This window comes from Zingiber officinale, chromosome 8A (genome assembly GCF_018446385.1).
Source record: "Zingiber officinale cultivar Zhangliang chromosome 8A, Zo_v1.1, whole genome shotgun sequence".
NCBI classification, from domain to species: domain Eukaryota; kingdom Viridiplantae; phylum Streptophyta; class Magnoliopsida; order Zingiberales; family Zingiberaceae; genus Zingiber; species Zingiber officinale.
In genome coordinates this window covers 12,993,042-13,063,319 of record NC_056000.1, presented here as the reverse complement: position 1 = coordinate 13,063,319, position 70,278 = coordinate 12,993,042, and the positions used below count along the sequence as shown (strand labels likewise).

General features: G+C 38.1%; 7 protein-coding genes and 1 long non-coding RNA gene across 13 annotated transcripts in view; 2 read left to right on the top strand and 6 right to left on the bottom strand.

Annotated features, from left to right (window-relative positions):
- LOC122012556 overlaps nt 1-4,500 on the top strand; it is a 9,233-nt gene extending 4,733 nt beyond the window's left edge. Inside the window, exon 3 of the mRNA XM_042569133.1 lies at nt 2,343-4,500. Within this exon, the coding sequence (XP_042425067.1) occupies nt 2,343-4,145 (1,803 nt within the window). The 3' untranslated portion in view covers nt 4,146-4,500. The remainder of the gene's footprint in view (nt 1-2,342) is intronic.
- A 193-nt stretch (nt 4,501-4,693) lies between these two features.
- On the bottom strand, nt 4,694-6,889 carry LOC122012555. Of its 4 annotated transcripts, none has more exons than XM_042569129.1 (9): nt 6,738-6,889; nt 6,503-6,623; nt 6,345-6,431; nt 6,140-6,267; nt 5,965-6,061; nt 5,800-5,877; nt 5,346-5,571; nt 5,045-5,268; nt 4,694-4,978 (listed from the first exon to the last, which is right to left on the bottom strand). In XM_042569129.1, the coding sequence occupies exons 1-9, from the start codon at nt 6,845-6,847 to the stop codon at nt 4,937-4,939; spliced, it is 1,113 nt and encodes a 370-aa protein (XP_042425063.1). In that variant the 5' UTR covers nt 6,848-6,889; the 3' UTR covers nt 4,694-4,936. The 4 variants fall into 4 exon arrangements, with proteins under 4 accessions (XP_042425063.1, XP_042425066.1, XP_042425064.1 ...); XM_042569132.1 differs by having other exon boundaries at nt 6,730-6,836; XM_042569130.1 differs by having other exon boundaries at nt 6,688-6,817.
- A 788-nt stretch (nt 6,890-7,677) lies between these two features.
- LOC122010526 (exopolygalacturonase-like) lies at nt 7,678-10,327 on the bottom strand. Its single transcript, XM_042567056.1, has 6 exons — nt 10,190-10,327; nt 9,739-10,038; nt 9,370-9,659; nt 9,056-9,281; nt 8,725-8,958; nt 7,678-7,827 (listed from the first exon to the last, which is right to left on the bottom strand). The coding sequence occupies exons 1-6, from the start codon at nt 10,325-10,327 to the stop codon at nt 7,678-7,680; spliced, it is 1,338 nt and encodes a 445-aa protein (XP_042422990.1).
- Nucleotides 10,328-35,633: 25,306 nt separating this feature from the next.
- On the top strand, nt 35,634-36,192 carry LOC122012040. Its single transcript, XR_006120097.1, has 3 exons — nt 35,634-35,773; nt 35,843-35,946; nt 36,033-36,192. It is a non-coding gene; the product is annotated as an uncharacterized LOC122012040 (long non-coding RNA).
- Nucleotides 36,193-47,176: 10,984 nt separating this feature from the next.
- Nucleotides 47,177-48,915, bottom strand: LOC122008007 (GDSL esterase/lipase At1g28600-like). Of its 3 annotated transcripts, none has more exons than XM_042563572.1 (5): nt 48,541-48,915; nt 48,243-48,458; nt 48,014-48,126; nt 47,646-47,922; nt 47,177-47,563 (listed from the first exon to the last, which is right to left on the bottom strand). In XM_042563572.1, exons 1-5 carry the CDS (start codon nt 48,785-48,787, stop codon nt 47,289-47,291), a joined length of 1,128 nt encoding a protein of 375 aa, XP_042419506.1. In that variant the 5' UTR covers nt 48,788-48,915; the 3' UTR covers nt 47,177-47,288. The 3 variants fall into 3 exon arrangements, with proteins under 3 accessions (XP_042419506.1, XP_042419504.1, XP_042419505.1); XM_042563570.1 differs by having other exon boundaries at nt 48,014-48,162; nt 48,541-48,914; XM_042563571.1 differs by having other exon boundaries at nt 48,014-48,159; nt 48,541-48,913.
- Nucleotides 48,916-49,927: 1,012 nt separating this feature from the next.
- LOC122011370 lies at nt 49,928-51,553 on the bottom strand. The gene is made up of 2 exons (XM_042567753.1): nt 51,434-51,553; nt 49,928-50,601 (listed from the first exon to the last, which is right to left on the bottom strand). The coding sequence occupies exon 2, from the start codon at nt 50,582-50,584 to the stop codon at nt 50,042-50,044; it is 543 nt and encodes a 180-aa protein (XP_042423687.1). The 5' UTR covers nt 50,585-50,601; nt 51,434-51,553; the 3' UTR covers nt 49,928-50,041.
- Nucleotides 51,554-58,754: 7,201 nt separating this feature from the next.
- LOC122011825 lies at nt 58,755-59,802 on the bottom strand. Its single transcript, XM_042568217.1, has 4 exons — nt 59,707-59,802; nt 59,536-59,591; nt 59,148-59,373; nt 58,755-59,067 (listed from the first exon to the last, which is right to left on the bottom strand). Exons 1-4 carry the CDS (start codon nt 59,780-59,782, stop codon nt 58,913-58,915), a joined length of 513 nt encoding a protein of 170 aa, XP_042424151.1. The 5' UTR covers nt 59,783-59,802; the 3' UTR covers nt 58,755-58,912.
- Nucleotides 59,803-61,334: 1,532 nt separating this feature from the next.
- LOC122011442 lies at nt 61,335-63,756 on the bottom strand. The gene is made up of 3 exons (XM_042567834.1): nt 63,357-63,756; nt 62,877-63,280; nt 61,335-62,571 (listed from the first exon to the last, which is right to left on the bottom strand). The coding sequence occupies exons 1-3, from the start codon at nt 63,420-63,422 to the stop codon at nt 61,449-61,451; spliced, it is 1,593 nt and encodes a 530-aa protein (XP_042423768.1). The 5' UTR covers nt 63,423-63,756; the 3' UTR covers nt 61,335-61,448.
- Nucleotides 63,757-70,278: the final 6,522 nt, after the last annotated feature.

Sequence of the window (70,278 nt, the reverse complement as noted above, 5' to 3'; positions counted from 1 at the left end):
ACGTAATGATCTGAGCTCTTCATCTTCCTTAAATATTGATAAACAGTTTTTTTTTTAAAAATTTCTCAATGTAAAATTATGGTTGAGTCGTTGAAAATCAAAGGTATAGCAGGAGACCAAAGAAAAAATTTAAATGTAATTACATATTATTTTAAGACTGAATATTACTAGTAATATAGCCTTGCAGAATTCAGTAGAAGGACAATCCAAATGTAGCTGATCACAAATAGACGGGACTGATGTAGGTTGATGCTGTTGATGATGAAAATTACACTTTCAAAGGAACTAGTATTTGAATCTTGGAAATGTGAATTTAAATTCATGTGCTTATTTATTTATTTATGGTCAGAATTCATGTGCTTATTCATAATTTCTCTAAATCATTATTCAGCTAATGCTTACACATGTAATTAGTTTGGGACAATTAAGATTCACTTCCAAATTAATTTTTCTAGCAATTCTATTTTATGTTTATCGTGCATGCATGATAGGCATGATCATTGGTTATATTAGGTACTTTGAATTTGTATTGCATTTACATCTATACCGCTCATATTAGTCTTTTTGCCACATACATTAAGCTTCATATTGCTTGTGCAAGATCTGTATAACTCATATCGCCTCATATTTGTGACATGTAAGCATGTTTAGTATAACCTTTTTTGCCCATATACTGGACTCCATATTATCTAAGTGATATGTCTTGCTCATATATATAGATATACCATCAGACTTTAATCGCTTGTTCTTTCCCTCTGATTGTGGGCTTCAAAAGTCTTGCCTGCTGTAGTAGTTCTATCTAGCCAAAAGATCAATGTCTACTTTCTAGAGTTAATTAGAAAAGTCTTGCCCTCTAAGTGACAATGCTATCTGCAAGATATCTAACCTCCTCAAACTACATTATCCTTATTGAGCTAGAGTCTACAGTTGGCAAAACAAGTTGATATCGATACAGAGAACTGGAGATGCATTCGATAATAGTTGAAAATTGATCTGAATCCATTGAAATCTTGTTAAATTGAAAGTGAATATGGATGGAATCAAATAAAAATTTGGTCAAATTGAGATCCCTTTAAGAAACTTATCCGATTTAGCCTTCCCTTTAATACAGCTCAGTCCTAGATAGCTCACATGAGAAAGAGAGATGTCGTCCTCTTAAATTGCTTAGTCTCTCTACAACTCAACATTCACCATGAGATCAAGGATCATTCATCTAACCTGAGACTTCATGCCTCGCCCATCTTTCTTTTGCTCACTTTTAATCGAGTGAGGTTATTGTGTATCTAGAGAGGATATTATACACTTTTACAGATTGAGAGAGAGCATAATAAACACTCCATCAACAATGGTCCTAAAGTTGCTCTTCAACTAAAATGGAATTCAAATGTAGTTAGGGACCTGAACATTGAATATTAACGTAATATTCAATCTAGTGTTGTTGAATAATTTATACTAATTTAGTGTCTCAAATTCTCAATGTGAGATTGTTAAATCTTCATTGAGCACAGCAAACTACAACCATGCCAAAGGAATAAACCAATAGTAATTGTGGTGCATCTGCCACATGTCTGATGCCGACTCTAACATAGGTACTAAAACTAAACAACTAAATAATTTAGACATCACATCCAACAGCCACACCCGACAACTGGGGTTCTCATCAAAATAATATGGCTAGAAAGCTAATACATTGAGTGCGAAATATGAGCGGAGTCCTAAATCATGTGGCACATCAAATATGTATTCCTCATGAAGAACAACTTATCCATATTATAATATTTATATCATATTTGTTTTCTCATATTTATTATATGCCATATATTTTTAATATTGCCAAAATGAATACGTGGTACTACCACTTGATTTGCTAGTCCAATCAATGAATAATGGTTTCTTCTATTTCTTGAAAAAAAAACTACACAGGTTATCTATTGACCTGTGGGATATGCAAATTGCTTTATCAAGCGGAGTAATAGGCGTGTTATTAAACTTTATTTGCTTTTATACAAATTTGTTACAGGGAAATGATCAAGAATCATTCTTAACTGAAGAAACAACTCTACAAATTACTACAAATTTGTGACATAAGATTTGTAAATTAAAAAAAAAAACAGATTAACATTTTGTAAATGTATTCAGTTTGGCTGTCACTGCTATACCAATTTCTGTGCTATTGTTTCTGTTTCTTCACTCTGGAGCTACCTTTCAACATTTCCAATTTATTAATACACCTCAGAATTAAGATCGACTATTCAGGATTAAGTGTCATATTCTATTTTCATTTTAGTTTCCTACTCAGCAGAAGATATTCTCCACTGAAAATTGCAACACATTTTTTCCAGGCCATAAGTATATTCAACGAGGGCAGAATTTCCTTGAAGGAATTTGTCTGCTCTTTGAAGACAACAGTTGGTATGCAAGTTTTGGTTGAAACCATCGGAATTGGTACGGGAAAGCATGATCTCACTGGCATCATTGTGGATTCAGTTAGATCAAATCAGATATTATCCGTTCGCCCTGAGATACCTGTTGGCAAAGCATGTTCTTCTCTTTCTTCTGGAGACATCATCAAGTTTCTGACAGGTGATTTCAGGTTAAGCAAGGCAAAGTCAAATGATATTTTCTGGGAAGCAGTTTGGCCTCGTCTGCTAGCCAGGGGTTGGCACTCAGAACAGCCCAAAGATATTCTTACAGCAAAGCATTCCTTGGTGTTTCTTATCCCTGGCATCAAGAAATTCTCAAGAAAAAGGCTTGTGAAAGGAAATCACTACTTTGATTCTGTTGCTGATGTCCTAAATAAGGTGGCTTCAGACCCCAGACTACTTGAATTGGAGACTGAAGGAGGCACAGGTACAAGCATAACTCAGGATGAAATTGACTGTTCCATTAATACCAAATCTGACTGTAATGGCCATCTTGATCACAGAAACCATTCCTATCTCTGTCCTAAGGTACCAACATCTAATTCTGAATATATGAAGTTCACTATTGTGGACACAAGTCTAACCCTCGGCGAAGAACCTTTCAAGCTGAGGGAACTGAGGACTCTGCCTGTTGACGCTGTCAATAACTATGCCCCTTTAGCCAATATAGGAGAAATAGCAAGCGATAGTTCAGAGGATTCAGATGATAGCTCATTGGATGGTCAAGGAAATTCTGATCCAAACTCATGTGACAACAAGATGGCTAAGCTAAAGTGCAAGGGAATCAGCAGACAGCCTCTTCACTCTGATCCTTCTGAGAGTGAGATTACCTTTACGAGCACAACAGTGCCACATAATGAACATGTCTCAAGTGATAAACGTGTCGAACAATTTAATGAAAAGCTGCCAGTAAAAATTTCAAAAAGTGAATCCAGCCGCAGGGCTAAGTCTGGTCAACATTCTTATTTAGCACCTATGGCTAAACGCAGGAGATTAATTGCTTGCAAGTATGAAAGATCTGGTCGCCGATCGTACTCTATTTCAAAAAACCATGCCATAGAGGAAGGAGTTCAGCCAAAGATGAGTTCACAAGATCTAGATGATGATATGGTGGCAGTGCCCAATTCTTGTTGCGGAGAGGTCTATCCCAATTTTTCAAATAACATCAGTCCAGATGAGATGGACAATTGCTCTTCTAGGGAAGAATGTCGTGGTAGTGCTGCTTCATTTGATGGAATGCTACAGTCAAGAAGTTTGATCGATTTAAATGCACTACCAAATGTTTCACAAGAATACGAGACAGGCGTGCCTAGTAAGTCAGAAATAGGTGGCACTGAGCAGGAGTTAACTATGGAGGGACTTAGAGAGTCATCAGAGACAAGACAGCAGCAGGATAGTTTTGGTTCCATGGAAAACTTTGCTGGAGCTGCTGTTGATCAACAAATTTCCACTACTTCTCGAAGGCAAAGCACCAGGAGCCGACCTCCAACCACCAAGGCTTTAGAAGCTCTTGCATGTGGGTTTATTGGGACAAAGCCGAGAGGAAGGGATACAAGGACTCTAGTCTCTGGTAATTTGACAAACAGATCTCGTCATCTAAAGAGCGTTGAAATGATGTTATCAGCTCCGGCTAATTTTAACGCTGATAGTACAAGCACATTAAGTGAGCCCTGTTCCCAGCCTGATGACATTGTAACTGAGGAGCTGTTTGGGGTTCCATAGCTGAGCGTCTTCAGTCTCACCGAATTGGGCGTAGATTCAAAGACTTTAAAGGGCAATGAAGCAGCGTGATTCTTCACCGGCTCCTGTAACAGGAGCATCCAATTTTGTAACGAACAGGTATTTTCCAAAAAGAGCCCTTTTATACATGTACTTCTGAAACTTGTATTTGTAATGTCGCAGTATCCAGATGTTGGTATTACACATGCGTCATGAGTTCTCTAAAACACTGTCGACTTGCATTGTCCCTGTAGTAACTGGGAATATATAGTGGAGAAGCAGTATCCAAGACTGTCAAGTAACTTCAATGACTCCAAGTGTATGATTTAATTTCATGATCTCTAGTGGAACTTCGGAACATTTTTGTGATCGGAAACATGCTTGTTATTTGAGAAAACAAATTGCATTCTTGCTGGAGCATTTATAATTGTGGAATAACTAGACAAGACATCAATTGTGGACGCTCAACAATTTGCACTAGGGATTCATCCACCGTTACGTTATTGCAGACTGCATAAAACAGGGAAAGTTTTCTGATGAATGCTGCAGGATTTTTCTTGAAAAAGCATTAAGTTTTATTGAACAACTGCTTCCAATTATTGAATTTACCAAACTTCAAAATTACAATCTGAACCTAAAAGAAACACGAAAAAAAAAGAAGGAACAAATTACATTTACATGCAGAAGATTGTGCGATCGGCTGATATAGCAGACACAACCAGTAATCCTGTTTCACAGGGTAAAACCAGTAAACTCGCAGTTGACAATGGTACTCTGTAAATACTTAAGACCCCTCATGGCCTCCTCACAACATCACCAGGTTCGAGTACAATATGCTGCAAAGTGAAACACGTTTTAATCAGCAAAAGCAATCAGGCGCAATTCAGAGAGTTAAATGGTACCTTAATCTGTGTCCTGTTGTAGGTGTATGTGACATGTACTAAGCCGTCCATTGCCTGTATGACTGCTGGATAGGAAAACTCCATGTCCAAATCTTCCTCCAGTGTCAGAATCTCATCCCAGGAATCACCATCATCCAACGATGAGGTGACTTTGAGGACACCCCTTGATACAGTGTTGTATACTAGAACAAATCTTCCATCCCTCAGCTTCACTCCGTCAATGCCTATCAAGATCATTGTTCAGCCCATGTAAGGTCAGCCAAGACACGACGATTAGTGATCAAGAGGCTAAGCAACATGCCTGAATTTGGATTAGGCAGATGAGTAGGATAAGCGTGGCTCCAAGTCAGCCCTCCATCGACAGACTCCGACATGCAAACCACGTTAATACCCTCAAAGGATCTCAGCAGCAGCCGGAGGGTGCCTTTGGCAGTCTCGTAAGGCACTGGTTGAATCACACTGAGCGTTTCTCCTTCGATATAGATAGGCCCATACTTCTTCCATGATCTACCGGCATCTTCTGTGACCTACATTGTAATACCATGAGCTCAAATCAGTTTTAAATCCTTTCTTTCTCGGATTGTTTAGGTTAACTCGTGCATAATAAAATGGTTAGAATGCTAATGAAATATGGAATCGAGTAAATGAAAGTTGTTTCTAATAGTTCTTTCAGATCATAAACCAAAAACGTTAAGGTAAAACAGTAAAGCATGAGTAAAGGTCGCACATTGAAAATAATGGTGCATCAGAATTACCTCCATCCATGCTCCCCAAGAATTCCAACTCTCCACCGATGATCCACAGAGAAGGCGACCATCTTCCAGCAAGATTGGCTGCATTGCGGTTGTGGTTCTTTTGGTTATGCCATTAATTCGTCTCTGGATCATTATTACAAGTGGGCAATATGTGCTGGAATTCACCTTGTTCTTGGATGGGCCGAGAATCCCCGGTGGGAGTTGTTCTCGCTTAGACCAAGTTAGTCCGCCGTCGACTGACCGCTTCATGGAGCCGCTCCATCTGCGAGCGATCCGATGAATGAGAGTAAGAACTGTAGGAGCTCAGAAAGAAGGCAAGCAGAGAAGAGAAAGGTCTCACTTTTGGACTTCCTGCCCAATTTTGTAGAAGAGCAACAGTTCACGGGAGGGCAGCTGAAACAAGACAGGATTCCACATCGGCACTTGGGGTTGCTCGTCCGCTATCAATGGCGGCTCCCAGCAACCTTCCTGCAAACGAAATGGGGTCAAACGCAACGCTTAAATCGAAGCAGAGTTCAACGACTAGAAGACGGAACACTACTGACACTGTATCTCTGCAGCCAGATCTTCACATCGGGCGCACCCTCGTACGATCCACCAAAGTAGGCCACCAGGAAGCTGTCCTTGTCGACCTGTAGATCGAAGGTTGAATTGAAGCACAGAGAGAGAGAGATAGAAGAGAAAGAGGACCATCTCTCTCCACCTGTACGATAGTGGAAGCGTGGCAGCTGTTGAAAGGGGCGGCACCCGCAGGGAAGGTGAACTCCTGCTTCAGGATCTTCCAATCGCCGCCGCCCTCCATTGGCCGTTGTGTTGCGCCGAGCCTGCAGCAGCGGTGTCGGATTAGGGCGGAAGTGAAAGCCGCGGAGGTGAAGGAAAAGAACCGACTTATGAGACGGGAAAAAGAGGGTAGTGGGGGAGCTGAGTAACCGCCTAACCGGCCGGAGGAGGCGCAGAACACGAGGAGAAGTGAAAGGAATCCCGTCGCCGCAATAGCCGGCGGTCGGTGGGGCACCGCATGGAGAACGAGTTGTAGTTTGGACTCCATCGTTACGGTTCAACTAAGCCTGGAACCGAATCTATCTGAACCGCAGCCCTCTGCGACCGGTCCACCCTTATTACTACGATCATTTTTTTATATATACTCTTAGAATTTTAACAGTATTAAAGGCGGTAAATTAGCATCACTTGTGAAAATTTAAAGGATAAAAAGAAATTAGAGGCATATGATAAACACAAGATTTTAAAATATCAAAAACTCTCTCGATTCACTTTTTTATTGCTGAAATTAGATTTATTGATACACACGTCTATTTTTATTTGTTATTTTTGTCTTCCCAATAAGGCAATATTAAATTGCTCTTGACAACTTGCTCGAAGTTTGCATGGTCTTCTTTTCGCCTGCACTCCACAGATCTGTCATCTGTCTACGTGACAACTTAGCGTCCGCTGTACGATAGCTCCGGGGCGACCTCCGTCATCAATAACGATAGAGTTGAAGGTTTTGTACGATAGCTCCGGGGCGACCTCCGTCATCAATAACGATAGAGTTGAAGGTTTTGTACAAAATGGAATCATCGTTTAGGATTTAGAAAGAACGTTATGTATTGGAATGCATAGTGATAACACTCACTATGCAAATTGCAGTCTTTGCGGCTCTTTTTAGTGGAAATATAAGTCCCATAGAAAACCCAATGTCATCAAAAAATAAGTTTAGTCTCGACTATTTATTTACTATCTCAATCTGATCGATTCCAATGATAACACAACAGAAATAAACATGCCATAACGCACTGGCACTGGCAGGAGATCTTCGCGCATAATAATATCATTTAAATAAAAAAATAGAAGAGAAACAAGGGACATAAATCAAACCCTTTATGGCTTACTATTTCTCCCTCCTCTATGCTTGTTGATTTTCCTTCCTTGGGAACGGGCATAAGGCTTGGTTTGTCTGTGTGGAACTGGAGGCGCCTTGCCTGAGTCCTTGACTGCCTCTCTAGCATTCTCGGAGCCCCTCGCAGGTACCTGTATGCAGATACAATCCAACATTTTAGAAAAAAAACTGTTTTAGATGTTAAAATATTTAATAGAGCTAAAAGAATGCAGCAAGTTTCATAGAATTTTAATTAATATAATTTTCAGCAGTTGCATGATAAATAAAACTACTATGAACCTAGGAATAATCAGACAAATGGAATGAATCAATATTATATTCATTCACTGGAAATGAGTTGCAAAGAAGATGCAAAAATACAACTCAAGTTCCCAACAACTAGAAGAAGAACTTGAGCTTCTTCATACGGATTTGAAATTAAAGGCCATTCCTCAAACACTTCATTTTATTAGCGTGATAAATTTCATTTAGACTCTGAAATCTTTTTTGCTTTCCAAATCACAAAATCAACGCCTTTACAATGGGAATAAGCTATATATAAAGGAATAATCATGTAAAATAGTACGTGTCGATGATCTATCTCAAGGATGAGGAGATAAGTTTCTAGTGTGCTCGCAAAAACACTTTATCTTGTGATTATACGTACCTAGCGAGGTCCAGGTAGTTTCACTAAGGAACAAGTTAATTTATACGGCCACTTTTTGCTAAATCACTAAGGAACAAGGTGTGTGAAATGGAGTTGTCTTGTTTAAAGGCCTCCTCGCATCGTTTTAAAATTAAGAATAATAAATCTTGAATGTGGTTTTAGAGTCTAGCAAATAGACCAAATCAGCTGATGAATTAGTTTACTTCAATAAAGGACTAGGCTTGCATGGCCTATTTGAGTTAAAACTTTTCTCTTTAATTTGGCAGTACTTAATGCTGTCGATGCAATTCATTCCTTGCAAACTTGATGGACTTTACTGAATGGAATTCATCCATGAAATAGCACAATAAATTAATTAAGATCTTAATTTTCAACGGTTGACCTTTTTGACACAGGGATCAGGCTTCTGAGTCCCCGCTGCAGAACCCTTTACATTGGAGCAAGACGACAAGGTCGTACTAGACTTGGCATTGTTTGCCATCGTCAGGCTGATCTCCTCCAGAAACACGTTCTCACAAGGCACGCTCGGGCTGCAAAGTAGCTTCACTGCCACAGGTCCATTTGAAGTCCCTCTTATTCTTTTGAACTGTACGTTACGGATCTTCACCTGAGATGGCTGCAAGAATATATATACATATCGCGCAGAAAGGTAAAACGTCAATCGAAGGACAAGTTAGTTAGACTTTGTCGACTAATTTTGGTTTAGATCTTACTGCTCCAGTGCATTTAGAATCTGGACAGTATTGTTGATCGATGAAGATGGGGTTGGCGACGTTGTCCATGACGATATCCTGGAATGTGAAGTTGGACGCTTGGCTGGGTGGGGAACCAGGCCAAGTCTTGATCCTGACTCCGTTGGTGGTTTCCGAAAGCGAGCAGTTCCTCACGTGCACACCGAAAACGTTCGCCTCGTTCTGGTACTTCCCAAGACTTCCAATGCTGCGGTCGACATTAAGATTATTGTAGCAATGGTACGGTGGATGATCGATCGATCATCAGATCAGGAAGGATTATATTAATTAGTCACCTAATTCCATGGCCAGGGCCGCATCTGACGTTCGCTATGTTGACGTTGGTGGCGCCTTGACCTATTGATATGCAGTCGTCGCCTGTGCCAATGTGGAGGTCGGCGATCTTGATGTCGGTGGTTCCGCTTATGTGGATGCCGTCGGTGTTGGGGCTGTCGCCGGGGGCTGTTATGTTGAGGTGTGTTATGTTGATGAAGGAGCTCTGCTGGACGCTGATATGAAACCCCTTGCTGTTGAGGAACGTCAAGTTGGCCAGGGTCATAGTGCTCACCTTCAGCAACCTCAACGACTACATACGCAGACATGAAATTTGAGAAAATGAGACGACGATTTGGATTATATATATATCAGTGAGTTAGTTTGAGTACCATGGGGAGCTTTTTGCAGCTCGAGCAGGCGTGGGGCCAAGAGCGAGCTCCCTGGCCATCGAGGGTGCCGCCGCCGGTGATGTGGAGGTCGTCGAGGTGCTTGAACTCGATCCAGGCGGGGTAGTGGAAGGCGCTGATGGATTCGACGGCCTTCAACGTGCCGACGATGTGGACTCTGGGAGTGACGCGGCAGGGGCCTTCGAAGGATGCCGGGCCGGACAAGAAGGTGGTGTGCGCCGGGATGAGGAAGATCGCCGGCGCATGGTGCTCGCATGCCGAGTCCCATGCGTCCACTAACGCCTGTATGGAAAATTCTTTTACTAATTAATTCTATCAGACAAGAATTGGCCAATTTAATTTGATTTGATTTGTTTTGATTTTGAAAAATAAAACTAATGAAACATCTAAAAGTAATTTGAATAACAAAATGGATACTAATTCATTCATTTACCTGACTATCATCGGTCTTGCCATCTCCCTCTGCCTCATAATCCAACGGGTTAAAGATTGCTTGCTCGAAACTGGATTTACACAAGCATAAAAGAACCGAAGCAACATAAAATGATTTCAATGCCATTGCAGAAGCCATCACCCTGTTTGCATTCAGACCCTTCCCCCTTCCCAGTTATCTCCCGAGGGAGATAAACTAAATTAAAATTTTTTAAAATTTTAATAATAATAATAATAATAATAATAATTAGGGTGATGTCCTCTACTTATATATGGATTCCTTTGTCGATAAAAAAAGTAAAAGTTATTTTGGTTTTAAAGTCTAAATTTAGAAGTTAAAAGAGCGGTATGAACCTAACTTGAACTGTGGGTCATTTTATGCCTCATTTATAAAGGAAAATGTAAATATAGATTTATTCTTTTGTTTTTTTTTAAACAGCTTGTTTCATTTGCTGAACTTTTTGCCTTGAATGATGTTGCTTATATACGTAGAAATAAGACAAAGAACTCTGTTTCAAGGAATGTTTTGTTTGGTATTGGCTCCTTGCCCGATAAGGAGACAGACAAAATAAAATGTGAGAAATTAGACACTCAAATAAGGATAATAAGTGTCGGCCTTTTATCTAAATGCACGTTCGACAAACTTCGCGAGTACATGAGTTTTTCCCATGTCTTCCGTAGTAAAAGTAAACACAGCAGGAAATAAATCACACAGTGGAAAAAAAAAATCCATACAAATTCTTACATATGTTAATTCTAGATGAATAAAACTTTTACATATGTCAAGAGTCTAGTCGATTTGAGTGCGATAAATATGTTCATGCTTTTATGATATCCACACGAGCATAATCGTCATTTATCTCACAAGCACGATTGATGAATCACATAACTCACACCGTAATACTTGCTACTATTTAAAATTGATACTTGACATGCATAATCTTATTAGATAAGAACGGTAAGAACGGTATCAAAACTATTCAACCTCCAAGTCCTATCTAATACAATATTTTTTTTATTTTTATTTCATGCATATCCAAAATTCAAATGAAAATACAACCGTGGATTTAAAACCATGGACTTTATTTGGTTTGATCTTGTTTAAAAACCAAACACATATTAGATTAACTCATTAATCTAATATGTTTAAGACTCAATTAGATTAATGCATTAATCTAATAAGTTTAAGATATAAAATAAATTTCAAACTTAAAACTCAGGCCTATTTTATTTTAGTCATACTAAAATAAAACTCCAAATTCGATTTACTCTCTGTGTGTGATCCAATAGGTTCTTATAACATTGTCAGTGACTCTAACATCTTATTTTAAAGACACAAGTAATAAGTGACATCTAGCAAGACATTAATAGGGTTGTAAAAAAGTCAAACCGAGCAGAGCTTTAGGGTGTTCAAGCTGATTAATAAATTAATCGAGTCAAGCCAAGCTGAGCCTAAAATGAACCAAGTCTTTGAAATTATTGTTCAAGCTTGGTTTGATCTTAGTTCGTTTATATATTATCGAGCTCTCAATTCAAATTTAGCTTGAGTTTGGTTCCTTTAGATATTATCGAACTCTCAATTTCAAACTTGTTTGATCATTTAAAACTTTTGCTTATTTGATTGATTATTGAGCTTGATAATTTAAACTTGTTTGTTCATTTTAAAAGTTATTTTATTTATTTAACATGTTGATAAGAGTTTTATTAATGAACATGGTTCACTAACACAAATATATTCAAGAACATTAACAAGTTCAACACATATGTGTTTAAGCTTATTTGTTTAATTTAACAAGCTGTTTAAGCTTATTTATTTAATTGATATTGTGTGTATTGAATGAACATATCTCTTATCAAGCCAAATACTAAGTTTGTTCACGAACGTTTGGTTCATTTACAGCCTTAGGCATCATAGCTAGTAGTTACCCAAGTGATGAGAATGTCGTAGATTCGACCTAACTTGTCTATGACTATTTTATTGTATAACTTAGTTCTTTTATTCATGATATCTAGATTGATTTACGAGGCATAAATCATATTATTCTCTCATCAATTTATGTGTTTCTTGATCTCTAATAGACTTACTTAACCAAATAAGCTTAATATGTTATACTGACTTATTTAAGTATGGTCATATATTTTAGTAGTTCTACTTAATCAAAGGCCTCACAAATATCACTTTTGTTATATGGAAGAGACAAATTTCATCTATATCACTCATATCTCTCTGCATAACTTATTGCATATCCAGTAAACGACTTCATAATTAACCTTATTACAGGTGACGTTTGTCATTACTAAGGTACACAACTCCTTAGGTAAGAAACCATAATGACTTGAGGTCAAAGAATTGTTTATACTAATAGTCACCATAAAAATATTTATAACGCTCATATAACAATTCATGAAACATTCTCATAACAGGTCAATTTGGTATATATTCTCTAATATATGCTCATATGTTAATTTGATATCTTATATCCATGACTTGTAAGATTAAATCATCAATTAACTTATATGCTAGCCTTAATGTATTAATATTGCCCTTGTGTATTAATATTTGACTAGGAATAATTAAGAATAGCATTCTATATATTTATAGTCTCTCATAATCAATTCAACTAATTAATATACTATAGAATATAACCTACCACTTTAGGACAAATTTGCAGATACAAAGTAAATATAATACAGTAGTCTCATATCAATCATTTTATGATTGACTCTTAAAGTTGACAAACTTCTACTAGCACTAGAGTCAATTAATGAAGTACCTAATACCTAGTGATGTAGTGTGATCGTCCATCATGTTTCCTCTATGCCATAACTTTCGCTAGTGGGTCCGCAATGTTATCATCTATCGGTGCTTTGCATATTTTTACATCTCCTCTATAAATAATCTCTTGAATGAGATGGAACCGTCAAAGTATGTGTTTGGATCGCTGATGAGACTTAAATTTTTTAGCCTATGCAATAGCCCCCGTTATTATCACAATAGAGGTCTATTAGGTTAGTTATGCCAGAAACTACATCAAGTTCTGTAATGAACTCCTGACTTTACTTGTTATGAATATGGACATTTTGAAAACCTCTAATATCTGTATATTCAGAAATTACTTAAAATAATATTCCTAGCTTCCTTACTAAAATAGTTATACCAAAACATAACTACCCATGCAATAACTTGAAACTGAAATCACTAACACTAGTATGGAAATATCAACTACCTAATGCAGAAACATGAACTGGAAGATCTTCAATTCGGGTTGTACTGTCATCATCTCGAGCTTGCTCACTTGTTAGAGTCTCCTATCTCATTCATCTCATCACCTGAAGTAGTTAGGTCTGTGAGTCTAAACACTCAACACATTCAAACCATGATGAAGTAATCGATACATATAATCGTGTGCACAGAAATGAACCATACTAGTCACGACTCCTAACTTACCACATGTAGGACATAAGCATAAACATACATGAATATAAACATAAACATAAACATAAACATAAACATAAGCATAAGCTTAAGTTTAAACATAAACATTAACATAAATATGAACATAAGCGAGATCTTAAATATGAACCTAACGTGAACATAATCATATCATCAACATAAACATAACATGAACATAAATATAAACATGTAGATAACATAACATAGATGTATATGTGAACAAAACATAACATAAACTGCTTTGTCGTTTGCCAAGAAGTTTGCTTGTTTTTTCTTCATCCACTGATATTTTTCTTTATCTTTGAAGCTGTAAAATCATATTTCATAATTATTAATAATTTAAAATCTATTTTAAAAATACCTCCATCTTTTTCTTCCAACTCGGGAATTTCCCCTCGAATTTCGGTGGATAGATGCTTGGTTCGGTCGTCTCATGTGCTTAGTTCGGCGATTAGTCCTCTTGAAATAAACCCACTCTGATACCAATTGTAGGACCCTTGGTGACCGGCTAGAGGGTGGTGAAAGCGCTGCAAAATAAAATGAATCTTTCTTGAACTTTTACAACTTAATTAAACTAACACTTCCATAAACAAAATAAAAGATTGAAAAAGAAGTAAACTAAGAGTAGAGGCATGAAGGGGTTACTTGGTTACAAATGAGGAAGTTGTTAATTCAAGGGAGTTGAAAACTCAGTAAACAGTCTCCTTCAGGCGAAGAAGCCTTTTACAGCGTTGATGACTCACAAATAAATAGTAGAGCAAACTAAAATCATTTATAAGTGTTGTTCTGAACCATTATGACTAGGGTTGTATTTATAGCCATGGTCGGAGTGTCTGGAAGGGTTCCAGGTGTTGGATCCCGTGGTGGTCTTGATGTGATTAACCAAGTTAGGTTGAGTTCTGTTTGGTTTTGATCTCTGTGTCTAAGTGTGTAGGAGCTTAGGAGCGCAGGAAGTCGAGTGGAAGACGCAGCTAGCGAGAAGGACGACACGGGAAGGGAGCCGACGGGCTCGGTGCGTCCGAAGGATAAAAGAGCTGCGGAAGAGTACACCGGTGGATGAGAAGAACGTGCACGATGTTCGAGGGATGAGAAGTCGGGGCAGAAGCCTGCTTGAGGAGAAGACCGAAAATTAGGTTCGGGTGACCCTATTTCGGTTGGTCGCAATCACCCAATCAAATGGAACTTCGGAAGCTGAAAAGGAGAGGAAGAAGTACTAGAAACACAGCTGGAGGCGCCCTCAACAGTCGTTGGAGGCGCCTCCGACTTCAGCACGCTGAAGGCGCCCTTAATGGCATTGAGGGCACCCTCAATAGCCTTGGAGGCACCCTTAATGCCCTTGAGGGCACCCTCGACCTGGCCAACTTGGCCGTTGACGAGCGGATAAAGTTTTATCCGCTCATCCCCTTGGAGGTGCCCCAACCCCTTTGTTGGTGCCCTCAACCCCTTTGGAGGCGCCCTCAAGACTCGAGATAAGATTTCCAGGAGCTATATAAAGGCCCCTGGAGGTAGGAATTATTCATTCAACTCAGTATTAAATTCCTAGCAACTCTTAGAGCTTTCTTAGTGTGTAAAAGACTTCTCCGCCTACAGTGAAGGAGACAGTTCTAGTGGAGCTTTTCAGCTACCTTGGATTAACAACCACCTAGGTTATAACCAAGTTAAATTTCTTATCTCTTCTTTTCTGTTATTTTATTTTATTATTGTTGCTATTTTAGAGTTGAAAGAATGAGGAGGGTATTTTCTTTTTGCAGACAATTCACCCCTCCCCTCTTGTTAGTCCTGCTGGACCAACAAGTGGTATCAGAGCAAGACCACCTCAGAAGGACTGACCGCCGACTGAAGCATCAAGATCAAGATGATGGCCAGTGCAGGTATTCATCCCCCAAAATTCGACGGAGACTTCGCTACATGGAAACGCCGAATGGAGGTATTCTTCAAAACAGAATTTAATATTCTTTTAGTTATGAAATATGATTTTGCAGACCCTAAAGATAAGGAAGAATACAATTGGACGAAAAAAGAATAAGCTAATTTCATGGCCAATGGAAAGGCAGAGTTCCATCTGCTCAGTGTTCTGCCACCCTAGGAGGTAAGTCGGATCGGAAGCTACGACTCCACCAAAGACCTCTGGGAAAAATTCCTGGAGCTCCACGAAGGCACCTCAGAAGCGAAGTTAGCAAGGCGCAACATTCTCCAGACTCAGCTTTCAAATCTCCGGATGAATAATGGCGAGAAGGTAACGCAACTCCAAGCAAGAATCAAGGAACTAATAACTCAATTGCACAACCTCGGAGAATCGGTAACAAACCGAGACTCGATCCGGTATGCGCTCAATGTCTTCCCAAGAACTCCAGAATGGGCGTCCTTAGTAGATACATACTACATCTCTAAGGACTTTGAGGTAAGTACGCTAGAAAATTTATCTTCTACATTTGAACTTCACGAATCTCGAATTGCAGAACCTAAACAAATAGAGAAGTCAAATCTCAATGTTGCCCTACAAGCCGAGATGGACAATCCCCACTCTGAAGTGTCAATCGACGAAACTAAAGTGACGCTATTGGTAAGAAAGTTAAATAAGTTTATTAAGACTAATAAATTTAGATCGCAGTCGAGAAAGCATCGACGCAACAGAAGGACGGTCCGATGCTACAACTGCAACAAGGAAGGACATATCAAGGATGACTGCCCAAAATTAAAGAAAAGGGACAAGGAGAAGTCTCAAAGACTGACGTCCTCTAAACGCAAGAGTCTGAAGGCTACATGAGATGAATCATCATCCTCCGAGTTAGAAGTTGAAGCCTTTTCAGGAGTAGCACTGATGGCCAACCATCAAATTAAAGAAGAGACCAGTTCAGAGATAAGCATAGATGAAGGAGGAGAATCATCAGAAGAAAGCTACGATGAAGGGGGAGCATCAGAAATAGAGGTAAGTAAGGTACTTACTCTAACCCCTAAATAGTCTTTTCAGTTTATCAAAATTCTTACAAAAGACTTGGTAAAATCAGAAAAAGAAATTACTGAGTTAAAATTAATGTTAGATAATTTAAAATCAGAAAATGATAATTTGAAAATGCAAATTGAAAATATGAAAACTGATGCATGCTTTAAACCAAACAAATTTCAAAAATCAAAGCTTAGAATTTATGAAAAGTTGAATTGGTATATTAGAAAACATCAAGGATAACTTAGAAAAGTTTCAAAAAGCTATGTACCTCCTAAATACTTGATTAATCCAGTAGGAAGGAACCTATACTGGGTTCCAAAATTTTTTCTAGATTAAATTTTTTTAGCGCTTTCAGCAAGAAAAATTAAACAGCTAATTTCTTTATGAGGCTTTGTCTAAGAAAGTGATTGTTGCTCTAATAACCAAGAAGGCCTAGTGTCTCGCTACTGCCTGGAAGCCAAAATATTAAAATAAAATATTTAATTAACTTATTGATAAAGCATGAAAATAGAAATTAGATAATGCTTTAACAAGTTTTTTAACATTTTTTGTTTAAATTGCCTAAAGGTTAGAGTTCTTTGTTAACTCAAAATTTATTTTGAAACATTCTTACCCCGTTTTTACTGTGATCAAAGGGGGAGAGATAGGAACAAGTTTAGGGGGAGTTAATATTTTTTTAAATTTGGTACTTAAAAATTTTTTTTAGATAGGAACAAGTTAATATTTTTTCCTTAGAAAATTGTAAATTCTATTATTGCAATCTTTATGCTTAAAATGTTAGTTTAGTAATTTCGTTAAATTACTACTTGTCTGGTTTTTGCCCTAATTTGAACTTGGGTTGATGCACATCAAAAAGAGAGAGATTGTTGGACCCCGTGGTGGTTTTTGACGTGATCAACCAAGTTAGGTTGGGTCCTGTTTGGTTTTGATCTCTGTGTCTAAGTGTGCAGGAGCTTAGGAGCACAGGAAGTCGAGCAGAAGACGTAGCTAGCGAGAAGGACGACACGGGAAGGGACTCGACGGGCTCGGTGCGTTCGAAGGACGAAAGAGCTGCAGAAGAGCACCGGTGGACGAAAAGAACGTGCGCGATGTTCGAGGGATGAGAAGTTGGGGCGGAAGCCTGCTCGAGGAGAAGACTGGAAATTAAGTTCAGGTGAGCCCTATTTTTGTTGGCCACAATCACCCAATCAAATGGAACTTCAGAAGCTGAAAAGGAGAGGAAGAAGTGCTGGAAAGACAGCTAGAGGCGCCCTCAACAGTCGTTGGAGGCGCCTTCGACTTCAGCACACTGAAGGCACCCTCAATGCATTGAGGGCACCCTCAACAACCTTGGAGGCACCCTCAATGCCCTTGAGGGCGCCCTCGACCTGACCAACTTGGCCGTTGATGAGCGGATCAAGTTTTATCTGCTCATCCCCTTGGAGGCACCCTCAACCCCTTTGGAGGCACCTTCAAGACTCAAGATAGAATTTTCAGGAGTTATATAAAGGCCCCTGGAGCTAGGAATTATTCATTCAACTCGGTATTAAATTCCAGACCAGAATGATGATATGAACCAGGAATCTAATGAAGGTAACATATATGAAGAATGCAATAATTTAATTGAATCATTATTTTAAAGTTGTATTATAACTTTTTTTTGTACAGCTAGTGAAAATGAACATAATGGTAAGAGAAAAAAAAGAGGTCCTACATTTATCAAAGAAATTTGGGGCCGACCTAGCACACTACCACGCATTAAAATTCTATGTGATGATATGGGACGTCCTATAGGAATAAAAAAAAATAAATTTACTGATTTCTTGGATTGTTTAGTAAGGAATGCTAAGTATTGTCCAATTGATGTAGAAGATTGGCATAAAATGTCAATGGACAAAAAGAAAGACATGTTAAATGTTATAAAGGTAACTGAATTACTTTGTATAATTTTAGTATTTCAAACTTTTAATTTATGCAATAATAATTTGTCTATATATTTTTTTTACAGGATAAGTATGACCTTCCTTTATGAATAGAAAATTAGACATTATGCTCAGTAGCAAAAAAAAATAGAGAAATTAGAAGTCTGAATTAAAAATAAAGTACTATGATCCCGAGTTGCCAATTCAAATTATTTTACAAAAAAGAGATGAAAGAGTTCAAGTAGAACAATATATGAGACTAGTTGCTTTTTGGAACACAGAAAAATCAAAGTATGTATTTTATTCATTTAGAATATAATGTTAGTAGACTTTTATTTTATGTATTATGTGTAATTTAATATATTAGGAAAGAAGTGAAAAGAATAAAAATGCTAGAAAGCAAAGGATAATGAATCAGACCACGGGAAGGACATCTTTTTCTCAAGTGCAACAAATATTGGTAGATCTTGTTATCATATTATAATTTTATGTGCATTTGATTATAGAAATTAGTAGCCAAAATATATTTTCAGGAAAAAGAAAAGGGGCATCCTCCAACACGAGTTGAATTATTTCATGCATGTTTTACTCATGCTAATGGAAGTCCCTCAAGTAATATTGTAAAAGAAAGATTGGTAAGATACTTTATACTCTTCATTTATTTTATTTTAAAGTATTTTTTAATTATCATTATGTATTAACTAAGTATTAACATGTCTTGAAGGCTGCAATGAAAGAACTAGAAAATCAACTTCCTGAAGATTACAATGATCGAGTGAGCCCGAATGATATATTTGCTCAAATCATGGGACTAGATAGACCTGGTCGAGTACGTATGCTTGATGATGGCATTAACCCATCTAATTTATGGGGGTAGTTCCTAGTCATGGCACATGCAATCGACTAGTTATGGAACAGAATACAAAGTTAGAACAAATGAACGAATAAATCAAAAAGCAAGGCCAACATATTACAATGTTAGAAACAAAGATTTTTAAACAATCAAACACAAATCCTCTTTCAAATTGTAATAATAGTCAACACATTTCATCAAGTAGTAATCCACAAGGTTCCATTTCATCTCATCTAACCTTAAAGGGTAAGATTTTTTTTTAAATTTCTATTTTATTATATATTTCACACATCTTGAAAAATTTTTGCTATATTTTTCACTTTCATGTAGATTGGAAGTTCTGTCTTGATCAAAAGTTTATTTGATTCAACAAAAATTGTGGCAAAAGGAGTGCTCCTCAACATGGAACCAAATAATATAGTAGGGAGACAAAAACTAGGACCAAATTGCTGTGAAGTACAAGTACTAGTTATCCTAGAATCCGAAGAAAATTTAATTAGACCTTATGATCTTTTACAAAGGTTTGAGGATACACTTGGAGGATTGATAGCTTAGCCTTGTCATTTGGTATGATTTAAACATTTTAGCGAAATTTTATTAATTTTTTATATTTATCATGTTATTAAAATTTTAAGTAAATATGAAATGCATTTGTAGTTGGCAATAAGCGAAGATTTCTACTAGTGCATATAGAATGATACTTTATATGTTTCTTATTTGGTATGATTTTCAATCTTTTAAATTATGTTTATTAGGTTTATATTTTCATTGTTAAATTTACTTATACAAATTTATTGATTGCATTTGTAGGTGACAGGTACTTGGATTTTGCATATGATGGTTGAAGATGGTTGATAGTATATTAGTTGGGTTTTTATTTTATAAGACTTTGTTAGTTTTAAAACTCAATGATTTGTTAGTATTTAGTTAGCATTGGATTCAATACTTTTACATTAGTATTGCATTTGTACTTTTGTGATGATGGGATGAATTGTGATGATATGGTGAATGAATTGGATATTTTGGATGTAAAACATTTCTATTCTTATTGTGATGAATTGTGATGATGGTTAAATTGTGATGATGTGTAACTTTTTTTATTATGTGATGAATGTTTTGTATTCTGAATAAATATTAGTAATTTATTGTGGTGTATTCTAAATGTTTCTATTTAATATTTTTATAAAATATTATAATTGACATTTAATAATGTAATTGTAGATTATATAAGATAACAGTTTAAAATATTCTTATAAATTATCATTGCTAACATATTTTATTGTCCTTATATAAAAATTTTAAACATTTATAATTGTCAATATAAATTAGTTTAGGTGACATTTATATTTGTCCTTATTGAGATAATAAAAAGGCATGCATAAATGCCCATGAAATATTTTTTCGTGACATTTTCGATTGTCATTTTATTCCTATATTTAAGACACTTTTGTAGTTGGCATAAATATTTTATAATGACATTATACAAATGTCAGGAATACTAGAGGGTCTATGTTAACATCGCATTTCAATATATTTTTTTGGTGATGCCACCATAGCTTTAGTGTCACTAAAAGTATACTATAAAGACGTTTATGTGTGTCCTTAAAGACCTTAATTCTAGTAGTGCCACCGCCATAATTGCCAAGTGATTTACATTTGCAACTTCCTACCCGGATTCATACCACACACCGCCTACTTGCCTCCATGCCTGCTTTGTACATCTCCTATACCTTGATCATCTACGACCCCTCGTAGATTGAGACAGCTGCCTTCCGGGCTGGTTTTGGTTTGGATCTACTATTGCATCATTCCTAGGCTAATTATTGGTGTGGCCAGCCAAAACATCCCCCTTATAGCAAGCTTCCTTTCGATAACCAATCCGTCGACAAACTCCACAAAAATTTGGCATAGCTTTATACATAACTGTTGGAATGTATACTAAAAGCCTAGCTTTTGTAAATATTTATTTTTGAAATCACATTGGTCAATATCTACTTTTATTTGTTAAATGTAATTGTTTAATTAATTTATATAAGTAGATAACATGGTGTGTCGTGTCACACTCAGAAGATAATGTTGTCGGTTCTTTATAAATTATAAACAGTTGCTCACGACTAAGATGGAAAGGAATAAACCATCGGAATAGGCGTAGTGTAATTAAGTATTAGTTTATCTTGATTAATAAATTACACTGGTACACTCTAAGTATATTGAGTAGGACCATTTTAGATAAGTTCTTTTTGTACTGACTTAATAAAAGAACTAGACCTTAGTTATTATGGAAGTGTGTGCTCTTAATCCTAATATAATAACAAGCACATATATTTAATATTTATTTCTTTGACTTATCAAAGGGTGAGGTTTAGCTCGATAAATCAATATGCCCGATAAGTTGGGAAATGATATTACTTATAGTGTGTGTTTTTGATTATAAAAGGAATTTGTGTCCTAGTTATCTAGGTTGAGAATGCCCCCAAGAGGAGCTCATAAGGATTGTCATGTTAAACCCTACAGGTGGACTTAGTCCGACATGACAATGAGGTTGAGTGGTACTACTCTTGGAGCTAGATATTATTTAAGTGAGTTGTCAGTAACTTACTTAATTAGTGGACATTTGTTATTTTAAACACAGGGAGACTAACACACTTATGATAAGAAGGAGCCCATAATGTAATTTGGGATTGGTGCAGTAGTGTGATAATAACTCTAGTGGAATGAGTTATTATCGATGAACTTGAGTTGTGTGTTCGGGGCGAACATGGGATACTCAAGCTCATCGGAAGGCCAAAACCAATTTCTCCTCTAGGTCCCTGTCGTAGCCTCATTATAGCCTCAAGTCCATCCAAATATAAGCCTATCTTAGAGTCCAAGAAGGAGGCTGATCCAATGCTTGGTGACCAAGCAAGGGCTGGCCACATCCTCTTCTATAGGGGTCGGCCCTTTGCTTCGTGCCCAAGCATGTAGGGGCCGACTACAATAATTCAAAAAAGGAAGGGTGTTTTGAATTTTTAAAATCTTCTCTTTGTAGAAAACTACAAGTTTTAATAGAGATATTTTAAATTTTTAAAAATTTTCTTATTTGAATTAGGCCACATGTTTTAAAAGAAAGTTTAAAAGTTTTTAAAACTTTTCTTTTTTAATCATCCTCATGGTTTAAGAAAAAAAAAAAGGAAGATAAGTTTTAAAATTTAAATTTTCTATCACCATGTTAAAAAAGGAAATTTTATAAGAGAAGTTTTAAATTTTAAAACATGGTTTTAATTTTTAGAACTTTTTGTCTTTTAACTCCTACTTTAGGAAATTAGAAGAAAGTGTTGGTGCGGTTAGCACTAACGATTTAACCCAGATTTTGATGAATGACAAATTAGGTTAAGTTAGTTTGTTGTTGTCTAACACTCTGATCGAGTGTGCAGGAGAAGTCCAGACAGGTCGACGGGCTGACCGGATGTCTGGCACGAAGCCCAGCTAGGTCGACGGGCTGATCGGATAGCTGGCGAGAAGTCCAAGCGGGTCGACGGGCTGACCGGACGCTTGGCGAGAAGTCCAGCTAGGTCGATGGGCTGACCAGATAGCTGGCGAGAAGTCCAAGCGGGTCGACGAGCTGACCGGACGCTTGGCGAGAAGTCCAGCTAGGTCGACGGGCTGACCGGATAGCTGGCGAGAAGTCCAGACGGGTCGAAGGGCTGACCGGACGTCTGGTAGGTAAATAAGGTAAGTCACTGGAGGGGAGTGACTGCGAGGACGCGTTCCCGGGAAGGGAACATTAGGCGTCGATCCGGCTTAGATCCATTTCGGATATCTAAGTCGAGATCGTGACTAGATTCCAGTCTCGGAAAGACGGAATCTAAGTCATACTTTGCTTATCTATAAAACTGTGCTAACAATCTTTTTTGCAGGGTAAATTTACCTCCGGACTAACGTTTGTCTTGCAGGACGGATTCTGCGGGAAAACAGGGTCCGGGCGCCCGGGAGGGAAATTTCATCCTGATCGCGCGTCGCCACGTGGAGCTCGCTGGTTGGACTTGTCACGTCTCACCAGGGCGCCTGGAAGGAATCCAGGGCGCCCCGAGCTTCATATAAAAGAAGGGTCAGAGGGGAGTTTCAGTACAACAACGAAAAAAAGAAAAGTCTTCCACTGCTCTACGCTTCTGCAACGCCAACAAAGCTCCGACACTACGCTCCTTTCTTTTCCTTTCTTGTCAGTATTTGTTGTCATTTTTCATTAGCATTCACTGTACGGTTCTTTTGTAATCATCATTTCGAATTGCTAGTGAATTGCCCAACGAAAGTACTCACGGAGTACGGGCCTTCGAGTAGGAGTCGTCACAGGCTCCGAACGAAGTAAAAACAACTATGTTCATTTACTTTTCCGCTGCGTACTTTTACACTCGAGTTTTCGAATCGATATTCACCCCCCCTCTATCGAATGATCACGGTCCTACAAGTGGTATCAGAGCGAGTACCGCTCTGAATTGGTGCAACCACCAATCGAGCAAGGGGGGTTCTTTTTAAAAGAAAAATAGATATTATTTGTCTTTAAAATAAAACCTTACGCCTTTCGTTTTAAAATAAAACATTTTTTTCCCTCCAAAACTGTTTTTGAAAAATACATCGCCATCTCTTCACCATTGCTTATTATTGACAAAATATTACAGTTTCAAAAATTTGAAATAATATTTTTTATTAATATTCTAATAATATTTTATTACTTTTTTCCAAAATAGTCAAATATTATTTTTTCAGCACTGCTAATCCAAGACCAAGTCTTGGGATTTTTTGTTTGTTTCTCTGTGTGCAAGAATGACTCTTCTAGAAGGACGGAACCCTCACGAACCACCACCATACAATCATGAAGACTTCAACTACTGGAGGCGATTAATGGAATGCTTCTTAGGAAGCGTAGACATCGATTATATGCTAATTTTGAGGAAACCTTCTCAAAACTCGGAACTGAACAAAAAGGTAAGTAACATTATTTGTAATGTTTTACCTAACAATATTTTATGCAGATTAGAAAAGTACAAGAATGCATATGAGCTGTGGACCCAGTTGATCAAGCTTCACGAGACGCCGATGGAGTTAGAAGATCAAGTTAAAGTCAAATATGGAATCGAGTCAAATCCAACGGAAAAGCCTACTGAATTAGGGGTTGCGCTCAAGGTTAGTAATATTTACCAAAATACCCCTACTAATAGTAGTTTAAATAATCAGCATGATGATAGGTATGAAATTAGTCCAAGTATGGTGCATGATAATCTAGATTTAAATGATTTAGATTCAAAATCACAAAATAATCTAGACTCTGATCAAGTCAATCAAGACTCTGATCAATTTGGCATCAACCTTGACTTGGTCAAACAGAACAATGACCAATTCAATTCAAATAATTTAATCAATTCAGAAAATTTAAAACTAGGTGAGCATTTAGACATAAATAAGTCAAACATTAAAATAAATTTGAATTTAAATGCTAAAAATGAGAAAATGGATAAAATCAATAAATACCTTGATAAAATATTTAGTAATCAAAATAAAGTCAGTCTAGAAAATGCTATCCAAAACCAAGATAATTTAATTAATAAAAAATTAAACTTTAAAGATAAAACTAATCTAATAAATTCAATTAACCATATTAATTTAAAAGACAAAGAAAATGTAAGGATAAAATCAAAGATAAAATCAAAACGGAATTTAACAAACTTAAAATTAAATGTTAAAGATAACATATTAAACAAAAATAATCTAGAAATTTCAAAATTAACAATTAATAAAAAGCTAAAAGATAAACAGCTAAGAAAATATAATTCAAACAGTTTAGTTAATTCAAATTTAAAAATAAATAAAAACTTAAACTTTAAAAATAAGCTATTAAAGAAAGATAATTCAATTAACTCAATAAAATTGAAATTGAAAGAACATTCAAATATTAAATACACTCTCTTAAAGAAAGATAATTTGACCAATTTAATTAATTCAAAATTAAAAACTTAAATTTAAATTACAAATTAAACATTAAAACTTAACTAAAACCAACTCTAATATTAAATTAAAGACCAATGATTCAGGGGGAGGCTCCAGAATAGCTGGCATCTCCAAAACTAACTTACCCGGCAGGGTGATTAGGATTAGTTAAAAAGATACCGCGTCTAACTTGAATCCTGGTACTGGTGAAGTTTTTGGATGATAGTACGTTAGGGAAGCTTGGGCATCGCATGTCTAGAAAGATATGGCTTCAATCTGGTGCATTTGGCCAAGTGGAACTGACCGAAGCTACCCTTAAATGGATCCTAACTAGTTAGACCAAGGTTTAGTACTAAGCTCCGTGGATAGGACTATTCGGAAAACCTCGAAAGGTTGGTTACTTCTAATGATGTCCAAGTGACTCACCAAGCTTAGAAGTTTATCCGAAGAATGCCTATTTGTTGAGACCAAAGCTAAACCTGAATCTAATACAAGTTAAACCAAACTCTATAATTAAATCTAATTCATCTCACAAAATTATAGGATTCCCTGATTGAAAACTTAGATCGGGTGAGATCAAAACTAAATTTCGAATTAAGTTAATTAAAATTAAATTTAGAATTAATTAAATTAAATCTCGAATTAAGTTAATTAAATTAAATTTCGAATCAAATTAATTAAATTAATTAAATTTGATTTAAATTAATTAAATTAAATTTTGAATTAAGTTAATTAAATTAAGTTTCGAACTAAATTAATTAAATTAAACTTTGAATTAAATAACTAACAAGAACTACCATTAATTTATGTTAAATTTTAAACTTTAAAAATTATTTTAATTTTTATTTAACTTTAAAAATTATTTTAAAATTAATTTAACTTTAAAAATTATTTTAAAATTAAATTAACTTTAAAAATTATTTTAAAATTAAATTAACTTAAAAAAAAAATTATTTTAAAATTAAATTAACTTTTAAAATTATTTTAAAAATTAAATTAACTTTAAAAATTATTTTAAACTTAAAAATATTTTTAAAATTTTATATTTAACTTAAAAAATTTTATTCTAAACTTAAAAATTATTTTCAAAATTCTTTAAAAACTCTTTTAAAAATTTTTAAACTATTTTAAAAATTCTTTAAAAACTATTTTAAAAACTATTTTCAAAATTCTTTAAAAACTCTTTTAAAAATTCTTTATAAACTATTTTAAAAATTCTTTATAAACTACTTTAAAAAATTCTTTAAAAACTCTTTAAAAACTATTTTAAAACTTCTTTAAAAATTCTTTAAAAACTATTTTAAAAATTCTTTAAAAACTCTTTTAAAATTTTTTAAAAAATTCTTTAAAAATTATTTTAAAAATTCTTTAAAAAATATTTTAAAAATTCTTTAAAAACTATTTTAAAAAATTCTTTAAAAACTATTTTAAAAACTCTTTAAAAACTATTTTAAAACTTCTTTAAAAACTATTTTAAAAAATTCTTTAAAAACTCTTTTAAAAACTCTTTAAAAACTATTTTAAAAACTATTTAAAAAAAAATCTTTAAAAACTCTTTTAAAAACTTGTTAAAAACTATTTTAAAAACTATTTTGAAACTTATTTAAAAATTCTTTAAAAACTATTTTAAAAAAAATTCTTTAAAAATTCTTTAAATACTATTTTAAAAACTATTTTAAAACTTCTTTAAAAATTCTTTAAAAACTATTTTAAAAATTCTTTAAAAACTATTTTAAAAAAGTTATTTAAAAATTATTTTAAATTTTTTTTTAAAAAAAATTATTTAAAAATTATTTTAAAAATAAAAATTATTTTAACTTAAAATTATTTTAACATAAAAATTATTTTAATTAACCTAAAAAATATTTTTAAATTATTTAAACTTTAAAATCATTTCAAAAATTATTTTAAAAACTTTTAAAAAAATCATTTAAAAGAAAAAAATATATTTTAAAAATCGTTTTAGAACTATTTTAAAAATTATGTATTATTTTAAAAAATTCTTCTTATTTTTTTCACTCTAATAAAATTCTGTTAACTTAAAAAAAAATAGTAATAATAATAAATTATTTCTATAGGTTATTTTCACTTTAAAAATTATTATTTTGATTTTAAACTCATTCTTAAATCTTAAACATCATTTTAACCTTAAAATTATTTTTTAATTTAACTTAACTGAAAATTAAATCTTAAATTAAAACGTAATATTGAAATTACAATTAATATTTAAAAACTCAACTTAAACTTAAATTAACCACTAATATTAATCTAAAATCAAAACTGAATTAAACATATGTTAATATGACAATCATTTTGAAATCCTTTTAAATACTGTTTTAGAAATCCCTTTAAAAATAAATAAATAAATAAATAAAAATAATAATAAATTCTTTTTAATTCATTTAAAGCTTAGACACCTACCTTAAAAAACTTAAATTTCATTAACTTAAACTTTAAACTTAATAAGTAGAACTTAATAATTGATAATGGGTAACTGTTCCTGAACTAATAAAATCCTATTTAACCTTAAAGTGAAGCTTAAGCACCTGAATTTAAATTATTGATTAATCAAACTCAAATAAACAATTAATTATGTAAATAATATAAGTGTTACTAAATTAGACAAATGTGTTAGGGCTTTGAAATTTAACACAACCAAATCTTAGCATTAACTTAAGGGGGAGATATTAAATTAAGGGGAGTAACCAATTCAGGGGGAGGTTCAATTTTTTCTTTTTAAATCCCCTAGAAAAATTAATAAATTAAATGAGTATCAAATTCAGGGGGAGGTTTTTTTCTCCTTAAGTGTTATTTTTTTCTCTTTAAATCTCTTTAGAAAATTCTACCCCAATTACTTTGAAAATCTTATATTAAAAATTCTTAGCAAATATTTTCAAAAACTTTATTTTAGATATCAGGTTTAGGGGGAGGATTGAATCAACACTTAGCACCTAAATTATTTTCTCCACCTTAAACATAAAGTTTTTACAAACTTAGTCAATATTTTATAAAGTTTCTTCAAACTTAGATTTATAATCCTTAATCTTGAAAACTTATCCTTATAAACCTATTCTTGAAAACTAGTTTCTATAAAACTAAATTCTTCAATTTGATTTTATAAACTAAGGTTTTTGAAAATTGAATCCTTTTGCAAACTCAATCTTGAAAAGTAAATTTATTCAAACTCAGTCTTGAAACTTTGGTTTTAAAAACACATGTTTGAAAAGTATTTCAAAGTTGAAACTTGTTTTGAAAATTTAAACTTGATATTGAAATTATGTTTGAAAATCAGACTATCTAAACTTAGTATTTTTTCTAAACAGCTAATGCTTTAAACAAGTCTTCAAAAGTTTTAAACTCTCCCAGATTAACTTGACATTAATTCTTATTTTGTCTGAAATCTATGTGTATGCTTACTTAATCCATGCTTATTTTTGATGAATGTCAAAGGGGGAGGGTTAGGTGGTTAAGTTAGCTAAACCAATTTGAAAATACAAACTTTAAAACCACATAAATGCATGTTGTTTCTTGCATATGTTTTCACTAACTTAACCAGGTTGTCATTCCATCAAAAAGGGGGAGATTGTTGGTACGGTTAGCACTAACGATTTAACCCAGGTTTTGATGAATGACAAATTAGGTTAAGTTAGTTTGTTGTTGTCTAACACTCTGATCGAGTGTGCAGGAGAAGTCCAGACAGGTCGACGGGCTGACCGGATGTCTGGCACGAAGCCCAGCTAGGTCGACGGGCTGACCGGATAGTTGGCGAGAAGTCCAAGCGGGTCGACGGGCTGACCGGACGCTTGGTGAGAAGTCCAGCTAGGTCGATGGGCTGACCAGATAGCTGGCGAGAAGTCCAAGCGGGTCGACGGGCTGACCGGACGCTTGGCGAGAAGTCCAGCTAGGTCGACGGGCTGACCGGATAGCTGGCGAGAAGTCCAGACGGGTCGAAGGGCTGACCGGACGTCTGGTAGGTAAGTAAGGTAAGTCACTGGAGGGGAGTGACTGCGAGTACGCGTTCCCGGGAAGGGAACATTAGGCGTCGATCCGGTTTAGATCCATTTCGGATATCTAAGTCGAGATCGTGACTAGATTCCGGTCTCGGAAAGACGGAATCTAAGTCATACTTTGCTTATCTATAAAACTGTGCTAACAATCTTTTTTGCAGGGTAAATTTGCCTCCGAACTAACGTTTGTCTTGCAGGACGGATTCTACGGGAAAACAGGGTCCGGGCGCCTGGAAGGAATCCGGGCGCTCGGAGGTCCGGGCGCCCGGAAGGGATCCGGGCGCCCGGGAGGGAAATTTCATCCTGATCGCGCGTCGCCACGTGGAGCTCGCTTGTTGGACTTGCCACGTCTCACCAGGGTGCCTGGAAGGAATCCAGGGCGCCCCGAGCTTCATATAAAAGAAGGGTCAGAGGGGAGCTTCAGTACAACAACGAAAAAAAGAAAAGTCTTCCACTGCTCTACGCTTCTGCAACGCCAACAAAGCTCCGACACTACGCTCCTTTCTTTTCCTTTCTTGTCGGTATTTGTTGTCATTTTTCATTAGCATTCACTGTACGGTTCTTTTGTAATCATCATTTCGAATTGCTAGTGAATTGCCCAACGAAAGTACTCACGGAGTACGGGCCTTCGAGTAGGAGTCGTCACAGGCTCCGAACGAAGTAAAAACAACTGTGTTCATTTACTTTTCCGCTGCGTACTTTTACACTCGAGTTTTCGAATCGATATTTACCCCCCCTCTATCGAATGATCACGGTCCTACAGAAAGCTTGTAAAATTTTATAAGAGAATTTTTTCTTGTAAAATTTTATAAAAAATTATCATATTTCTTTCCTCTTATGGGGGCCGGCCAACCTTGCTTGGTGCCTAAGCAAGGTGGCCGATCAAAAAGAAAAAAATAAATCATCATCCAAATAAATTTGATGATTGATTCAATCAAGAGGAAAGAAAAGGAAAATTAAAAGAGAAAAGGAAAAGCTAGAGGAAGATTTTAATTTTTGTAAAAATTCTTCCCTTATTTGCCTTGGGCAAGTATTATAAAAAAAAGGGTGAGGAGGCTTCATGAGACACAATTCTTATTCTCTTGGAGGAGTCTCTCTTGGTGTGGTCGACCCTCTCTCTTCTCCCTTTCCCTTTGCTCTCTTCTCCTTGGTAGTGGTGGTGGCCGGATTTTAGAAGAAGAGGAAGAAAGCTTTTGGGTGGTGTTCATCTTGGAGGATCGTCGTCCACACGACGTCCAAGGCGAGACGAGGAATACGGCAGAAGATCTCGAGGTCATTAGTTTACAAAGAGAAGGTATAATTAGCAATTGTTTTCCGCATCATGCTAGTTATTTCTTTTTGTAAGAATTCCAAACACAAGAGACATTAGATCTAGTTTTTCGAATTTATTTTTCAAGTTTGTGTTTTCTTTGTTTTCGAATTTGTGATTCGATTGTTCTTTTTGGTTAACCTAGAGTTATTTAAGGAAATTAAATATTAGCTTTCCTTAAAAGGTTTTGTCTAGGCAGTGGTGGTTGCTCTCATATCCAAGAAGGTCATATGCCTCGCCATGCAGTCCTGGAAGCCAATTTTAGAAATTAATATTTAATAGAATTTATAACGTAGGTGGATTTGAATCAATAGTGTTAAGTTCCGCTTGCGATTCAAATCTAAACCATTAATAATAGATAAGTTAAATTTGGAATAAATGATGTTAAGTTCTGTCTGCGATTCTTAACTTAACTTCTAAAGAACACAATATGTTATTTAAAGAAAGGTTCGACACTTGTATAAAATTTTTGTACAGTGGAACCGGTACATTTTCCTAGGACTAACCAACAATAACCTCTAAGTTAATCTGAACCCTATAGGTAAGGTGATGGGGGCACGTGTGTCATGTTCACCAATCATCGAGGCTTCTACCAAGAGCCTAGTGAAAGTCAGTCTTTCCTGTGTCCTTATTAATTTGTCAGTGTAGAGTGATCTGTCAATCTCTAAGCCTATCAAACTCAAAAAATTTTGTAACCAACAATCTAGGGGAAGGACGTGAATATGGACCATGCTAGAATGAACCTCCCATCTTCATTGTAAAGAAAATAGCTTGACATGTGCTTCAAAAATAAAGGGATTCTGGAAGCAAAATATGGTCTTCCAAGTAAGACTTTCACCTTATCCTACAACGAACCACTCGTATACCTAAGGAATTTGTAAAGAATCTTCCATTTGCGAGCCACTACCGCCACACTGCCATGCCTTGGGTGCCTACCCATGAAATACCCCACTAGATAGTAACCAATCGAGTCCTCAATCATTTCAATGTCATCATATCCAAAATTTAGTCTCTTCCCTATGACATTATGTTGTTATAAATGTGTAGTCATTATAGTTTTGCGATTGTCCTTGAAAATACCTGCCCAATAATTTCCTTGCTCATCAGGCTGATCTACACCTCCCTCCTCAACCGGAGTATTATCCAGCAGCACCTCTTCCCCTATCTAAGTAGCATCCTTCCCATTAATTTGTTCATCACTTGCTACCCCTTGTGCATCCAATTCATGTGTCCCGTCAATATTTCCACATGTCATAGGTTGACTTGTAAACTGACTTGTAGATTTTGAAGCCACCTAGTAGTGTTTCTTCATTCACACCATCCACATCACGCACTTCATCAATGCCATAGGTTGTCGTTTCTTCCAACTCTAAATTAGTCAATGAATTTTTATCTTTCCTTCGTTGACTCACGGGGGATTAGTTGTGTCCTTTTGTTTGCCGAATTTACCTCCCAAACACCCAAATTAGTAGCGGTCCAATTAATACAAATATCCTTGATAATTAATGACAATTAATGTTGATTAATGATTCCCAAAACTTTCCTTCTTTGCAGATTTGGTCGGAGGTGTCACCGAACCCTTTAGATCGCCATAAAATCAAGAATTTCTTCACTAAATGGTGTTGGAAAGGTTATAGGAACCGGAAAACCCCTTTCTCCAAACTCAAGCAGGCGGAGAGAGGAGATCTAAGGCAAAGTCGAGAGAGGAGATATAAGGAAAACTAGAAAGAAGGTGTTGGCCTAGAATAGGATACGATAGCACACAATACCCAAGAACAAAACAAGAAGAATAGGACAAAATAGAAACTTCACTAATGAAAAGAAACCTTACAATGAGATGAGATACTACATGCCTCTCGACCCTTTATATATCATCACAAATGCTACGAGCACGAACCATGAGATCCACAAAAATAGGATCTAGATTAGATCCACAAAAATAGGAAGACTAATTCTAGACTTTATCCCTTAAAGCTAGGAAAGTTTATCACTGCTAATGTAAAGAAAGAAAAAATACGTAGCTAAATAACATGTCTGGATTATACTCACATTACCCCTCCTAATCCTGACATGGTTCTAAGTCACGGACGCCGAGTAGTTGTCGCATGGCGGTTTCACTTCTGACAATGCTTTAGTTATTACATCGGCTCGCTGTTCTCCGGTATTAACGAACTCAACCACAATATGTCCATCTTTGGCACCACGGGCAGTCCATTTGTCCGTACCATGAACAAGTCCATCTGTCTGCGTTATCCATGGCTCTGTTTCTTTGGCTCTGCGCCAAAGTCTGCTTGCACACCAAGTGCTCGGCCCATGGCTCGATCTCTTCGGCACCACGAACAAGTCTCGTCTGTTCGTTCTCTTTGTGACACGGGCAAGTCCGTCTGCCCGCACATTCGTTGCCACAAACAAGTCTCGTCTGTCTGCTCCTTCGGCAACACGAGCAAGTCCATCTGCTCGCACAACGGACAAGTCCATCTGTCCGCCTTTGCTGCTTGGCATATGTTGCATACCTGCCACACCCGCTTTGCTGCCAAGTCTGCCTCCTGCAAACTTGGGCTTGGAACGTGCCCAGCGCATTGCCAATCCTCTGCTTGGTATAGCTTGCGCCCATGCCACACTTGTTGGTTTGCCAAGTCTTCCTCCTGTAAGACTTGGGCTTGGGCAGCCCTGCACTGCCGCTCTGCTTAGCATGCCTTGTGCGCATGCCCGACTTGGATGTATGCCAAGTCTGCCTCTTGCAGACTTGCACATGGACAGTGCCCCGCGCACTACCGGTTCGCGGCTTTGCATGTGTCCTAGCCAGGTTGGGTCTTCTTGTCTTGCTAGGAGACACGCTTGCTTGAATATCTTCAAGGTTATCTTGTACAAGCGATTTTGTGTTCTCTTTATCAGCATCAAGAGCTTCCCGTTCCTATCAATCACCTTCATGGTATCTCCTTTCATATGCACTTCATTCTCAGCTTCTGTCAATTGACCAAGACTTATGATATTACTACAAAGTTTCGGAATGTAGTATACCTCGTGGAGAGCCTTCTGGTCGCCGTTCTTGCATTCGAACACAACCGTCCCCTTGCCCATGATTTCAATGGTTGATCCATCGCCAAACCTCACCCTCCCAGTGATGGTTTCATCTAGTTCTTGAAACTTCTCACGATGGCTAGTCATGTGGTTGCTGGCACCGTTGTCAAGGTACCAGACGTCTTTATCTTCTCCTTTCTCAACGTTGCGATACATCTCTGGTAGGAACCTATCTTCACTGAGTAGAATGATATCCTGCCGCTCATATCTAGTGTCAGACTCCTCGTGGGACACGGTCATCATCAGTGCTGGCTCTTCATCGGTGGCGCAAGTGAGGTGAGCCTCATCATCACGCCGCTTGTTGTAGCATTCGGACGCATAATGCCCCATTTTCTCGCAATTGAAACACTTTATATGTCTCTTGTCACGAGTGTCTCTGCCGTTGCTGCTAGTGCCTCCTGCACTGTCTTGGCTTGGCGTACCACGACCACGACTGCGCCATTTGCCACGACTAGGGCTACTAGATCCACGCCCCTTTCCTCCTGACGAAGTGTTCACGTTGCTCCCCTTCTGTCGCATTTGCCATTCGGCATGAGTTAGTAGGAGCTCACCTTCAGTGTCGTTGGTGTTGCTGCATAGTCGTAGCGTTCGTTCTTCGTACGCCTTCAGTCGCCCTATAGCCTCCTCAAATGGTATAGACTCAAGGTCGTAGAATTGCTCAATACCGGCAACAATAGGAAAGAATTTATCAGGGACAGAATCGAGCAATTTTTTTACCAACGAGGAATCTTCAAGCGTGTCACCAAGGGTGGAGAATTTGCTGCTTAGGGCGCTGAGTTTGCTAGCAAACTCATCAATCGTCTCAGTCTCTTTCATCCGGAGGGCGTCAAACTCGCTCTTCAACGTTTGTACACGTGCCTTCTTCACCCGATCACTACCAAGATATCTCGTCTTCAGGCTGTCCCAGACATCTTTCGCCGTCTTCTTTGTTGCAATCTGGAGAAGGATGTCTTCGGGGACACACTGCAGGATGTATGCACGTGCCTTTTTGTCCTTCTTTGCATCCACCTGGGCTCCTTCCGCTGGCTCCACCGCCTCCCAGACTCCCTGGGCATCAAGGATCGCCTCTGTCTTTATTGCCCACACAGTATAATTGTGAGGACTTAGCATCGGATAGGGAAATGACACTCTGCCGTTCTCCTTTACTGGGATGCTCGACATTTTATGTGGAATCGTGGATTCTTGGGTGTTCTATACTGACAAGGCTCTGATACCAAATGTTGGCCTAGAATAGGATACGATAGCACACAACACCCAAGAACAAAACAAGAAGAATAGGACAAAATAGAAACTTCACTAATGAAAGGAAACCTTACAATGAGATGAGATACTACATGCCTCTCGACCCTTTATATAGCATCACAAATGCTACGAGCACGAACCATGAGATCCACAAAAATAGGATCTAGATGAGATCCACAAAAATAGGAAGACTAATTCTAGACTTTATCCCTTAAAGCTAGGAAAGTTTATCACTGCTAATGTAAAGAAAGAAAAAATACGTAGCTAAATAACATGTCTGGTTTATCACTGCTCCACAACGCCATTCTGTTGGGGTGTGTAGGGAGCCGAAAGGTGCCTCTCAATTCCTTCATTTTCACAGAATCGAGTGAACTCCGTGGATAGAAACTCACCGCCACGGTCTGTCCGAAGTGTCTTGATCTTGTACTTAGTTGTGTCTTGGGTTCCATCGGCTGCTTTGTGGCATTACAGTCTGCCATCTGGAATTGAGATAGAATTTTCTTAGCATAGGCTGATTGTCTAAGTAAAATTCGGCTCTTCTATTGTTCCACTTCAATTCCTAAGTAGTAGGAGAGAAGACCCAAATCACTCATCTCAAATTCTGTCATCATTTGTTGTTTGAACTTGTTTATTCCTTCTGTGCTCCTTCCTGTCACGATGAGATCATCAACATACACTCCAACAAGTATACTAGCTTCTCTTTTACCTCTTGTATATACTGCATGTTCTTGATTGCATTTTTTGAAGCCGAGCTCTTTCAGACTCCTGTTCAGCCGCATGTTCCAAGCTCGTGGAGCCTGCCGCAGTCCATAGAGGGCCTTGGATAACCTGTACACCTTGTGTTTCTGATTTTGTATTTCAAACCCTTCTGGTTGAGTGACATATATTTCTTCTTCCAGCTCTCCGTTCAGAAATGCCGACTTCACGTCTAGATGGTGTACCTCCCAGCCTTGATTTGCTGCAAGTGCAAGAATGACTCGAATAGTATCAAGTCTAGCGACAGGTGCGAATACCTCTTCAAAGTCGATGCCTTGTTTTTGCACATAGCCTTTAGCAACTAATCTTGCTTATGCTTGACCACTTTTCCAGCTGAATCTTTCTTCAGTTTGAACACCCATTTTAGGCCGATAGGTTTGTGGCCTAATGGGAGCTCAGTTAGGGTCCAGGTCTTGTTCATCTCAATAGTCTTCAGTTCTTCCTCCATTGCTTCGTACCAGCAAGCCTCGGTTGCAGCTTCTTGGTAACAGGTCGGCTCTTCTGACATCACCCAAGCAACTACCTCACCCGAGTCTCATGAAGGGCTACGAGCACGAACCATGAGATCCACAAAAATAGGATCTAGCTTCAAATTTTTCCCTTGGTAACAGGTCGGTTTTATCGTTTCCTATTTTTAGGGTATGAGTCATCCCTATTTTTAGCTTCAAATTTTATCATTTGAGGTGTATTTAAAGGGGTCGAGTCTCTCGGTTGTAATGTGGATCACAGTAATAATATTCTTCTCCAGTTTTTATTTTCTTCCCTCAGTTCCCGTTTTTTCCCTTGCAACTGTGCGTCGGTGTCTAATTTTTCCCTGCGCAGTTTCTTTGTTTGGAATGCTACAGTGCATCTTTATTATCTCTGCGCACAATTTCTTTTCCTTAGTACTGTGCGTTCGTTTCTGGATACTGTGCATTTAGTTTTCTATAACTATTGTGCACGGTGTTTTTAATCGTTTCTCAGCCCATCTTCTCTCCTTGTGTTATTTTTCTTTTGCAACCTGTGCTATCTGTCGATTCTGTGCCAACAGAAGGAAGGAGGAAAACCAAAAGAGAAACCACAAAGAAGATGAAAGAAGAGAGAGGAATGTGTTTACCAATGAGAAGGTAGTCTTTATACCGGAGAAGAACCTACCGATATAACCAGTAAATGCTCCCCTTACTTTCACAAACTTTGGTCAAGACGCACATAAGGCAGACCCCTCCACCCTGAAGGGAGTGTCAACTGCAAGAGAGGTCTCTGTCTAGTGATAGGGAAGATGAGAAAGGCTCACCACAGTCCACTGGAGAGGGATTCTGGTGCTTCTGCCAATCACAGTCACCTTCTCTCTAGAGATTATAGAGAGAAGGAGAGCTTCTCTCTCTAGACCGAAGGGAAAAGACATAATTGACTGAGAGTTCTTTCACGATTACAACATAAAACTTGTATTACAATAGAACATATCATTTAAATAAATAGAAAATATTTATTTTTTATATTAAATGAAAAATCTTTCTTATCCAAATTAGAAATAGAAATAATGTTTCTAATTAAAGTATGTATATAATGTTTGTACAAGGAGTATCAGATGATCGAACTTAAGTTTTAATTATGACAAAGGGTCCAAAGTTAAGATTACTTGTTGTCTAACAAGGTTGAATGAGCTTGGAGGAAAGTCCTAAGTGTTCTTAAACAAAAGTTCTAGTGGATTCTAGGCAAGTGAAAAAAACCCTAGGGGCAAGTAACCCTAGGTCCTAGAGGGTTGCAATCCTATGTTATGAAAGTCCTAACTGCGATTAGGCAAAGTAAAGTCTTGGCGGGTCGAGTACTTTGAGCAAAATCCTAGAGTCGGGGACTCTAGGTGAAAATGCTGATGATCGCGGACCAGGTGGAAGTCAAGACAGGTCGTGGAGCGGGCGTTCAACATAAAGACCTGAAGTCTCGGACGCTGAGTAAAAGTCTAGACGATCGTGGAGGACCGATCTGGCAAAAGGTAAACTCTACTGAGAGTAGGTGAGGGTGTGTTCCCCCGAAAGGGAACATTAAGCGTCGATTCGACCTAGTGTTTCAGTGAAACTCAAAGTCAGAACCGGACAGTCAGAGGCTGCCAAATTTATATTATATATTGTTTATGTCTGGACTAACTTTGTTTTACAGAAAAAAAAGGAGGCTGAAAAAGTTGATTCGGGCACCCGGAAGGGGTCTGAGTGCCCGGAGTTGGTCCGAGCGCCCGAACCAGGCTCGCCCCAGGCGGGTAGTGGGTGCCTAGGTGATCCGAGTGCCTAGACTTGGTCCAGCGCCCGGACTCGGCTTAGGCGCCCGGACTCGAAAAATCATCCATAAGCCTAAATGGAGTGCGTCGATTGGCCGGGACATGTGGTCCAGGTGCCTGGAGAGTTCCAGGCTACCGAAATAGCCTATATAACCAACATTCAACCAGGGGCTAAACAACGATATTCAGAATGACTTCTGCACTTGCACGCTGCTCCGATAAAGCCTCTCGATGCCCGAAAGCTGCTCCAACGATGACTATGCTGAAGATCTATTCCTCCAAGTTGTTAGTATTGTTTTATTTAAAAGTTACTTGTACTATAATTGTAAATCTCTTGTAACCTTGGATTGATTAGTGATTGCCCATCGAAACACTCTCACGTGTGGGCCTTGGAGTAGGAGTCGTCATAGGCTCCAAACCAAGTAACTCTTGGTGTTCGCAATTGCTTTCTTTCTGTCTTGTCTTTCTTATTCCGCTACGTTTTACTCGAATGTTTTCAAGCGAACGTAAAATCCACGAGCACTATTCACCTCCCCTCTAACGCAATGATCCTATAATTGATATTAGAGCAGGATCATTTAGAATAAGTACGCCTTTCATTTTTTTTCCCTCTAATTTTTTCTGAAAAAATCATTTTCATTTTTTCATCATTGGTCAGTGTTACGAAATATCGCATTTAACAAAATTTATAATAATATTATTTTATTATTTTTTTTCTCAAAATGAGTGAAATACTATTTTATTTTTCTCTATCACTACTAATCCAAGGCCAAGTCTTGGGATAAGTCTACTTATTTTTGCTATGCAAGAATATTCTTTTAAATGACTCATCAAAAAGAGTATAGCACTGCACGCCCTCCCCTCTTCTCAGTCTAAGACTTCGGCTAATGGAGTACCACCTCAAGACACAAATCGAAATGTGAATAATCATCCAAACAGGCCTCGTCCTCCCTTTCGAAGGAATTGGAAAACCAGTATCATGTGAGAACTGGGACACAAATCTATTGAAGAAGATCGAGGTTGACACCAAAGCAACATGCACTCTACAATGTGGACTAACCAAAGAAGAGTTGAATCAAGTCGGTCCATTTCCAAACGCGAAAGAACTATGAGAAAAGTTGATCGAGCTACACAAGGGAACTTTCGACACGAAGATAAGAAAACTTGATTTGATATTAAATAAACTTTATAATATAAAAATGTAGGAAGGTGAGACGGTGAGCCAACTTCACGTACGTATCCAAGACCTCCTCAACGATCTCCACACAATAGGATAAAAGGTGGAAAATCACGACGTCATCCAGTATGCACTCAACATATTTTCGAAGAACACTTTGTAGGCATCTATGGTAGATGCTTACAAAGTGTCTAAGGATCTTTCACAAATTAAATTAGATGAGTTATTTTCTGAATTTGAACTTCATGAACAAATTAATACTACTCGGGTAGAGAAAGGTATTGCGCTACTTATAGGGAAACTCATGAACAAGAAGTCGAAACCTAAGAGCCAGACCAAACCCGAATCCGAAGATGAATCGAACTCAGAAGAAGATGAAATCACCACCGAACTAGTCAAACTAGTTCAGAAAGTACTTAAGAAAAAGAAGGTGACTCAATTAAATAAGAAGGTCGAGTCTGGATTTACCTGTTATGGCTGCAACAAGAAGGGACACTATAAGCTTGAATGTCCAAACCAGAAGCAAGGAAGAAGGAAGGTGTCGAATGCAACATGGTCCGAGTCATCGAAAGAGTCAGATGAAGAAGAACACAAGCAAGCAAGCTTTGTTGCTCTACCAGCACAAGTGTACATTGTCGAAACCGAGTCTGAGTCCGAAACCGATGTGAAATCAGGAACCGAGTCCGAAAGAAGCCACGGATCCATATCTGTTTCTGAAGGGCCAAACCACTTTGTAAGTTCTCTATTCGCTGGTACTCAAATAGATGAATTACAAAACTTAATTGAATACTTATTAAGAAAATTAGCTAAATCTAATTTCCGAGTCAAGTCACTCCAAAAGGAGGTAACAACCCTTAAGGAAATAACTAACTCGAGTTCTTTGACTGAGTAAATTCAAGAAGGAACCTCAACTCTAGTCCAACAACTTGAGGAAGAGAATTCCAATTTGAAAAGTCAAGTCAAGGAACTTAAGGACATGTTGGAACGGTTCACCTTGGGTTCCAAGAACCTTGATCTAATTCTTGGAAAATAAAGGGTCGTATACTACCGAACCGAACTTGGATACAAAGCTAGAAATCGATTCAAGTCTTACTTGTTTTTAATGAATCAATCAAATAGAAACATAGTTCAAGCATGGGTCCCCAAGTCTAACTTAACTAATCAAGTTGGACTTGATCAATATTGGATCCCCAAGGATCAAATCCATTATCTTAATAGACCTTATCGAGGCTATGATCTAGGGGGAGTCAATAGAAAGACCATCTTTATAAATAAACCTGATTGATGCTTGATTTACTATTTTTCGCTTATGCATGCTTAGATTATGATAGATAAGGACTTAGGGTTGATATACACTTGACTAGTTAGGCCTAGGATTTTCAGAAAGGAAATTAAATATTTAATTTTTTAAAAGGATTTGTCTAGAAGTGGTTGATGTACCAATACCCAAGAAGGCCTAGTGTCTCGCTACAACCTGGAAGTCAATTATTGAAATAAATATTTAATTGACTAACTATTAAACCTTAGTCTAACTCAAATATAAATCAATCCTTAGATTTGAATTTAAATTAAAAATTAAAATTAACTATCTCGCAAAACTTATAAGGTTTCCTAATTAAAAATCTAGAAAAGGTTGAGATGGACATAAGTTTAAAATAAAAAGTAGTTAACTCAAATTAATTAAACTCAATTCAATTAAGTTAAATAAAATTAATTCAATTAACCGAAATCATCTTAATTAATTTCAAGTATAATTAATTTTAAATTCTTAAGTATAATTAATTTCAAATTATTAATTAGTTTCAAAAATATAATTCCAAATTCTTAAGTATAATTAATTTCAAATTCTTAATCAATTTCAAAAGAATAATTAATCCTAATAATTTCAAAAATATAATTAATTAATTTAATTATTTTCAAAACATAATTTTTAAAATTCAAACTTAGTTATTCTTCAAATTAAAATTTAAACTTAAAAAACATAATTTTTAAAATTCAAACTTAGTTATTCTTCAAATTCAAATTTAATCTATTTTGATATTCAAAATCAAATTATTCTCCTTAGACTTAAATATCTTTCAGAATTCTTCATCTCACACAAACTCATAAGCTTAATATGTTTGATAACCTAAAAAGGGTGAGATGGAAAATCAGGAAAATAGATAATTACTTTTATCTTATTTTATTTGCTTGGACTCTAGGACCTTCAAAACTTAAATACTTTTCATAATTTTTTTGGCATTAATCAAGGGGGAGTGAAAGGACTTAGGTTCAATTAAATAATTTTTGGTTAAATATATTCTCAAAGTTAGAGTTTGTTAATTACTCTCAAAATTAAATATTCTTTTAAGTTAAAGTATTTTCTTTAAGTTAATTTTTTTAGTTTCTTTTGGTTTAATTATTTTTGAAAAGAAAGTCTAACTATTTTTGAAAAGTAACTTTAAATATTTTATTTGAAAAAGGAAGTTCAAATATTTCTATCTGGAAAATAAGTTTTTGAAAAAGTACTCTTAACTAAGTTTTCATGTACTTAACTAAGTTTTTTAAATCGTTTCAAAAAAGCTAAGTACTTAACTAAGTTTTGATAAAGCTAAGTATTTTTAAGTATTTATTTTCATAGCTAAGTATTTTTACAAGAAATTTTTTTAAGCTAAGATTTATCCAAGTTTTTCGAAAAAAACTAAGTATCTAGTTAAATTTTTTAAAAAATCTTTCTAAAACTAAGTATTTAGTTAAATTTTTAAATAAAATCTTTCTAAGCTAAGTGTTTAGTTATATTTTTTTAAAGAGAATCTTTATAAGCTAAGTATTTAGTTATATTTTTTTTAAAATAAAATATTTTCTAAAACTAAGCCTTTAGTTAAACTTTTTAATCTTTCAAAAAGATAAGTATTTTAAATCCCTTTTAAGCTAAATTTGTTCAAAGTAATAAATTCAAAGCGAGCTTCAAATTAAATTTTGAAAGAAATTAAGAGTTAGTATTTTTTTTATTTTCTCTCTAACTTAGTATCTTTGTTAATTATGTCAAAGGGGGAGAGAAAGTTAAATGTTAGAAAGATAAAATTAAGTTAAACATATAACTTTTAATTAAGGGGGAGCATAAGGGAGCTTTTTTTTCAAAATTATTTTGCTTATACATAAGTTCTTTTAATTGTTTCACTTATGTTCATACTTATATTCTTTACATTATTGTTATGTTTTCTTATGCATAAATTCTTTTAATTGTTTCACTTATGCTCATGCTTAAGTTCTTTACATTATTGTTATATTTTACTTAACTTTGAATCAGGTTGTCATAATCAAAAAGGGAAAGATTGTTGGTGCAAAAAACACCAAACGATCGAACCTAAGTTTTAATTATGGTAAAAGGTCCAAAGTTAATGTTACTTGTTGTCTAACAAGGTTGAATAAGCTTGTAAGAAAGTCCTAAGTGTTCTTAGGCAAAAGTCCTAGTTGATGGTAACCCTAGGTTATGGAAAGTCCTAACTACGGTTAGGCAACGCGAAGTCTTGGCCGATCGAGCACTTTGGGCAAAATCTTAGAGTCGGGGACTCTAGGTGAAAATCCTGGTGGTCGCGAACCAGATGGAAGTCTGGACAGGTCGTGGAGTGGACGTTCAGTATGAAAACCTGAAGTCTCAAACGCTGAGCAAAAGTCCAGACGGACATGGAGGACCGATCTGGCAAAAGGTAAACTCTCTTGAGAGGAGTAACTAAGGACGTGTTCCCCCGAAGAGGGAACATTAAGTGTCAGTTCAACCTAGAGTTTCAGCGAAACTCAAAATTAGAATCGGACAGTTAGAGACTATCAAATTTATATTATATATTATTTATTGTCTGAACTAACTTTGTTTTATAGAAAAAAAAGGAGGCTGAAAAAGCTGGTTCGAGTGCCCGGAGTCCGGGTGCTTGGAACTGGTCTGAGCGCCCGGACCAGGCTCACCCCGAGATGGCAGCGGGCATCCAGGCGGTCAGAGTGCCCAGATTCGGTTCAGGCGCTTAGACCCGAAAAATCATCCATAAGCCTACATGAAGCGCGTCGATTGGCCGAGGCACGTAGCCTAGGCCCCCGGAGGGTTCATTCCAGGCACTCGGAATAGCCTATATAAGCAGCATTCGACCAAGGGCTAAATAACGACATTCAGAACGACTTCTGCACTTGTGCGCTGCTATGATAAAGCCTCTCGATGCTCGAAAGCTGCTCCGACGACTACTATGTTGAATATCTATTCCTCTAAGTCGTCGGTATTGTTTTATTTAAAAATTACTTGTACTACAATTGTAAATCTCTTGTAACCTTCTATTGATTAGTGATTGACCATCGAAAGTACTCTCACGTGTGGGCCTTGGAGTAGGAGTCGTCACAGGCTCCAAACCAAGTAACTCTTGGTGTTCGCGATTACTTTCTTTCTGTCTTGTCTTTCTTATTCCGCTATATTTTACTCGAACATTTTCAAATGAACGTGAAAGCCACGAGTACTATTCAACCCCCCCCCCCCCTTCTAGTGCTATGATCCTACATATAATAACAATTCTCAACTTCCAAAGCAGCCCCGCTAGGCAAAGATAAAAAAATATGATCCTACAACTATAAGAGCAACTCTTGCACCATTATCAACTCGTAGATTCATTTCTCCCTTTTTCAATGATCTACTCTTTCTTAGATCTTGTGCATTAATACAAATGTGAGAAGCACATTTAGTATCTAATACTCATGATGAAGAAGTAGATAAATTGACTTTTATAACATAAATACCTGATGTAGAAGTTTTACTTTTCTTCTTCTTTTTAAATTCCTCTAGGTATACTTTGTAGTACCTCTTCCAATTTTTCGTCTGACTATAGTGGAAGCATATTCCTTCCTTAGCCACTCCTCCTTTGGGTTTCAATGCAAAAGACATTGCCTTGTCTTTAGTTTGGGTCTTACCCTTACTTTTGGATTTGCATTTTCCTTTGGCCTCTTGTACCATCAATATCATGTTGGGCTTGGTCTTCTTAAAATTCAATTTAGTAGTTCTCAACATGTTTAACATCTCAAGTAACAATTCATTTAATTCATGCACTTTATGCACTTCATCATCTCTGAGGAGGCATAGGGCAACTTCCATTCCATGGCTTCTCTCCGTCCCTTCGACTTCTATCTCTCCTCCCTTCTCAAGCCCCCTCATTTTGCAAATCTTGCCACCAGCATTGCCTCCACCGCCACCGCCTCTGGTTTCACCCTGTTAGAACAAAATCCCTTCTCATCTCCCTGCAATGGTGCTGGCGGAAGCACCAGTAGCAGCGAGCCTTGGGTTAGCCCCGACTGGTTGACTTCCCCCCTCTTTGTTTCTTTTCCTTTTCCTTTTCCTTTTCCTTTTCCAAGTGCTTCCCTTCTTCCATTTTCTATGCCTTCTTTTCTTTCTCCTTTCACTAGGTTCTTTCCCTAGGAATTTGTTTCCCTTCCCTTTCCTTCTTTTTCTTTTCCCTTCCCTTCCTCTGGGGATATTTTTCATTAATTGATTCCTTTCCCTCATTGATCTGTATGTCCAAATAAACTGAGCATAAGTGAAAAGTCCAAGTAGATTAAAGGTGATCGGATGTTTAATGGAAATCCCAGGGAAGTGAACTCTAGGTGGTGAAAAATCTAAGCAGCTCAAGGATGACTGGATGCTTAGTGGAAATCCTAGGAGGGTGAACCCTAGATGATGAAAAAAAGTCTTAGAGGACCGGAATAGGTTAATAGTGATCAAATGCTTGAGGGGGGGTTTGAACCATGAGAATAATGGTGGTCATTCATTTGAGGGGAGGATTGTTAAAAATACAATCAAAGTCTCACATTGAAAATACATGAAAAAGATTATGAGTTTAAAAAGATTAAAAACATCTCCATCGGTATAAGGTCTTTTGGGTAGAGCCCAAAAATAAATTCATGAGAGTGTATTTCTAAAGTAGATAATATCATATTGTTGTGTAGATATGCGATTTCTTTTGGTCCTAACATATATCACAATTATCCTATCGTATTCTACCAAGATAAATAGAAATATTTTACTTTGGTAAACCTGTCTACTATTGATAAAGGCGGTAATGAGTATCAAACTTTGGTGGACATTTTAAATTGACTTAATTTCAATAAAATGACACAGTTATGACCCATCTAATATGAACTTCACAAGCCAATGAGAGGATTGAAAGGTTAACCTAAGAAAATTGCATCTTCTCCAAGTATTTCCTTAGTTCTCATGTGTTGTTGATTTCTTCTCCTCAATTACAACTTGTAGTCTAGTATTATACTTGTACCATTCTAATTTGTACATTACAACTAAAAGAAACTTCAATTATATTTGAGGGAAGTTAAATTAGAAGAAAAATTTTACAACTTGAGATGTGAAGATAAAAGGCACAACATACATATCATATTAATTTTACAACAATCATACACACAATCTAATCATATCAGTAAAAAGGTCAAAACTATGTATCATGCCACACATCACATGTATCAACCTTATAACATCATTTTATTATGATTCCAATTAATAATTTATGTAGCAAAATTATACGGGGTCCAAGGGGCAGCGCCCCTAGTGTCGATTAGCAGGTGGGGGTCAAGGGTACAGTGCCTCTTGCGGGGGATCGGGGGCAGAGCCCCCAAACGATAAATGATTTTCTTAATTCATTGAATGAGTTATTGCCAAATTTCACAAATTGTTCATAACAGATTGATTTATATATATGTGTGTGTGTGTTCCCAACATATTATCGTATTGTATTGAAAACCATCATTCTTTAATTTGTAGAATGAAACTAGATTATAGCATTCATATAATCAAATTAACATGAAATGCTATGATCATTACTATTTAATCAAATTAAATTGTTTTTGTTTCATATAGATTAATCAAAATACCCATAAAAAATGCTTGCAAATCATTTTATAATCATAATAAACATGTTCGTTTATATTATATATAAAAGCAAATATTAAAAATGATGTAAATGAATTCACAAGTGGTTCTGATACCACTGTTGAGTTTCATAGTAAAAGTAAACACAAAAAAAAAACACAGTGGAAAAGGAATTCACCATAGATTCATGCGAATTCTAATTACATTGTTGGTTTGAAATGTTACCTCTAGATGTGCAATCCCTTTGCGTATCTGGAGAGTCTGGTTGATCTAAGGGTGATCAATATGTTCGTGCCTTTATGGTATCCACATGAGCACAGCTGCCGCTCGTCTCATGAGCACGATTAAAGAATCACATAACTCATGTCATAATGCTAGCTACTATTTAAAGTTGAGACTAAACCCTAACTTTTAGGGTTGACATGATCAAACTTAAAACTTAGGTCTATTTTATTTTAGTCATACTAAAATAAAACTCCAAAATTGACGTGTTCTCTGTGTGTGACCCAATAAGTTCTCGTAATGTTAGTAGTGACTGTAAATCTTATTTTAAAGGCATAAGTAATGAGTGATATCTAGCAAGACATTATAACTACCTAAGTAACGAGAATGTTATAGATTCGATCTAATTTGTCTATGACTATTTATTATATAACTTAGTTCTTTGTCCATAATATCTAGATTGATTTATGAGACATAGATCGTGTTATCCTTTAATCAACCTATGTGTTTCTTGATCTCTAATTATACTAACTTAAAACAAATAAACTCAATATCTCAAACTGACTTATTTGAACATGACCATGCATGTTAGTAGTTCTATTTAATCAAAGGGCATACAAATATCACTTCCATTATATAGAAAGGACAAATTCCATCTATATCACTCATATCTTTTTACATAACTTATTGTATACCCAGTGAACGATTTTATAATCAATTTTTTTTTTACAAATGACGTTTATCGATACTAAAGCACACAATTCATTATATAGGAAGCCGTAGTAATTTTAAGTCAAAAGATTATTTATACTAATAATCACTATGAGAATATTTACGATACTCATATAACAAAATATAAAATATTTTCATGGTGAATCAATTCAACATATGTTCTTCAATTTATACTAATGTGTTAACTTAATATATCGAGGCATCAATTAACTTACATGTTAGTCCCAATCCTAATGTATTAATATTAAATTTGGATATATGTAAACACAAATGTTGTCTTTGATTAAAATATGATACATTAATCTCGTATCGATCATTTCATGACTCTCTGACATTCCAGACATCGAACCATCTGCTACTATCAATGCTCGTGAAGAACTTCAGTGAATTCGCCGAAGCAGAGCTTTGTTGTCTGACCGAGCAAGTTTGGTTCAATGAAGGAACACGCGCAGGCCCTTGTAAAAGACCATCAGCGATCGTTTTATATGCTGCCTCTGTCAGGTGCAACCCGTCCCAGGAAACATACCTCGATGGATCTTCGCACAAGGATTCGCCACACCCCCTGCAGCATCCAGTCAGAGGTGTCGTAAAACCTGCAATGGGTTGAGCTGGATTGTGACTCAGAACTCGGAAGCAAATTGTGTCGAGGCTCGGCGAAGGTACATAGAAGCTTACCGAATTGTTTCGGGGAATCGAAAATCCTCATGGCTGCTTTGTAGTAATCAGCATATGTGATGGTTGCATTATGATAAACTCCATTAAGATGGTCTAGTTCATCCTGCAGCAATCTGTTATGATAGACCGAGAACTCATTCAACCACTTGATGCAGCCAGTTTTCTGATCATAATCTTCGGCATTTTTGCTCTGGAACTGTCTAAGATATAGGGGAACGCAACCGATCGGAAAGTTTCCGGGAACCACCAAGTTTTTGGCACCAAGTTTGACTAAAGCCTAGAGTGGTTCATCATGGGGCCTTATCACATAGCCAAAGATGAATACGATTGGCTACGAGTTAGGAACGAGTAGGGGAGATAAGACTTACAGTGATTGCTGAACTGATTGCTTCGATCACACTAGGCACTAATTTTCTGATTTTATCGAACGGTTCATGTTGGAAGAATGGATGGTTGTAGTCATTCCCTCCGATCTCTCCTACTAAGAACAGAGCGTTGCTCAAGACGGATGGGTCTGCTATTAATTGACAGGCCCGCCGTGTTCATTATCAATGCATGATAGAGAAACAAAACAGATATTTCTCAACAAATCTTGACCTGAAATGGATGGGTTGGAATGGAGCAACTGCTTGAACCACTCAATCTGAACGTCCAAGGAATACGCCGTCCAAGTGACATCAATTCCCTGCTTCCTGAAGAAGGAGTTGTTCATTGCGGTGGCACCTGCCACTGCGAAGTTCACCCCATGCCTGAATTCCTCTTCGCTCCCTCCGGCGAGGTACGGCCGCACAAATGGCAATCCCATAGCTTGTGCTGAAACAAATTACCATCAAGCCTAATGTTCTTGTTTCCGAAGAAAGAATAAAAGAGATTGAAAGATGAGATGATCACTCACCAATGAAGTCTATGATGAGTCGTCCATCTGAGAATCGCCCTGTTGGTCGGCCGAAGTAAGTCTCGCCGTAGGGAAGCTTGGTAGCAGCGTCGTTGGCAGAGTGCCCGTCGATGGCTACCGAATTTCCTGTGTCTGCAAGGGAATCTCCGAAGCTAAATATGGCCGTGTAGCAGCTCGTCACATGGTGGCTGATGACGAGAAAGAGGAACACGAGCAAACAGATGGCATGAGTATCGAGGGGTGCCATTACTGGGAGAAGAGAGAGATACTATGTGGTGCTCTAGCAGAGGAGCTTCAAAGACGACGAACACTTCTGATATCTACCCTACAATTGTTGTTTCTCCTTTCCACCTGATGCAGAAATCCATTATCTTTATTATTGATGTAGATGCCATCTCGTTTATTTTTTTGTGGTCCCTTTATTTTCTGGCTTTAATTTGATCTTTGACTTGACTACGAGTTGGGAACTTGGGATGAAGACAGAACTAGAGGAAGTCGAGGAGTTGGGATGAGTGAGCCTTCACAAGATATTATTGATCGTCAGATGCAGACAGAACTAGAGGAAGACGATGTCAATGGTCTTCAGATCAGCACCTTGCTCTATTCCGTCAATGGTCTTTTCACGTAGAGCCTGTGAACAGGGAAGAAGATTAAACACGCTTCTCTCTCTGTAGTGCCATTCGTACCGCTTACCCACTCACCAGGTGGGCGAACTAAAAGCGACTTAGAGTTTTTTAAAGGTGTGAAAATCTAAGAAAAAAAAATATGACTATTATTTTTTTTTTTTTCATTTTTTACTATTATAAAAGTTGTCCCATCTTATTTTAATATTATTATAATAATTTTGATTTAAATTATTTTAATATGAGTTAAGATTAAGTTAATGTTACTTAAATTATTTCATTAGAATTACTCTCATGCCGATCAAAAATTCTCCTATGTTAATTAAAATTACTCTAAATTAAAAAAAAATTCTAAGATATATAGTAATTTTGATGAATATTAAAATAATTTTGATTCAAATTCTTATATATTACAGTTAAAATTACTAAAATAGTACTGAATTGGTCAAATAAAAAAATTTGATATTTTTTTAATATAAGATGTGCTTTTGATGTTTGAAAACTCTACTTTTATTAGATTTTACTCATTTACATATCTTAGATAGGGGCGGGTACACACATGTTACATACAGAAAAGTCATGTTGATAGAGCAGTAAACACACTGATTTCATGAATTACTTATTCACACAGAAGCTCACATAAGAAAACTGACCACAAGCATCAAACATAGGAAACAAAGAAGCAGAAATAAATCACTCACAACGCACATTCACATCAGAAATTAACCATCAGCTTACAGAACTCATCACAACTTCACATAAACTGCAAAAGGTGACAGAAACCATAACATCTCAAAAATTCAAAAATACAATATTTGCTAAACAATGTTACAAAATTTATGTTGCCATTGACTGAGTCTGTAAACAAGCATCCAAGCCTAGTCTTTGCCAAGCTTGTTCATGCAAAAAAATGGGTTGTGTTTTTCAGAGCTACACATCAACTTATGAATGACATCCAATCGATAGGCATCTGGAGCTTCAAAAAAAATCTTTGCCTTAGCTTTATCAAAGCATAAGAGCATGTATGCATCAACAATCTTTGAAGGATTGAATTGTAATCTTTCTAGTTCTGCAAAGATCTTGTCAGGTGGGAACTCCTCTTCAACATTCTCAATTATCAGTTTCCCTTGTTCAATTGCATTTGCTAATCGAATCAGTCTAGCTTCACTCTCTTGGAGCCTCTGCTCAATATTCTCATCTAGGGACGATCTTTTCCTCTTGCTCTTGCTAGATGCTGAATCGTCTCGAAATGGACTTGCTTCATCACATGCTTCCAATGGCTTATCAACGTCCTTATGAGAGTCATAATATAGCTTCAGTAATTTCAATGTTTCTACATAATGGTAACAAGCTGCTACAACTGCGACCGAACGTTGTTTATGCCACCATGCTATAATTTGCTTTTCATTATCACTTATCATCGCTTTTGCCGAAATCGCTGAAAAAAATAGAAAGCAATTGAAAATAGGCAAAATATTACTCTCTTGTGTTTTTAAGGAAGGGAAAAAAAATCAAATATTACAACGTATATTCCCCACGCAGTGCATATAATAGAAAACTCCAAAAAAAAACCAATTAGTCACCTATGTAAATGTAATAGGAAACCCAACAGAAAACTGACACTCAATAGAGGTTTGAATCACTGCTAGAAGCTTGCCTTCTGCCTTTGAATTCAGCAGCAGAGAGATTTAAATTTGTGATTAGGATTCCAACATAGCATATCAATATATCCAGGATGAATTAGACTGATATTTAATACCAACGTGGAAACATACATATTCATAATTTGCTCTTGTGCAATCTGCTACCTGATAAACATAATACATAGAAACAACTTCCATTAAATTAACTAAAATCATCGTTAGGCATTTTGGTCAAGGCCAATCTCAAGCCAAACAATCCCAGATCATAGAATTAGCATACTTTGGCGTTTAATTACCAAACTGAAGTTGACTACAAGCTGCATATATTTGGTCATGTTATCGCAGTTTTGCTTCTCATGCTTACTTTTTCTGCAAGAGGATGGATGATCAAACTGGAGAAGCTTTTCCAATTAGAATCACTTGTGAAGCTTAAGATATATTACCGAGACTTAGTTCTCTGTTAGAATTCGATCCAAAATGCAGTTTTTTTCTCTTAATGATGAAGAAAAGCGAGTAACACTAGGATACGAGAAGAAGAAACCCAGTCACTAAAACGGCGATGAGGATTAGCAAGAAACACGAAGGGAGGACGGAAACTATCTTTCGATGCAGGAGAGGAGAATATACCGGTGAGATCGGCACGTGGTCCGGCGACAAGAGCCGATGAGGCCGAGGCGGAGAAACTAGGGCAAGGAGAGGAATCGAAGAGGCGCAGAAAGAGTTTTCCGAGTTTTGAGGGTATTTTAGTAATCCAAAAACTTCCGAAGGGGTTATTCCGTAATTTAACAGCTGCGTAACAGCACTACTATTGGATTTTTACAGCTTAGGCATTCATTATTACCAAATCACATTGCATGATGTTCTTTGAATTTTATTCTCCAATTCTGAATATTTGTTCAAAAACTACTCTCCTCTTAATATTCGTGAGGTTGGACGGGATAGTAAGGCATCTCTAATGCCAAGTTTTTAATAAGTTTGTAAAATTTAAAAAAAGCTCAACAAAAAAAAGTTTTAATTATTATCTTGTTCAAGAGCAGTTGTAAAAAATTAAACTTATGTTTTACTTTAAGATGAAGTCAATAAATAATAATAAAATAATATTATATGTTTGACCCTTTTAAAATAATTTTAAAATAAATTATTTTATGTATGAATTATTTTAGTAATGAAGTTAATTTTATAAAGTATTTAATTATAATGTTTTACTTATACAATAATAATTCGTTTCTTTTATATAAATGCAAATATAAATTTTCAATTAAAATTGCTAACAAATTCTTATTTTTAAAAATAAATATAAAAATATAAATGATTATAATTAAATTAAAATTCATATGTTAATTAAATATTAAATGAAAATTATAAATTTAATTCAATTAAAAATCATAAAATAAGTAATATATTAATTAAAAATATAAATAAATTAAATTAAAGATCATAATTAATAAAAATTATATAGAGATATTAAATAATAAATAAATAAATAAATATATCTGATTTGTGATGTAGGATCATTTAGATTTTTATATTATTGATGTGCATATTGTGAATTATAAAAAAAACTTATTGAGAAGTTTAATGATTGGAAATGCCTTAATTATAAATTGATAAGCTGAAGGATGTATTTTTCCAAAAAAAAAATATTTAATAACAAACTATCATCCTCCAACAATTAACATATGCTTATATAAATAAATCCTGACTCCTAATATAAAAAATAAAAATGATTAAAAATCATAATAAAAAATGGAAATTATTAAAAATAGTAAAATTGATGTTTAGAACTTTTGAAAAAAATACTAAACGTTATATTTCAGTTCTGAAATTTGGCAATTATGAATTCCACCTAATAATAAATTTAGGTCTATGGACGAACTTTGATTCAAACTGATCTTGTTCGAAAGCGAGCGAGTGAAAGTTGGAAGTGACGACTTCGCTGATCGGATATGGATTCTGCTCCACTCTGCAAAACAAACGCCATTAGTGTTGAGTTAGGAAACGGATTCCCGGTGTTGGTTCTCCAACGTTCAAATTAGTCGCTAGAATGTGGAGAAGAAGCAAAGCAATAGGAGAATTATGCGCAAACAGTAGATAACGCATACCTCTGCCGGTGATGAACCCACCTTTATATAGAGCCCTGATGGGCGACGTACACGCTCCTCGAGTCATTGACACGTTCTCCAATATATTCGTGGACACGTTCTCTAATTGGGCACATTCTCCAATATGTTCATAGTCACGCCTGTTGGTGCAATATCCCTTGGGTCAAGGTTGACCTGGTTGACTAAGCTTTAGAAGGCTCAAACTTGAGTCTTAATGTTTAGATTTCGATGTTTGACAATACATGGAGACTGACAATACATGGAGATTACAGGAGCAATCGTTCATTCGGGAAGATTGTTGGTACAATTCTCCTCTTGTCAAGGTTGACCAGTTAGATGTGAAGAAGAGTTAGGTAGGTCAAAACTGACCGGATACTTGACTGGGAAGTCCTGGTGAGTGAAGCCAGTCAGATGGAAAATCCTAGTGAGTGAAGCTAGGTGGAAGTCCTGGTGAGTGAAGCCAGGCAGATGGGAAATTCTAGTGAGTGAAGCTAGGTAGATGGAAAATCCTAGTGAGTGAAGCTAAGTGAAAATCCTGATGAGTGAAACTGGGCAGTTGGGATATCCTGGTGAGTGAAACTGAGCAGTTGGGATATCCTGGTGAGTGAAGCCAGGTGAAAGACCTTGTGAGTGAAGCTAGACAGAGGAAAAGTCCTGGTGAGTGAAGCCGGGCAGTTGGAAAATCCTGGTGAGTGAAGTCAAGTGAAAGACCTAGTGAGTGTAGCTAGGCAGTATGAAAATCCTAGTGAGTGAAACTAGGTGAAGGCCCTGGTGAGTGAAGTCAGACACGTGAAAATCCAGGTGGGTCAAGGTTGACCGGACACCTGGTATGGAGAAGTTCAAGTAGGTCAAAGGGTTGACCGGATACTTGGCACGAGGAGAAAAGTCCAAGTGGGTCAAAGGAATTAACCGGACACTTGGTGAGGAAGTCCTAGCAGGTCGAGGGTGACCGAATGCTAGGCATGATGTCCCAACAAGTCATGGTTGATCGGATGTTAGGTTTTAGGGGCTTGGGACTTGATTAGGGCAAATCAAGTTGATTCAATCGATCAGCCGATCGATTGAATCATGTCTAATCGATCGGCTGATCGATTGGATTGGTGTTGCGACAAAAGCCTCTCCCAATCAATCGAGTGATCGATTGGGAGACCGACACAATTGCACAGAAGCCCTCCCAATCGATCACCCGATCGATTGGAGGCTCCCAATCGATCGGGTGATCGATTGAGAGGCTGGAAAATCACAGAAGCCTTGAATCGATAGGGCAATCGATTCAAGCGACTTCTAGAGAGTACAGAGGCGCTCTCGATCGATCAACCGATCGATCCAAAACCTCCCCAATCGATTGAGAGTCATTCTATCGATTGGGATCCGACCGTTGGCGTTAGATAAAGCCGTTGTGAGCGTCTTCTTCAGAACAACTTCGCCCGATTCTTCTCCGATCTTCACAGCGATTTCTCCACAGCTCACAGCCAGTTCTTGGTGTTGGTTAGTCCTAAGAAAATCGTACTGGTTCCCTTGTACAAAATTTTGTACAAGTGTCGAACCTTTCCTTAAATAACCTATTGTGTTCTTTAGAAGTTAAATTAGAAATCGCAGACAGAACTTAACATCATTGATTCCAAATTTAACTTATCTGTTCTTAATGGTTTAGATTTGAATCGCAAGCGGAACTTAACATTATTAATTCAAATCCACCTATGTTATTAATTCCATTAAATATTAACTTATCTGTTCTACAGGAGTTTCTCTATCTCCTCCCGGATGACCAGGTTTTGCTCCGCGTTAAAGCCCCTTTTCTTTTGCTTCACTGGCTGAGTGTCCAGTCGGACATGAAGCTCGTGTTGAGCCACGCTGGGTGAGATTCCAGGGAGCTCCTGGGTCGACCAGGCGAACACGTCATGGTTTCGCCTAAGGCAGGCAGACAACTCTGCCTTCTTCTCGCTCTCCAGATCAGCAACAATGAAAGTGGTTGCTTCCGACCGGCTAGGGTGGATTTGGATCGCCTCCTTTTCTTCATAAACCAGCATAGGAGGCTTCTCTGTGATAGCGTTCACCTCCAAATGAAGGTTTTTCCGAGTGGTCCTCGCCTAAGACTTGATCATTTCGACGTAGCATCGCCGACCAACTAGCTGGTCTCCTTTGACTTCCCCCACCTTATCGTCCACCAGGAATTTAATCTTCTGGCAGTATGTGAACACCACCGCTCGAAACTTATTGAGTGTCTGTCGGCCCAAGATGATGTTGTAGGCCGAATGTGAATCCACCACAATGAAATTTGTGGTCTTTGTTCTCTTCAGGAGCTCCTCTCCGAGCAAGATGGCCAGCCTAATCTGGCCAATTGGCAATACTTTGTTGCTCGTGAAATCGTAGAGCGAGATTGTTATCAGCAACAGCTCGCTCTGGTCGATTTGCAACTAATCGAACACTTTCTTGAATATGCTATTCACTGAACTCCCTGTATCAACAAAGGTTTGATGAGTTGTATAATTGGCAATTACTGCTCGGATATTCAGTGCATCGTTGTGAGGGATTTCCACTCCCTCTAAATCTTTCGGACCGAAGCTGATCTCAGGTCCTTTGGCCCTCTCCGTACTGCAACCGACAGCGTGGATCTCAAGTCACCAAGCGTGTGCGACTTCCTTGCTCAGTTAGAATCATCGTCGGTCGGCCCACCGGCGATCATTCCTATTTCTCCCTAAGCGGCGTTGCTCTGGTTCTCCTCCTCCTGTTTCGACGGTCTGATCCTCTTAGCAGAGACTCGAGCGAAACTTGTGTTATTCCTTCGAGGAGGTTGATGATATGGCTCAGCCGTCCTCCAAATGAAGGTTTTTCCGAGTGGTCCTCGCCTAAGACTTGATCATTTCGACGTAGCATCGCCGACCAACTAGCTGGTCTCCTTTGACTTCCCCCACCTTATCGTCCACCAGGAATTTAATCTTCTGGCAGTATGTGAACACCACCGCTCGAAACTTATTGAGTGTCGGTCGGCCCAAGATGATGTTGTAGGCCGAATGCGAATCCACCAAAATGAAATTTGTGGTCCTTGTTCTCTTCAGGAGCTCCTCTCCGAGCAAGATGGCCAGCCTAATCTGGCCAATTGGCAATACTTTGTTGCTCGTGAAATCGTAGAGCGGGATTGTTATCAGCAACAGCTCGCTCTGGTCGATTTGCAACTAATCGAACACTTTCTTGAATATGCTATTCACTGAACTCCCTGTATCAACAAAGGTTTGATGAGTTGTATAATTGGCAATTACTGCTCGGATATTCAGTGCATCGTTGTGAGGGATTTCCACTCCCTCTAAATCTTTCGGACCGAAGCTGATCTCGGGTCCTTTGGCCCTCTCCATACTACAACCGACAGCGTGGATCTCAAGTCACCAAGCGTGTGCGACTTCCTTGCTCAGTTAGAATCATCGTCGGTCGGCCCACCGACGATCATTCCTATTTCTCCCTAAGCTGCGTTGCTCTGGTTCTCCTCCTCCTGTTTCAACGGTCTGATCCTCTTAGCAGAGACTCGAGCGAAACTTGTGTTATTCCTTCGAGGAGGTTGATGATATGGCTCAGCCGTCCTCCTTCCTCCCATGGACCTCGCCTATGTTGCCAATCAAGAGATGGTGACTGATGACGGTATCCACATGGGGCCGGTATACTAGCTATCGGTGTCATATCGTAGCAATTTCACGTGTTGTGTGTCATCGATTGGTGGAAAGAGCCGTAGAGTGACATCCATGTCTTGCCTTTTGTGGACTTCGGGCGACCAGCCACCACATGCTATACGTTATGAGTCCTTGGTCTTGGTGGGATTGGGCTCCACCCGATCGAAGCCCCTTCGGAGGTTGATGGCTGCTCAGTGGCCTCCGTTCAGATGCGGTTGCTAGCTCGGCGGGCGTCTCCCTTTTTCTCGCCGCTTGGGCTTCCTCCACGTTAATGTATTCCGTGACCTTCCTTTGAAGCTATTCGAAGTCCCGTTGCGCCCTCCGAATGAGTGATCGGAAGAACTCCCCTTCTGTGAGTCCTTGGGTGAAGACGTTCACCAACACATCCGAGGAGAACACCAGGATGTCCATCACCACCTGATTGAAGCGCTGGATGTAGGACCTCAACGCTTCCCTGGACCCTTGCTTCAAGGCGAACAAGTTGACGCTCGTTCTCTGATGGCGGCGACTGCTGGCGAAGTGATGCAGGAAGGTCGCTCGGAAGTCATTGAGGCTGTGGATCAAGCCTCTCGACAACCGCTTGAACCAACATTACGCCGATCCAGATAGCGTGGTGAGGAAGACTCAGTACTTCAGCCCATCAATGTACTGGCGAAGTGTAGCCGCATTATCAAACTTGGTCAAATGGTCGTCCGGGTTAGTCACTCCATTATATTCCCAGATCGTCAGCGGGTTGTAATGCTTCAGTAGAGCGTCGTCCAAAATCCCCTGTGAGAACTGTTGTTGATTCGCTCGAGTAAATCATCTTCCCTTGGCGCTTTTCTTTTTCGTGGCCCCAAACTGGCGCATCCTTCGATGAAGATCCCCGATCTCTATCCGCTCGGCCCCTCTCTTCTGATGAAGTTCGAAATAACGCTTGATGGAATGAGATTGGCGCATTAGGGGCTTCCCCATAGGTGTCGATCGGCTTCATGGTCTGCTCCCGAGTGGCTATTTGGTCCACTTGCTCTACTCGTTTGGCCAACCGGCTTGCAGCTGATGCCACAGGCTCTAGTGATTGGCGCTCAGCCAGTGTTTATTGTTGTTATTGCTCCACTATCTTCGCTACGCGGGCTTGTATATCAGCACGTTGAGCTCTTCTTGTGTCAGCGTCACCGTGTGGTGTCGTCCGACATCCTCTATCTCCTCGTTTCGAATGCAGGCTACATTCCCACAGACGACACCAAAATGATCTTGTCCGAAAGCGAGTGAGTGGAAAGCTGGGAGTGATGGCTTCGCTGACCGGATGTGGATTATGTTCTACTCTACAAAACAAACACCGTCAATGTCGATCCAGGAAGGGGTCTCCGACGTTGGCCCTCCGACGCTCAAGTCAGTCGCTAGAATGTGGAGAAGAAGCAAAGCAACAGGAGAATTATGCGCAAACAGTAGATAATGCATACCTTCGCCGGTGATGGACTCCTCTTTATATAGAGCCTTAGTAGGCCACGTACACGCTCCTCGAGGCATAGGCACATTCTCAAATATGTTCGTGGACATGTCCTCTACTATGTCTGATGAAAAGATCCATCAGTAAAGTGTGTCTGACAACGTATCTTAACAGGACATGCCTAAGCGGTAGAATCTTCTACCTTACGATCTGCCTATCGACCTTGCCTAGTGCCTGTGATAGTTGCTCGGCCAAGACTCCTCCGCTCAGTCGGCTTCAACCGCTCTTCTGTGTAATGATTCCGAGCGGCGACTTATCCCTCCCGATCGAACAAGCTCTTCCATATCCTTTGGTGACTCACTGCTTCCCAAGACAGCTGGTGCTTGGAGATGCCACCGCCATACTACGGACTGGACGGGTGGTCCGCTCGGACGAGTCTCCTGCCGGCCGGACACTAGTGCATCCGGTCGGCCAATGTAGCCACTTTTCGCTCAAGCGACGTAGACGAGCCTTTTTGAGTTCTAGCATTGACCGTCTTAACTTTGACCTCAACCGTGACAGTTGACTCATGCCAGGTGGATTTCTCCTCTTCACCGCATCACAAATCAAATTGTATCCCATTTTGATATCCGAATAAAGAATTGTAACCTTTAAAATTCGAAAAGTAATCGATCCTGCATATTCTTAAACTAAACTTATGTACAATTTTGTCCATTATTTTAAAAACAATAATATTCAAAATTAATTGCTATCTCTATACAATAGTTCCGATTTATTAACTTTAATCCATCAATTAAGAAATGGATAACACAACAAAATGATAGATGATGATTCACACAAAACACTACATGCTAAAAATTATTAACAATACTCAAGGAGTTCTCATTCAATATCGTTCAGTATGCATCACAATTCACAGAAGTAAAACAAAACTGAAGATTATCAGCAAGTTAATGGGAGCACTGATCTTGTTTGCAATTGCATCATCATAGTCCGCATAGCCATCAGCAGCACCATGTGAATAATGGCTACCACTATCTCCCAAATGTTCAGCAACATCAAAATCTCCTGCCATGGGAAATTAAACAACAAATTACTGAAGTTAATTCATATCTTCACAATCTTGTTCGAGAATCCACACCCCATACCTCTCTTGTTTGTGTCGCCACAGCCTGCATCGAGGGTATATTTAACATCCTGAACCGACGCGCCATTGTAGAACTTGAAAGTATACAGTATTTCGTCCACACACGAAAGCACGAACTTTGTCTCGCTAAGGCATGGACCACCGCAGTAGTCATCAGTCGCCTCTTTAGGGACATTGATCGTCCCTTCTGCGTTCAGTCTGTATGACTCTTGGCAACTGCTATAAACCTTTTTTCCCCCCACAAAAATATGAGCACATCAATCAAACCGATAGAACAAACATGTGAAGAATTTGAACCTCGTATTATATTTCATGGTATTATAGGTTTCACTCGTCAGTCTTTGGTTTTGTTAGAACTGATGATATTTGAAGCTTATATGTATACATACCACGCTATTGTCGAAACATGTCATGGCTTTCGCAACAAGGCTTACAGGAGTTTGATCTGCACAAATATGTTGATGTTAGCTAGGAGAGAACACCTTACATATCAAATTTTACGTTAGATTTATATTTGTAAATTGGGATCTATAGATAGAATTAACAGGAGGAATGCATACCTGATTTGCAACAAACTGTGAAGAAGAAGAGTGCCATGAAGAAGCAAAAATGCTTGAAGGTGAAAATGGAAGTCATAATTGTACGCTCTTATGATAATGGCATTGCATGGATTTATAGTTTCATGATGGCGTGTGAGAAATCTCATGGTAACCAACCAATCCATCTAATTTTCCTCAACTTTTCATGCTTTTTGGTGAACTCTTCCATGATCATATTTCTGTTTCAGAGAGAATTTTTTTCCACCAGTTTTCTTAACTAGATTGAGAATTTATTGTTTCTTGTATTGTTTTGGGAGATGGTTCTACTTTGTTGATTTCAAGTTCTAGTTCTGCGCACATGATGTATTATTTTAGTGAACATTCTTGACATAGATTTGAGAGTTGGGAAAGATCGGGCAGCATTGTTGACTTAATGGTGTGATATAGTGGCTTTAGGTTGGGTGGGACAAATAGCATTCAACTGCCAAAGTTGCTTAATTTTGAAAATAAAAAAAAAAATAATGTACGAGATGAGTTATTAGATGAGTTTTTTAATGGGAATAAATATATCTATATATATATATATATATATATATATATATAAACACAAGATGTTCTTCGGTATTGTGTTAGTGGATGCCACATGAAACGTTTCGGTTTCCAAAATAATGGTGGTATTAATGGTCATTAGGTGAACCCATACGGCACAGATTTCATAATAATATTTATTTATTTTGTTGCCCCACGTGATGCCGCAGCTTTAGCATCAACTTCCTCACGTGCCAGTCTGCCGAATTACTGGATACAATGAACATGGAGAGTGAGCCCATGTGCAGCTCACGTGACAAATTGCAATCTTTTAAGCGAAAAGTAAACCCCTCATTAAGCAGCAGCTTAAACTCGTGTTAGTTCTTTATACTCGCTTTAGTCATATTCTTTCACGCTCCCACATGCCACCTTAATTTTTTTTTGGTTAATTTTTAATTGTGTCCCCGATTGTTCCCACATCTACGAAAACAAGTTAAAATATATACACAAGGATTTAAAGTTTTCACATCTACAAAATAAGTTAAAATATATACATTTGTGTCAGAATGTTAGCTATATTGATTATTATCCATGCAAAATTAATTGATAAAAAAGTTTTATTTATTACAGATGGCATCAAAAAGTTAATTAACTACTACTAATCCTGGAGTAATGAAAAAGAAATGTATGATAGTATAAAAAATAGTGGAAAATAGTTTCACAAACAATAAAAAATTAATGGGCAAAAATGAAGAGCACCTAAATCCACACAATAACTTTAGAAAAGGGTGAAATAATATATAAACAAAAATTATGGTTGTTTTATTAATGCAAAATTTTCAAAAGATGTTTATCATATACTCTCAAACTAATTGCTAGAATCTAATTTCACTTAAAATTGCTATATTGATTATAAATTTTAAAAATTATAAAAAAAATATTTTTTAAAAAATAAAAAATAAAGTAATAAATTCTATTTTAAATTTTTAGGCGATTATATTCGTTAAATTTGATTTATTAGAAAATTATTATAAATATATTTTTATTTATTTTAAGAAAGTAAAAAATCATAGTAAGTAATACATGCAATTTCTGCTAAATAGATAATAAATTAAGCAGCATATAAAATGTAGGAGGAGAAAAATATTTTACATTCACAGTCACAAAGTCTACCTTCAATTTAATTAATTAAGCAAAATTTTGTACATTGAGCAGACAAAAAGGCATAATGCCTTCTATTTCACCGGAATTGCACCGTGCGGAAGTACGCTTCCTGCCGCCGTTATGTCACGACAAAACATCCCCTGAAACAACGCAGTCGCCGTTGGTGACGAGGTTGTAGTTTCCAATAGGAAATTAGATTTTATCGGCATGGAATTTTTCTCCCTGATCACTTGCTTCCTTTCCACGACCGCCGCCGCCGCCGCCTCCTGCTCCATCACCGTCGCCGTAATCCTCGAATACCCTTTCTGCAGCAACCGATACAGTATTGTTGCCGACATCTTCGCCTGATCCCTGGCGCTGTCCGGATCCCGGTGGTCGTCGCCGAACTCCAACCGTTCCACGAACGCCGCCGACTTCTCCGGCTTGTGTCTCAGCATCAACAGCAAGTTCGCCCGCTCCAACTCCGACTTAGTGCACCCACGGCGGACTCCCATCAAGGCGTAGTAGTCCACGTCGACGATCCCTCCGGTGGCCGCCACTTGGTTCTTTAGCTGTTGCACCCGAGCGGTCAACGCCCGGTGCTCTGTCGCCACGTCACGGTACCGGACGCCGTGGTGGGGCCTCCAAGACGGACCAGGGAGCTTGCCGTCGCGAAGTATGGAATCGTAGAGGAGCTTCAGGTGGTCGAGGTCGCGGAGGCAGTCCAGGATGGCGCCGACGGCCTCGAGGAGGTCTGCGCGGGTGCGGAGGGCAGTGATGCACGAAGGCTCCACTGCGAGGGCGCGATTGCAATCGGCGATAGCCTCCGCTAGGCGGCCAGCCAGGCGGTGGGCGGAGGCGCGTCCGACGAAGCAGCCGGCGGCGTATGCGGCTGGTACTCCTCTTCGGCCATCGAGGACCTTGGAGAAGTGGCGGACGGCTTCGGAGGCGGCACCGACCTCAAGCGCTGCGGCGGCGGCCGAGGTCCGGCGGAGGAGGAGCTTGATGTGAGAAATGAGTTGGGAGGCGGATTCCGACTCTGTTGCCGCGCCGCTACTACCTACAGTGTCAGAAAAGGATATGAAGCTGTCCCCGGAGGAGGAGACTGAACGGCGTCGAGAGGCGGCGGCCGCGAGACGGCGGCCGGTTTGGAGGAGGACCAGAGCGTCTTCCATTAGCCCGAGGCGGCTGCAAGCATGGCCAAGTACTAAGTACCTGCAGCAGAGAGCATCGAATTGATTCGGCGGTGTTACAAACAGAGATGCGTATTCGGTGTACCAATTGAAAAAGTAAAAGCATTTATTACATAATTAAAGAACCCTTAAATATTATTTGCTTCTCGTCAAGATTCAAGAATATGATTAAAAAAAATAAAATGTTAAAATTATCCTGCTGCATTTGTTCCGAACTCTGCTCCAGCAGGCTCAAGAATCCATCGAACCAAACAGGAAGAAAACTTTAAACTAAAATGGCAACCAAAGGCAATCAATGTTTCTTAGCGTGCAACGCGGTTAGATTACCTCCAATGTCCATCGCCGGGAATACTAGAGAGTCCGGCCAAGACCTTGCGCTTGAGGTCGGCGATGGAGAAGCAGCGGAAGGAGCAAGCGCTGACGGATTTCTCACGGCGTGGAAAGAATCGCTCCTCATTTAGAGGAGCGGAGGCGGCGGAGCCAACGGAGGTGGAGGAGTCGCCCTCGCCGGTTCCCACCTTGGCGCAGCTCGGTATATAGTCTTGGAGCATGTCGGCGACCTCCCGGAAGCGGCGGAGGAAGAGAAGAGAGCGCGCTTTGAGCTCCAGCGCGGCCTCGTGGCGTGGCGAGAGAGCGAGGGCGGCATCGAGGAGGCCGACGGCGTTGAAGACGTTGGAGTGTTCCCGCGTCGCGACCAGATCTCGTGCTTCACGAAGGTACTTGCCGACGAGCTGCGCAGTGAGAAGAAAAACAGAGTAAGCATGGCGATCGATCTTTTGCCATAAGAGAAGCACAAATGAATATTACCTTCCTGTTGCTCACCCACCAGTGCTTCTTCTTCTCCGAGCTCGCCATTGTCGTCAAATCAAGCATCAAATTTTCTCCTCAGCGAAGTCATAAAAGAGCATAATATGCCTTCATCAAAGTCTAATACAACCCAGCTCAGTGATCAGATCTCTTCCTCGCCTTTCCAAGAAAGCTTCGACTTCTTTCCCTCCTCTTCGCTGGCATAGAATGAGCTCACTCTCCTCTCAGACCTCGTGAGAGAGAGAGAGAGGGGGGGAATAAATAGCATCAATGAAAAAGAAAGCTGACACGTACAGAGAAGCAAAAGCATACTGTTCTTACTGACTTCAGCCGAACTGAGGATGAAAAGGCTACTATACGTGTTACTGAAGGTTTTACCCAAAGCCAATGCAACTTCCTAACAGCATCCATCAGTCCATCGAATCTACTGATCGATTTGTAGACATGTTTGAAATGGAGGTCATATCTAACAATGAATAAGACTGGAGGAATTGGACTTAGTCCATCGCAGGCAATGGATCCACCATACTGTTCTCTGGCAAATGACGACTTTGAGAAGACGATGATGTTGCACGTGACTCCTGCATGCATGTCAGAGGAGCTAGCCACCAATGTCAAGATCTTTGACTCGGGTGTCCTCTGGAATTGGATCGGTTCTTCCTTTCCCACTCTTCTGGACAAGGTTCTATAACCTTTTCCTTATAGCTCTCGTTTTCCTATGCCACCTCCATTCTTCTCTCAGTTATTCACTTATTCTACATCGATATATACATTTACACTTTCATATCTGTTGTGATTTGTTTCTGCCTCAGGATTCGATTGTTTGTTTGCATAACTTGTCACTTGGGCCTTTGAACATGTACAGCCTACTCTGGCTGTAAGAAATGGCATTATTTCTCTGGGAGATTTGCAGAGTAGGGACATGCATTATTTCTCGATCAATGACTTCCTCTTAATTCATTTGTCCTAGCTCGGCATTTTCAAGTTTAAGCAATGAAACAAACCACGAATCAATGTGATAATGGCTAGCAGAAAGAAAGAGCATTCATTAGGCCCCAGTCTCCAGGAGGCATATAGCAATCATGATCTCTCTTGAGGAGTTACTGTCATTCATCAGTCTCAAGCACGCGTGTTGAATAACAGGACAATACAATCTTGTCACCATTTAGAATAACTTCCAAATCTCAATTTCACTTAGTTGATTTAGCTCAGAATCCAATCCAAAATTCTCCCATAAGTAGTTGCATTAGAAAGATCTTTAACCATCAATTTGAAACATTAATTTCTTATCATACTAGTTCTAGATCAACAACGAAGAGCTTAATTATATATACTCTCCGAAGAGAAAGGCTTACTGACCATATTGTGGATCTGTATTATTGATCAGGAGGAATCTTGCACTATCTGTTTCATCATTGCTGGTGCACTAGGCATGGATGACAATTATTGTTATCTATCATCCCCTCATGGGCAGCCACAGCTAGAGGCTCTCGTTTAGATTGGTGTATGGCAGCATTTTCAAATATCCCACAATGGGGGATATTTGAGAAGGGAGATATTTAGAGAAATATCCCCTCCAAATATCCCCATTGGAGATGCTCTAAGAAAATTAATAGTCTTATTGAGATGAAATTCAAAGTGAGTTAATCAGATTATTTTTGCTTGGGCTACCCGAACGGGTGGGTTGGCCATTTGGTTTGGTTAAACTGAGACTAGAAGCTTCATCGATCAGCTCAGCTCCATGGAGATGGTCCTGTGCTCATCTCCAGTCAATCCTATCGACTGGATGGTTAGCTTCACCGAGACAACTCTTAGTTCATCTCTAGTCAGTCCTATCGACCAGGCACTCTTATCTATTCGGCTCAGTTTCTAACTCAACATTCAAATCTATCCAGCTCGATTTCATTAGCCTGACACTCAACAACCTAATATACTCAATCCTTCAAACCCACCGGCCTATAACACATGATGCCTCACGTAGGCTATCAGAGCTCCTAAAATAACATGGTGCACTTGGAGCATGATAACCCGTGAGGCATGGTCTTCCACAATATAGAATGAAGGCGACATGGCCTTAGATATAATATGACACTTTCCTTCTCAGAGTATATAGTTGTGATATTAAAGGAGTCCGCTCCTGCGAGGAGAGGTACACTTACGAATTACGATTCTATGCATCCACTCCTATGTGTATTACAAGGCGACTGTTAGGCAAGTGGAAAAACGAGCAAAGATCTGGGTCGATTATCTCTGGGCCTTAGTGGTTATTTCTTTAGTCTTTTTAGCAATATTCACGTTCTTGAATGCCCAAGCGACGAGGATCGCGAGTCAGCCCCCTCCATCTCATGCATCAATGGAGAAGTGGAGAAGATCAACGAGTGTATCTTGATGGAGCAGCAGAGGAGGATGTTACTAGTTGGAAGACTTTCGGTAGCGACTAGAGGCTCATCTTTGGTTGTTGGAGGGGCTCCTTAGCGGTGTAGTTGTAATTGAGGTAGGGGAAGAGCATGGCAGCAAAGGCTTTCGTGTCCACCGCCATGAATAGAGCTAAAATCTCAAAATTAAGTAGCAGCTTCCAGCACAGGGAAGTCCAATAGTCTCTTCCCCCTCAACAAACAACAATCCCATCAGTCATTAAAAAGGAATCATCATGCCACAATAATCTCCTGTTGCTTGATCTTGAGCCGAAAGGGGGCTTTAAGGGGGAGCGTCGAGACGCGACAGAGGGTGTGGATGTGGACGACAGACGGTAGGGGTGTTCGGATCTATGAACTTGCTTTATGCTGCCATTATAGCTGGGGCGGAGGAAGGGGAGGAAAATATGGACAACATATCCATTAAGGAGGAATCCCCTCCTCTCTTTCATCAGGCCCTAAAAGCAATGGCTTGGGCCCTCCCAATAGCTACGGAGGAGGAAAAGTTATGACAGCGGTGAGAGGAGCGTTCACAATAAAACAGTAAAAATAGATATAATAAAAAGAAATAAATAGATTTGTATGGAGTTGCACAACGGATATATTTCGATTGGGCATTCAGGGTAGATTATCAGAATAGTCACTCAAAGTCTTTCACTCACATTCCCATAGATAGTGTAGATTTGTTCTAGTTCAAATATCTCATCACGATAATATGGTGGTAGAAATTCATCCCACCATCAAGAATGATTACGTCGAGACATTCTCCTTGGTTTCTTCTTGTTGTTGGTTGCTACTCGGAAAACCTAGAGGTTCCACTGTACAAAAATTTTGTACAAAGGTCTGAACCTTTTCCTAGTTACCATGTGTTCTTTTAAATTAAATTTTGGATCGCCTGCGGAACTTAACACGTTTGATCCAAAACTTAATCTATTCGTTCTTTTAGGTTTTGACTTGGGTATCCTGCGGAACTTAACACGTTTGACCCAAATCACCTTAAGTTATTAATTCCATTAAATATTAATTTCCATAATTGGTTCCCAGTACTGACGTGGCGAGGCACATGGCCTTCTTGGATATGGGAGCAACCACCACCGACTAGACAAAACCTTTTATAGAAAGCTAATATTTAATTTCCTAAAATAACTTTAGGTTAACCGAAAAGAACAATCAAATCACAAGGAAAAATAAAACAAAAGAACACAACATCGAAAAAAACATATTCGAAATACTAGAACGTAAGCCTCTTGTATTTGGTATTATTTCCATAAATAACTAGTATGATGCAGAAAAAGGAAAAACTACTAGTTATACCTTCTAGAAAGACCTCTTGATCTTCTATCGTATTCCTCTTCTAACCTCGGACGTTGTGTGGGCAACAATCTTCCGAGATGAGAAACCACCAACCACCTTCTTCTCCTCCTAGCTAGGTTCGGCCACAAAAGAAGAAGCTTCATCAAGGAAGAAAATCAAAACACTAACCAAGCTCCAAGAGATGCTAGCTTTCTCTCCTTCTTCTTCTTCTTCTCCAAGTAGTATCCGGCCACCACAAGAGCTCCAAGGGAGAGAGAGATGTTCGGCCACCACAAGAGGAAGAGAGGGAGAGGATGGCCGGCCACACCAAGGAACAAAAGAGGGAGAGAAATAATAGAGGTTGTCCCCCATGAAGGCACCCTCACCCCTTCTTTTATATTCTTTGGCCTAGGCAAATTAGGAAATTTAATTACAATAAAATTTCCTCAATTTCCTTGACATGATTTAATTGAAAAAAATAAAATAAAATTTCCCCAATTGAAATCTTATGGCCGGCCACATCAATGAAGAACAAATTGGACAAGTTTCAATCAACAATTAAAACTTCCTAATTTGTTTCCGGAAATTTAAAAAAATAAAATTTCTCTTCAAAATCTCTTCATGGTTGATAAAAGGAAATTTCTATAATTTTAATTTTACAACATGTGAATAATTTTTAAAGAGAAAATAAAATATCTCACCAATCTACAAATAAGGAAAGAGATCTAATCTCTTTCTTTAATCTTTTGTAGATCTTTTACAAGAGAGATATTTTAATTTTAATTCTTTTTAATAAATTATATCTTCCACATAATAAAAATTAAAATTAAAATTCTTTTTAATTTAATATGGCCGGCCCTAGCTTGGGCCGGCCACCCAATCTTATACCTAGGCCGGCCCTAGCTTGGTTCCCAAGCTAGCTTGGCCGACCCCCTATTGGTGGGTATAGAAGGTGGGTATAGGTGGGTATAGTACTCTATAAATAAGAGGCTACGATAGGGACCGAGAGGAGGAATTGGTTTTGGTCTCCCGATAAAATTAAGCATCCCGTGTTCGCCCCGAACACACAACTTAATTTTATCAATAATAATTCATTCCACTAGAGAACTATTATTGAACTACCGCACCAATCCCAAATTACATTTTTGGGCTCCTTCTTATTATGAGTATGTTAGTCTTCCTGTGTTTAAGATATCGAATGTCCACTAATTAAGTGAGTTACTGACAACTCATTTAATTAATATCTAAGTCCAAGAGTAGTACCACTCAACCTTATTGTCATGTCAGACTAAGTCCACCTGCAGGGTTTAACATGACAATCCTTATGAGCTCCTCTTGAGGACATTATCAACCTAGTATCTCTAGGACACAGTTTCCTTCTATAATCAACAACACACACTATAAGTGATATCATTTCCCAACTTATCGGGCTTATTGATTTATCGAACTAAATCTCACCCATTGATAAATTAAAGAAATAAATATCAAATATATGTGCTTGTTATTATATTAGGATTAAGAGCACACACTTCCATAATAACTGAGGTCTTTGTTCCTTTATAAAGTCAGTATAAAAGAAACGACCTCAAATGGTCCTACTCAATACACTATAAGTGTACTAGTGTAATTATACAGTCAAGATAAACTGATACCTAATTACACTACGACCTTCTAATGGTTTGTTCATTTCCATTTTGGTCGTGAGCTACTGTTTATAATTTATAAGGTACTGATAACATCATCTTCTGTATGTGGCACCACATACTATGTTATCTACAGTATAAATTAATTGAACAACTACAACTTAATGTAGACAATTTGACCAAATGTGATTCTTTATTCATAATGAATGTTTACAAAGCTTAGGCTTTCAGTATACACTCCAACACTTGTAGGACCATAATTTCCTCTAGAGAGTAACAAATATCAAAAGGTTCACTAGGAGTTGTTCCGACGATACAACTCTGATACCTAAGTTAGCATGAAGGTTTGATAATTGTTAAGATGCACGTGAGGGGGGAGGTGGGTGAATCACGTGGTTTTCAAAAATCTTATTTTTTGATTTTGAGATCAAAGTACATGGCGGAAAACTTAGTTAAAAGCGAAGTAGAAAAACAAGTAAAATAACATGCAAATTCAGTTAGGTATCCTTTCGCAACAAGCCTAGCTTTGAAGGTCTCTACCTTCCCATCTGTCCCTCTTTTCCTTTTGTAGATCCACTTGCATCCAACGGCTTTTACATCATCAGGTGGTTCTACAAGCTCCCAGACCTTATTAGAGTACATAGACTCTATTTCAGAAGTCATTGCCTTTTGCCAAGATGCTGCATCTATATCTTGGAGTGCTTCGTCATATGTTCGTGGATCAGGTTCATGTTTACCCGGGATCAAGTCCGAAGACTCTCCCAAAAACATGAATCTTTCAGGCTGCCTTACAACCCTCCCACTACGACGAGGCACTGTCTGTGGTTGTGTATCATGTGTGACACGTGTTGCAGTCTCTTGTGGTACTTCATCTTGTACTGTTGGTACTGAAGTAGACATGTCCTCTCTAAGTTCTTCTAAAATAACTTTGCTACTGGGCTTGTGATCCATTATATAGTCATCTTCTAAAAACTGGGCATTGGTGCTAACAATGATCTTCTGGTCTTTAGGACTATAAAATAAACCTCCTTTCGTTCCTTTGGGATATCCTACAAACACGCGAACTTCTGTACGGGATTCTAACTTATCAAGATCTGGTTTCAGGTGCTGGACTACCCTAAATCCGAATATGTCTTAAAGGGTTTCGCCCATTCCACAATTCTATGGGAGTAGAAGAAACGATTTAGAAGGTACTAAGTTCGGAACGATATCTGCTTGTTTCCGAGCATATCCCCAAAATGAATTTGGTAATTCAGAATAACTCATCATCGATCTAACCATTTCCATAAGAGTCCTATTCCTTCGTTCTGCTACACCATTCGTTGGGGTGTTCCAGGTGCGCATAATTGGGATTGAATCCGGCCTTTGATAAGTAATTCCTAAACTCTCCTAAGAGGTATTCGCCACCACGATCAGATCGTAGTGTCTTGATACTTTTACCTAATCGTTTCTCCACATCAGCCTTGTATTCTTTGAACTTATCAAAGCACTCGGACTTGTGGCGCATTAGGTAAATGTATCCATATCTTGAATAATCATCTATAAAAGAGACAAAATATTCAAAATCACCTC

Bases quoted from the DNA above. Each gene is read 5' to 3' on its own strand.
- LOC122012555 (XM_042569128.1), bottom strand. From the start codon at position 6,847: ATGGAGTCCAAACTACAACTCGTTCTCCATGCGGTGCCCCACCGACCG. The intron at 6,432-6,502 runs GTGGAGAGAGAT...TTCGATCTACAG, and splicing joins ACGCTTCCACTATCGTACAG to GTCGACAAGGACAGCTTCCT. The intron at 5,572-5,799 runs GTAATTCTGATG...ATTACAATGTAG, and splicing joins CTTGGGGAGCATGGATGGAG to GTCACAGAAGATGCCGGTAG.
- LOC122011442 (XM_042567834.1), bottom strand. From the start codon at position 63,422: ATGCTTGATTTGACGACAATGGCGAGCTCGGAGAAGAAGAAGCACTGG. The intron at 63,281-63,356 runs GTAATATTCATT...CTCACTGCGCAG, and splicing joins GGTGGGTGAGCAACAGGAAG to CTCGTCGGCAAGTACCTTCG. The intron at 62,572-62,876 runs GTAATCTAACCG...TCTCTGCTGCAG, and splicing joins CCCGGCGATGGACATTGGAG to GTACTTAGTACTTGGCCATG.
- LOC122010526 (XM_042567056.1), bottom strand. From the start codon at position 10,327: ATGGCTTCTGCAATGGCATTGAAATCATTTTATGTTGCTTCGGTTCTT. The intron at 8,959-9,055 runs GTAAGATCTAAA...ATATTCTTGCAG, and splicing joins ATTCTAAATGCACTGGAGCA to CCATCTCAGGTGAAGATCCG. The intron at 7,828-8,724 runs GTCAACCGTTGA...ATCTGCATACAG, and splicing joins CTGATCCCTGTGTCAAAAAG to GTACCTGCGAGGGGCTCCGA.
- LOC122011825 (XM_042568217.1), bottom strand. From the start codon at position 59,782: ATGACTTCCATTTTCACCTTCAAGCATTTTTGCTTCTTCATGGCACTC. The intron at 59,592-59,706 runs GTATGCATTCCT...ATATTTGTGCAG, and splicing joins CACAGTTTGTTGCAAATCAG to ATCAAACTCCTGTAAGCCTT. The intron at 59,374-59,535 runs GTATGTATACAT...GGGGGAAAAAAG, and splicing joins CATGTTTCGACAATAGCGTG to GTTTATAGCAGTTGCCAAGA.
- LOC122011370 (XM_042567753.1), bottom strand. From the start codon at position 50,584: ATGATAAGTGATAATGAAAAGCAAATTATAGCATGGTGGCATAAACAA.
- LOC122008007 (XM_042563570.1), bottom strand. From the start codon at position 48,787: ATGGCACCCCTCGATACTCATGCCATCTGTTTGCTCGTGTTCCTCTTT. The intron at 48,163-48,242 runs GTCAAGATTTGT...GTCAATTAATAG, and splicing joins TTCCAACCCATCCATTTCAG to CAGACCCATCCGTCTTGAGC. The intron at 47,923-48,013 runs GTAAGTCTTATC...GAACCACTCTAG, and splicing joins CAATCAGTTCAGCAATCACT to GCTTTAGTCAAACTTGGTGC.